Source organism: Haliotis cracherodii, unplaced genomic scaffold (assembly GCF_022045235.1).
Source record: "Haliotis cracherodii isolate W230 unplaced genomic scaffold, xgHalCrac1.p SCAF_21, whole genome shotgun sequence".
Lineage (NCBI taxonomy): Eukaryota > Metazoa > Mollusca > Gastropoda > Lepetellida > Haliotidae > Haliotis > Haliotis cracherodii.
The window spans coordinates 12411463-12483551 of NW_027266277.1; the positions used below are offsets into that span (position 1 = coordinate 12411463).

The 72089-nt window shown below is 41.3% G+C and overlaps 1 protein-coding gene across 2 annotated transcripts; it reads right to left on the minus strand.

The window, feature by feature from the left end:
* Positions 1–21292: 21292 nt before the first annotated feature.
* On the minus strand, positions 21293–47618 carry LOC139470899 (G-protein coupled receptor dmsr-1-like). 2 transcript variants are annotated; one of them, XM_071253229.1, is made up of 2 exons: positions 47318–47618; positions 21293–23550 (listed from the first exon to the last, which is right to left on the minus strand). In XM_071253229.1, the coding sequence occupies exon 2, from the start codon at positions 23494–23496 to the stop codon at positions 22351–22353; it is 1146 nt and encodes a 381-aa protein (XP_071109330.1). In that variant the 5' UTR covers positions 23497–23550; positions 47318–47618; the 3' UTR covers positions 21293–22350. The 2 variants fall into 2 exon arrangements, with proteins under 2 accessions (XP_071109330.1, XP_071109329.1); XM_071253228.1 differs by having other exon boundaries at positions 47160–47618.
* Positions 47619–72089: the final 24471 nt, after the last annotated feature.

A 72089-nucleotide genomic window follows, 5' to 3' on the forward strand; every position in this document is an offset into this window, starting at 1 on the left:
ACATTCTGAGAAATATTCAGACCCCATTCGTTCAGCTTTGCCCTCACACGAAAATTCCAGGTTTTCACACGTCCACCTGCATAACGTTCAGACCACATAAAAACATACTTATTTAATCTAAGGGACATTTTAGTAAAACGACAATACTGTCTAACAATACAAGTATTCCAGTTAAATCACGTCATGTCAGATTAATGTGGGAGGAAGGCCCGAAGTGATGCAGGTCTCAGACGTTTTCCACTGCATTGAAACCCACAAGCACGGGTATGGAGCTGACAAACATAGAAGCATAATCGGCGCGAACCGGGAACCCACAATTATAGGTTTCTGGCGTGCCCAAGGGACGCAACTCTGCACAGCGAATTGCGGCGCCTTAGACGACTGTTCCACCCGTGCCCACTTGATGTGTCAGAAGACATTCAACTACTGGTTGAACAACTACACAGTATTGGAAATGTTTTTGATATTGATGACAGCAGAGTTCATGATAACTTTCCAAAGACCCATTAGCATCCCGTAACATGGACGACATTCAAACTGGGATATCAGGCAGTTTGAAAAAGTTCAGCAGTAAACAGTTCTATACATGAATTCATTCACTCTCCAAACAATAGGTTTTCCTCTGGAATTCTCGTCAACCTCACTGTCACTGGATACACTATCCTCATGAGACATAAGTCAAAAGACAAAACTAAAAAGCTATACATATGTTTATAGAAATTTAAAATATTGATTCTACGCTGCTAATACTCTGCATATAGATGTTGACAAATGGGTTGAGGGGGTCAGCAAAATTCCCCTTGTGAAAAAAAATAAATTGGAAACAAACCAAACCCATGGTCTTTGTTGCGGACGGTACACGGCATTGCCTAGTTGCCATTTACATTTTAAGCGTTTGTTACTTCCGAATAAAAAAGAAATAGGACACATGTGTGACACTGTCGCGTTCAATAATCCCTCTAACATTTAAAACATGGTGTGTTAAGCGACATCGAACGTCTAAGCCCTGACAGTGTCACAATGACACAATTATTCTCAGAGACAGACAAGTGGTCGGTTTTCATTTCCTGATCAAATTAAAGTTATTATACCGTGATTTGGGGAAATAACGTCTGCTAGCAAGTAATCAACCGAACAGACAGTAGTTCTTAGCTCCCTCAAGCGACGACAGCTCTTCAGATGATACAATTGCAGTTGGTTTCAAATTGCCCTGACGTCACACTTCCTGGATCGTGTGAAAAGATGAATCGATGTGAGTGAATCTCTATTCGATGTAGACATTAATCCTGATTTCAGTATCACCCAGCCCCGGTCCTACATTTACATACTTCCGGTTGAAACCAACCCGTCATTGTAACCAATATCCGCCTGGTCGAGTGGGCACTAAGCCAGGACATAATGGAGTAATTGGCTTGTCTCGTAAAATTACGCTTTTTAAATGACCACGCTGTTTAATGCTGGCCAGTGCCAATTAAGATAAACTGTATTGTAATTCGCGGTTCCAATTGGCCACCTAAATGGACGTGACACCAAGGTCACTTGGTTCACGTGGGTAAATCGAGTGAGTGAGTGAGTATGGTTTTACCCCGCTTTTAGCAATATTCCAACAAACGTTAACATCACGGCGGGGGAAACCGGTAATGAGCTTCACACATTGTACCCATGTCGGGATTCGGACCCGGGATTTCGGCGTGACGAGCGAACGCTTTAACCACGAGGCTACCCGACCGCCCCGGGGTAAATCTAACAGAAAAACGTTCAGAACCAGCATTGTGTCAGTGTAACCACGCTTCACTCAAAACACTGGTCCAGCGAAACTCCAGCTCTCTGTTGTCCCTTTCATACAAAAGTGTCATCTTGGTCCTTCCCCCCACCCCCCCACCCCCGTCCCCCCGGTCCCCCCCGTTTCTCTCTCCCCCCCCCCCCCCCAAGAAAAAAGCGATAAACACTAGCACATGGGTAGGATTTGGGTTTATGGAAGAGATGTGATTTGAGTCGGTGGGTGTTAGGTCAAGAGAGAAGAGAGTTTAAACAATTAAACAGTCAACTAAATCAGACCATGATGTGTGATGAGAAAAGAGATTAAAGAGAGCGATGTTTATGAAACGTCGCTGTCTACATTGTCGTTGTCGCAGGTGCCATTCACAACATCGCCCCCAACGTTTCCTGGTGCTGCAGGAGGTTAGATTTTGAGCAGCGATTTCTTATGATTATGGAAACGGTTTTGTGGCTTAATTTACAACCGTCTCCCTTAACATTCCATGTGGTAGATGTATGAAATATATTATTTTCTTTAAAAAACCCATAAGTGTATGTCTTGAATTTCAACCAGAGGCACAATCTACAGCTGCAGCCACTGCTACTTGTTACGTTTGCACAGGTGCCTTGTTCTGAAACAGTAACACACCCGGGCCCACTTTCACAAAGCGATCTGAGAGCTTGGACTATCTTGTCTTGTTAGAGTATGGGAGTTGCGATAACCGCTGCGATATGATCACGTTGTGTAGGTTGGCCGATTTGATATGGCACTTCGCTTGGTTGACACTAATTTCCGTACCGTCCAGCAGTACAGAACCATCAACAAAATCAACACCGACATTGAGATTATGTCCCACATCTTTGGCTCGTTTTAGAAAACTGTGGAATGCCTTGTTTTCATCATGAATCTTGACATGCTTCACAAGAGGATCATCAGACAAATAAATATGTGCAAAAGTACACAAAACAATTCTGTCATGAAGAGCCTCCACATTAATCAAACCACGCCCTCCCCTCATAATTGGTAGATGTAAGCGATTGAGGTAAGAGCGAGGGTGGTGGGATCTATTGTCTGACATGATTCTTCGTGTGAGGGTGTCAATACCCTGTGTTTCTTGTTTCGTCCAATCAACAACACCAACAGAATACGAAAGGACGGGCACAGCATAATTATTTGTGGCTTTACTTTATTGCGAGCGTTGAACTCTGAACTCCCGATTTTCTTTAGTCTACTTTTGTACTCTGCCCGAAGTTTGCCCTTGATATGGGCATTCTGGAGTAATCTGCATCCCTAAGTACGTATAGGCCTGACCTTCCACAAGATGGTCAATAATTCCTCCTCCAAGTAAACTGGGGCGGTCGGGTAGCCTAGTGGTTAAAGCGTTAGCTCGTCACGCCGAAGACCCGGGTTCGATTCCCGACATGGGTACAATGTGTGAAGCCCATTTCTGGTGTCCCCCGCCGTGATATTGCTGGAATATTGCTAAAAGCTGCGTAAAACCTCACTCACTCCACTCCAAGTAAACTGACAGATACTCTCTCTTCTACCTTGCCACGTTTCAAAATGAAGAATGTTGCATTTGTCGAGTCGGACATGCCGATATAACTAGAAAAGGACTCGATAAGGAGAATCTGTTATTATTATTATTGTTTTTCTTAATATGTGATGAAGGGTCAATACAATCAAACCTTATTAAATACAAGTCATTTATTTCATCAGCTTGTTCGTTTGGACAGACAGCGTGAAGTTGAGTTATTGTGTAGCCATACCACACAATGGGAACACACGCCGTGAAGAGATTTGATAATCTTTGTCAAATTACGTGTCGAGACGGAGATAAAGACGGAAACAACCGACTCCCCACCGGGGCTTGCCATAAGGGTTTATCATTCAGAAATACGTTCAGTTCTGGATCACTATGGTGATTCGAGTGCTACATCTCACTGTGGGATGTCCTGAAATTCTGGTCATTGCCAGAGGTTCGGTAATCCAGTTTTGTGACAAATTAGTTCCGCCGACTTTATGAATGAACAATCAGATCGCTCCTCCAACCTCTGCTTTTTTCATGTAAAAATTGGATTGACGTGTTAGAAGTCACGTTGGGTCACGTGTAATATGTGACGTCAGTGGGGGGTAAGGCATAAACTGCAAATGAGGCCATTTCGATGACGTAGAACGCCCAAGGTTGAAACTGGAGTATCTCGGGTTGAAGGAAGGTCCGCGCTTTCCATAACCCCGTCGTCCATTTTCAAATTTAATTTTGAGTTAATTCACTTGTAAGCGGAGAAGGCGAGATGATTTGGTTATTTGTTATGGAAGCGCCGCGGGGCCACCTCGCTAATTGGTTGCCTCATCCCCGACTGGGTCTCAGCTTTGTAACTAAATGGAGTGAGGGTGTGCTTCGGTAGAGGGCGTTGTGACGACAAAATCAGCTATTTGCACACTGATGTGTTTCAGTGGGCGACCGAGGTATTATTCTATTTGCACGTTTGGTTCATGCTTCGGTCGCTTCAGTCGAGTTAACCGACCGTGTTTCCAATATCCGGCAACTCGATTTATGTCTTCTTGTGACTCACCGACACGCTGTTCATATGACCTCTGAGTTGACACAGATTGTGCATACGCTGCCATCTGTGTTACACAAGGTCATACCTTGTTTCCTTGGTATACTAAACGCCGTGACGTAGACTCTGCTACTTCAGTCACAGCTGGTGTTCCTTCTCACTAAATACGACATAAAGGGCTACTGTTGCTGCAACTACTACTACTACTACTGCTACTACTACTACTACTACTACTACTACTACTACTACTACTACTACTACTGCCGCTGCTGCAACTACTGCTACTACTACAACTACTACTACTACTACTACCGCTTCTGCTGCAACTACTGCTACTGCCACAACTACTGAAACTGCTACTACGGCAACTACAACAGTTACTGTTGATGCTACCTTTGCAACTACTACTTCTACTACTACTACTGAAACTGCTCCTTCAACTACTACAACAACCTACTACTACTACTACGGCAACTACTACAGTTACTGTTGATGATACCTTTGCAACTACTACTACTACTACTACTACTACTACTACTACTACTTCTACTACTACGACTACTACTACTGTTGCTGCAACTACTGCTACTACCACAACTACTGAAACTGCTACTACGGCAGCTACTACAGTTACTGTTGATGCTACCTTTGAAACTACTACTACTACTACGACTACAACTACTACTGCTGCTGCTGCTGCTGCTGCTGCAACTACGGCTACTACCGTACTATCTTCTACCCGTGAAGATCCGGGGTAGAATGGGTCTTCAGCAACCCATGTTTGCCGTAAAAGGTGACTAACGGGATCGGGTGGTCAGGCTCACTGACTTGGTTGAAGCATGTCATCGATCCCAATTGCGTGGATCGATGCTCATGATATTAATCACTGGATTGTCTGGTCCAGACTCGATTATTTACAGACCACCGTCATATAGCTGGAATATTGCTGAGTGCGGCGTTAAACAACAAACCTACCTACCTACTACTACTACTACTACTACTACTACTACGGTAACTGCTACTACTACAAATGCTGCTACAACTACTACAAGTGCAACTACTGTTGTTGATACTGCAACTACTACTACTCCTACAACTGCTACTACTACTATACCACTACTCTACCATTTCTGTAGCTAACAAAAAATACAAGTCTGTCGTAGTACCATCAGCTATACGTTTATTGCCAGCTTCCTGAATGACAGTAATACTCCCAGACATGTCCCACACAATCAACACAACACTTCTTAAACCCCCGCGGGATACGAACCTGCAAATTCTTGATCTATAGTCTTTCTCGCTTCCACATGTGATACGGAGACTGTGGTCGTCACAAGTGTCAATTGTTTAGTCACCATTAGCTTGGTCTATTTGTATATCTTTTGTTTACATTGTACTGAGATTGTTGTGAGATCTGGTGGTATATGTGTTATACAACTGCCTGTGAATTGGACTTGCACATGTAACTTCAACATTTTTAAACATAATATATGTTTATATTCTAAACATGTTATAATGTGTTGAAATTTTAAACATGTAATAAAATGTTGAAATTCTAAACATGTTATAATGTGTTAAAATTCTAAACATGTTATAATGTGTTAAAATTCTAAACATGTTATAATGTGTTCAAATTCTAAGCATGTTATAACGTGTTACAATTCCAAAATGTTATAATGTGATTAAATTCTAAACCTGTTTAAATGTGTTTAATTTCTAAACAGGTTATTGTTTACAATCTGAAATGTGTATTCGTTTTGGATTTAAACACATTCCTTAAATGTTTAGATCTAAACATGGCTTGTATGTGTTTACAAGATTTTTACAAATGAGCTACTACCACCACGCTGCTACTACTATCGCCAATACGAGTACAGCTGTTGATTTTATTGCTATTACTATTACTAATAGCAAGAGACAGGTAAATGACAAGTTAATATAATATAATTGTAATTGGAAATATCCCTTAAATGTTTATAGTTCATACTTTATGTTTTTTACAATTCATGAAAAATAAAATTAAATCAGAGCTAAGTTGGTGCCAAACGTCTTGCAGTGTTTTACACATACATATCTTAAATGTCAAAAAGACGACTCAAATCTTGCTATTTATGTCCTAAATTGATTACCCGGCTAAATACGTTTTTAATTCCACTGAAAGGGAAGCACTGACGCTGGAGGCTGTCGTAGGGGAATACTATTAAGGCAATCCTGTGATGTTTGTTATTTTATGTAGCTGTAAGGGTTTAAAGACCCATCAAGTGTGAAACAGACCCAATCTGACCTTATAACACAATGCGAACCCCGGATCCCAGGCATGACTAGGTCTTCAGCATCCCATGCTTGTCGTAAGTGACGACTAGCGGCATCGTGGGGTCAGGCTCGCTGAATTGGTTGATGCATATCATCGTATCTCAATTGCGATCGATGATATCAATCACTGGATTGTCTGGTCCAGACTCGATTATTTACAGCCCTCTGTCATATAACTAGAATCATGTTGATTGCCGAGGATCTTGGATAGTGATTGAGATCAATATCGAATACTAATAGCAGTGAAAATAGCGAATGTTAATAGTGACAAAAATGCGGATACTGATAATGAATGCCAATAGATGACCTCAGTGGTCAATAGCAATTGTGCATGTCAATAGTAAATTTGTGAAAGTCGAACAGAGAACGTCAATAGCGATATCTTTGGTAAACGTCAGTAGTGAATGTGGAACAGTGAACATCAATAGCGATATCTTTGGTGAACGTCAATTGTGAATTTCAACATTGAACATCATTAGCGATATCAATGGTGAACGTCAATTGTGAATGTCGGACAGTGAACGTCAACAGCGATATCAATGGTGAACGTCATTTGAAAATGTCGAACAGGTAACATCAATAGCGATATCATTGGTGAATGTCAATTGTGAATGTCGAACAGTGAACGTCATTAGCGATATCAATGGTGAACGTCAATTGTGAATGTCAACAGTGAACATCAATACCGATATCATTGGTGAACGTCAATTGCAAATGTCAATAGCGATATCAATGGTGAATGTCAATTGTGAATGTCAACATTGAACATCAATAGCTATATATCAATAGTGAACGTCAATTGTGAATGTCAACAGTGAACATCAATAGCGATATCAATGGTGAACGTCAATTGTGAATGTCAATAGGGATATCAATTGTGAACATCGGTTGTGAATGTGGAACAGTGAACATCCATAGGGATATCAATGGTGAATGGCAATTGTGAAAGTCAGTTGTGAATGTCAATCACCATGTTTGCGACAACCAATATGGATACTTGGAGAAGAGAAAAAGGATAAAAACGAACAAAAATCCAAACTTTTGATACAACCACACAAATAATTTGAGTGCTTAGGGGAATCGATTTACTTTGTTCAGTGTGCGTATGACATTGTTTATCTGCCACAAAATCAATTTTAATTTCTATCAAGGCACAAATCTTGGAAGCAAATCTGTCTGAGCTGATCTTACATTATCTAAAATGTCTTCAAGCGAGATTCCCCGAGGCACTGCTACCTAATCCAGGGCTTCCTATCGGATACGGATATAGTGTCCTATACATTTCGTGTTAAACTTCTCTTTAAATCCCCCTTTCCAGGCGCATGTAGCTGAATCTGTTCCAAGTTTCAGTAATACCCACACGTAGTTACTTTTATTCGTGACGGCGGCTATTTTTTTGCGAGCGTGTTATATGTAATTGCAAGAGATCGATTTGATACATATATGTACGTGTACTAAGATTCCCACAATAACGACTCTACAGGACACTGGTTAATGCGTTTCTTCTCGTTCATTATAGGAAAGGCTATGAACTGTAAATAACAAGTTGAATACATTTCTATTACATATACATCGTGATATACATTAGCTTTTGGTATTGTCTGTTGGGATCACATTCTTCAACACCCTTCAAGATCCGGGTTAGAATAGTTCTTCAGCAATGTCGTATAAGGTGATCAGGTGTTCAGGCAGGCTGACTTGGCTGATGCATGTTATCGTATCACAGTTGCATGGATCGATGCTCATGACACCAATCACTGGATTGTTTGCACCAGACTCGACTTTTTACAGACTACGGTGTTAAAGCTGTGATACTGCATCGATCCACGCAACTGGAATACGATGTCATGCGTCATTCCAAGTCAGCGAGCCTGACCACCCGATCCCGTTAGTCGCCTCGTAAGCAAACATGGTTTGCTGAAGACCAATTATGTAATCAGGTCAAATCAGGTTCACATCTGTTAAATGCAGTGTTCGAGTGAATGGTTTCTTTACTTCCTGGTTCACGGTAAACCGTGGCTTAAAACAGGGGTGTTTGTTATCTCCCTTGCTTTTTAACTTGTTCATAAATGATTTATTATATACTCTCAACAGTCTTAATATTGGTGTAACTGTAGACAATTTTAATATTGCAGCATTATCATATGCAGATGATTTAGCATTGCTAGCTGAGAATGAAGCTGATCTCAGTCTACTGTTAGATGTTTTACATACTTGGTGTTGTACAAATAAGATCGAGATCAATAAGGAAAAGTCTAAAATTGTCCATTTTAGAAATCCGTCTGTCATACAGACGAAGCATGTTTTTAATGTCGGAAATACGATTTTAGACATTGCTGCTAAGTATAATTATCTTGGTCTACTGTTCACAGACCACTTAGATTTTACTGCAATGGCACGTGCAGCAGCGAAGTCTGCTAATAGGGCTTTGGGTCTGTTGATATCCAAAGTTAAGACAATAGGCGGTATGCATTTCCAAACATATTCCAAATTGTACGATAGTATGGTGTGGTCTACGGGGCGGCTTTCTGGGGTAATTATGATGTGTCTGCAATAAATGCTGTACACCATAGAGCCATTAGATTTTATTTGGGACTCGGCAAATACGCCCCTAACGTCGCTATAAATGGGGACATGGGATGGATACTGCCTGTTGTCAGACAGTGGAAAAGTGTAGCAAGACAATGGTGTCGCCTTAAGAATATGTCTAGTAGGTTAAACAAACATGTGTTTAACTGGGCTGATAGATACGCTGTAAATGGTTGTAAAAATTGGAATGGTAGGGTAAGAAAGAAGTTTAATAATATGGATTTAGGACATCTATTAAACGCTACAGGTTTTATTGATAAATTTTCTGTTTGTACACAGGTGGAACAATGGTGTAAAAATGAATATGTTACCCGTTGGAGTGATATGTTAAGAAAGGAAGAGGGGCGAAATGGGCTTAATAAATTGAGAATGTATCGATGTTACAAACAAGTATATGGGACAGAATAATATGTTTCAAATAAGATGCCCCAAAACTATAGATCGGCACTAGCCAAGTTTAGATGTGGTGTGGCTCCTATTCGAGTGGAAACCGGTCGATACGAAGGTGTACCTGTCAATAATAGAAGATGTTTTCACTGTAATGACAGCGTAGAAGACGAGGTCCATGTTTTGTTTCACTGCGCATTATATGATGATATCAGGGCAACTCTTTTTAATGAATGTATTGCTAAGTCTTATAATGTTTTAGATATGCCTGATGTCGACAAACTTTGCTTTATTTTCAGTGACTCCAGTGTGTGTTTTATACTTGCCAAAGTCTGCTTTTTAATTCTTAATCGTAGAAAACATCTTTTATATGGATAACTTTTTACTATATCATCTTTATATCATTTATGTATAAATTCTGTGATAATTCGCCTGTCATAATTCTATTGAATGGTTCTGTACATTTTATCTATGTCAAGTTGTATAAAGCTGTTTTATGTATGTACAGGAGTGAGACGTTAATAAACTATTGTCTGTCTGTCTGTCTGTCTGAAGGGTCTTTAAGCCGTTGCAGCTACATAAAATAACAAACATCACTGTACTGTCTCAATTCCCCTCATTCAACACCCATTGGGGCTGCACAAACTACGAACAAGACTATGCTCTGTGTATTTGAAAGAAGTCAAACGGAATCATCATCGACTAGAGAGTAAAACACTCAGAGTCTTCCCAAAAAAAGAAACGCATAGTTAAAAAATAATGATATTTATTTAGCGGATGTAAAAGTATCTACACAGAATCTGCGTGAACACAATCAAATGAAATTAGACACAGTAATCGACAAAAGCATTGTCGTCATTGTCAGCTTTAATTCAGTTCAGTCATTGCACATGTGTAGCCACAAGGGGGCGTCATGATCAGTACCTGGTCACACCACCTCTTGCAGCCGTCACTGCTCGACACCTCCTTGGCACAGATTGCACAAGTCGTCGGATTTTTTCGTGGGGAATTCTTCGCTATTCCACCTGTAAGGCGTTTGCGAATTGTGCTAGTGTGTGGGGACGCTGGTGACGTTGACGGACGCGACGATCAAGTTCGTCCCACAAATGTTCAATCGGGTTAAGATCAGGCGATTTGGACGGCCCTGGAAGGACATTGATGTTCTCATTAACAAGGAAATTAACTGTTGCATGTGCTGTGTGGGGCCGAGCGTTGTCATGTTGGAACAGCTCCCTCTGGCGGTCCAAAGTTGGGAGGAGGTCAGGAAGCAGAATTTGGTCTATGTATCGGTTTGCTGTAAGATTACCCTGGACAACCACCAACTATGATCTACCCGTGTAGGATATGGCTCCCCACACCATGACACTCCCTCCACCAAATCGGTCCACCTGTCGAACGCAGTTCGGCGCAAAACGTTCATGTCGACGTCGGTATATACGTTGTCTTCCATCCCGTCGTTGAAGAAGAAAACGTGACTCATCGCTGAACCAAACACGTCGCCAGTTCGTGAGATCCCATGCCTGTACTCTGTTGTACCACCGGACACGTCGTTGACGGCGTAGACGTCGGAAGACAGGCCCAACTTTCGGTCGTCTCTCTCGAATTCCCACTTCCCTCAGACGATTTCTGATGGTTTGGTCGGAAATTTCATTGCATACCAGGCACTTGTCCTGCAGTGTCCGTTGCTGTGGCAAATCGATTCCGAAGGTGATGCAACCGGATGTACCGATCCTGAGCAGGGGTGGTCACTCTTGGTCTTCCACTTCTGGGATGATCTTGAGTCGAATTAGTGCGGGTATATCGATCCCATAGTCGACATATGGTGCTTTGGTGAACGTTGAAGTGTCTTGCAACGGCAGACTGGGACTCCCCTGCTTCCAAACGTCCAATGGCGATATTTCGGTCAGCTGCAGTTAATCTTGGCATCTTTCGATCTCCGTTCGCGTAAGAAAATTCGTAATGAACTGATGAATTTTGTACGGTCTTTTATAGTCAGTGTTTCTACTCTTGTTTCCAACATTGCATGTGCATTGTGCTGGAAACTTTTTCTGAAAGCAATTTCCGTGGATCCTTTGCATTTTTGCTGATACACGTTTACAAAAAAACATTTTGAGATGTGTTTGCGCGCAATGCACAACAAACATGACATGATTAACGGGAATCAAACATAAGAATTGTCTTTATGACGATTGCTGGGAGAAAAATCTAATTGGAATTCTCAAAACACCTTTGCGTTTCTTTTTTGAAGAGTGTACTATAACTCTTGATATTGCTTTGAAACGTTTGGCCAAACCACAGACTCCACTAAATCAGAAAAAGACCACATGTTCGTGAATTTGAAATCTGTTAACAAGGGAATTCAAGCATTAAACGTAAGTAACATTCTGAGACGAAAATGTCTCACAATATTTCAAATTTCAGCAACCACAAACAGTTTCAGTTTCATGTACGAGCACCAAATCATCATGTTGTTCCATTAAGGGAATCTGTTTTAGAACGTGGACTTGGCAGTTCAGAATGTAAACTTCATCACTTGGGGCTACCACGACTCCTACTGTTACCAACCTGATGGTCCTCTAATCACAGGTAACTTCTCTATTGTTGGCAATAGCAACCTGCGTCAGTTATTCAAATGTGGCCCACATATTGCCAACATCCTTCTCTCATTTGGGTTGGTTGGCTCTTTAACGCCGCACTCACCAATATTCCAGCTATGTGACGGCGGTCTGTAAATAATCTAGTCTGGACCAGACAATCCAGTGATTGACATCATGAGCATCGATCCACGTAATTGGGATCGATGATATGCATCAATCAAGTCAGCGAGCCTGACCACCCGATCCCGTAAGTCGCCTTTTACGACCAACATAGTCACCTTTTACGGCAAGCGTGGGTTGCTGAAGACCTATTCTACCCGGATCTTCACGGGTCACTCTCATTTGGGATAAGAATTTATTACAAAAAACTAATGCTGTCTAAGCGCATACTACATATCGGCTGAAAGAGAAGGTGAACTGTTCAATGTAATTCAAAGTAAATGCGCGATGTTGTCAATGGTACAGTGTTCAAACTATTGAAGAGGAAACAAAATTGGAAATAAACCTATTCTGAAAATATTTGAATACAACATATTAAAAATCTATGAAAGTGAATAATTCATTCATAGTCCTACCCGATAGGATTTCTGAAAAAAAAATTGATCCACAGTAAAAATACCCAATCCTTGTAAGGACTGACAAAAATGTTGAATGAAAGGTCACAATGTCTGCCTTCAAAGTTATACCTTTCAGAGACTAGTAGAAAAGACAGACCCTCATTGTTAAATTTTGTTGAAATTACACTCGGATAATCGACGCATCTCCAATCAGGTTTTTGTTCAAGCAAATACAATCATTTATGAACGAATTTGTATTTCGGTCCTAATTTATACTTCGTGTTTTTTTCTGCTTCGAGCTGATAGTCTTTTAGTCGGAAATATACAAGATTATGTACCACGTTATTACCTTCATTAAGTAGCTCCCTATAGACACGTATGATTATATCACGGCGTTTTATGTATGAACTAAAACAAGCACGGTCTCATGTCATATGCCTCGCCTGACATTCATTAATTTGGCCCTTGTGCATGCTGGCAATGAATAGGGATATTTTTGTTACCTGCGTGTCTAGTAGTTTGCTTTGTATGAATAGACCGAGCTCTCTTTAATCACAAATGACGTTGTCTAAGGACACAGCTCTTTGAAATACTAGCCTATGTTCTTCAAAGGCTACTTTCCAACCACCTTGATTATGCTGTCATTCTAAAAGATATCGGTATATGATTACCAGGATCTGCTTTAGCGTTCTTAGACGGAGTGCCGTTAGCATGTTGTTTGACAGCCCAATCCTTTACTCGACCCTCCAAAAATGCTAAAAATGGAAATATCGATATAAGCTAAAAGTTTCGACCAAACTTTTCTTCTTCTGATTTGACCAATCCGAGCAGAAATTCTGACTCTCACAAAGGAACATATCAGATAAGCACAGGAAGTTATCCAGGGGCATAAGTACAAGACCTCTAAGCGAGCTGGTGTTATGTAACATATATGTGTGGCATCAACATGAAGATTTGGATTAGAACTGGTCTTCAAAGAACCCATGTAAACGGCCGGACAAAAGTAAGTATACACTTCAAAAATAGAATTGACTAAAGAGTTGGAAACGTTATCAGAACAAGGCTGAAAACAGTCACCGAATCACTGCAAACCTAAGGTCCAAACCGCAGCTGTGATACCTGTATCAAATACATCACCATCAAATAACTATTTCTTGTTTCTTTCAGTTTTAGCCACCGTCAAACATAGGTGTGTGCTTTCTTTTTCCCGGGAGTTTATATGACTTGTTTGTTTGTTTGTTTGTTGTTTCACGGCGCACTCAGCAATATTCCAGCTGTATGACGGCGATCTGTAAATACTCAAGTCTGGACAAGAAAATCCAGTGACTGATATCATGAGCATCGATCCACGCAGTAGGGAAACGATGACATGCGTCAACCATGTCAGCGAACCTGACCACCCGATCCCGTCAGTCGCCTCTTACAAGCATAGTCGCCTTTTACGGCAAGCATGGATTGCTAAAGACCTACTCTGCCCCGGATCTTCATGGGTCCAGTTTATATGAACAACTTAACTCTATGTGATATTGTCTCTGTAACCGATGGAGGTTTATCGACGCTATGGTACCCGGGTATCAAGTTAAAGGCGCAGAATTTATTTATGTTCAGCGAAATTTTAGCTGATGCTACCATATTTCCTTCTCAAATCATAACCTAAAATCATGTTTTCTATATATCACACTGCTGACTCCACATCAACCCCGGCACGGGTGGCCCAGTAGTCTTAGACATCACATTTCGCTGTTCGAATCCCCGTTCGCCCTGATAATGATACACGTTTAGTCAGCGCCATACCCGTGCTCGTGGGTTTCACCAAAGTGGTAAACCTCTGAGAACTGCATCACTTCAGGCTTTCCTCATACATTAAGCTGACACGTCGTGATATAACTGGAATAATGTTCGAAGCGGCGTTAAACCCTACTCACTCACTCACTCACTACAAATCGACGCGTTTAAGAGAATGTGCCCTGAAGGATTTATAGCGCACTCCGATTGTCCACAGATCATAATTTAAGCTTTCTTGTACCAGTGTCTTCCTTAATCACTTACATCCAAATACGTAAAGTTTATTTTGTCGAAAGCGAACTCTAAATAAGGATTTTAGATCAAAATACAAGTGATTAATAAATCCCTAAATGTTGAAAAACGAATTTTCCAATTCAAGGGTTCGAATCCTTTGGCAGCAAGTTTTTCCTAACTCTATTTGGTCATCAAAGCCAATGATAGAAAAAGACGTTCCGTCATTGTCAAGTGGGATTTGACTAACAGTTTAGCAAGTTAATGTCCACCTAAAGACAAATTAGCCCCGTTCTGATAATAGGTTTCCGCATTCGGATCTCAGACTTTCGTCACCATCAGATGCCGGATAGGATAAGAGGATAGAACGTTTAGTGCCTTATGTCGGTTTCAGGATCATGGCCTCTTTTACTGGTGTGTTAGATCTATGACGGACGTATGATAACAGGTCGCTCTGTACATGACGTTTTTAATGGAACAAATTGAACAGCCAGCACACTGGACAGATCTAATTGCTGTGTCAATCACAAACACCTCTAATCAAGGCAACATCGTCCGTCTTGATGATATCCGAGTCAAATGCGGCCTTGACCTTTTGAATGTTTCATCATAAAGTTCCAGGGGGCATACGGTAATAGCGGAGGTGTTTTTGACATTTGGGGAGGGTATGGCGTGTCGAAGAATATGTCCTGTTGATTTGAAGTAATTGACGTCTGCTTCTATTACAAATCTCGCTAATTCTCGCGCAACGAGAAGTAGACCTCATTGGCTAAATCTTTGAAAGCGGAAAAGGGAGAGACTCGTTGTGACTACTTTGTTGGACGACGTTAGACAGTCTAGATCAACTAAGATTACAAAAAGAAGCCCGTCGTGATGTTTCATCGTCCACTGGATGCAATAGATAACAGGGATGTTGGTAATGTCAAGGGTAATTTGAACTCTGATTGTCGAGCAATGGATGAGCCAGGGTTGGTTAAGGCGATACGACTTAACGTTATTGAAAATGGGTCTTTTTGCAGAAAAAAAGTATTTTCGCGTGTATTATTGGTAATTCTTCACGGGGGAACGATGTTTCGCGGATAATACTGCTTGTTACGAAAGACAAAATCAATAGGTGCTTTTATTTTGCGATCAATGAATTGATTTTTAAAAGTTTTGAAGCTTGTTTGGTTTTATACAAGTTCAGGTGGAGATCGACGCTGGAATAGTTTCATTTTGGCATTGTTCAGCTAGAGACACCTGCAACCCGTACAATAAACATTAATAACATAAAACATATTGTCATTTGTTAATCATGCTTACACAACACCATGCTCACATAATACACTGCCGGGCAAAAGAAAGTATACACTTGAAAATTGGGTTTGACTGAAAAAACAAAAACGTTATCGAAACGTTACATGGCTGAAAACAGTGACCGAAACACTACAAAACTTTAGGTTAAAAAAACAACAATGAAAATGTATCACATGTATCACCTTTGAATAACCATTTTTTGTTTGTTTCATTTTGGCAACTATCATGGTGTACACGGGGCAGTGTCTGATAGCTTGTTATAGACTTCAGTAGTCGTAGGCTATTCCACGGGGGCAGTCCCATAGTCTGGTGATTGATGTGTTCGCTCATCACATGGAAGGGGCGGGTTCGATTTCGAATTGGGTGCAATAAGTGAAGCTTAAGGTCTCAAGTCGTGATAGTGAGTGAGTGAGTTGGGTTTAACGACGCTTTTAACTGTATTCCTGTTCTATCATGGCGTGTCAGCTGAATGTGGGAGGAAAGCCCGAAGTGATGCAGGTCTCAGACGTTTACCACTTTGGTGAAACCCAAGAGCGCGGGTATGGTGCTGACAAACCTAGACACATAATCGGGGAGAACCATGATTCGAACCCACAATCATAGGTTTCTGGCGTGCCCAAGGAACGCAACTCTGCACAGCTAATTGCGGGGCCTTAGACGACTGGACCACCCGTGCCCCCTCACGTCGTGATAATATTTCTTAATGCAGTGTACAATTCACAACAGACGAGGTCCATGGTCCAAACAGAGAATCGAACATCGTCTTTATAGACGTGTTGGGTTGCGAAAGGAACTCTTACAACCCAATGAATCGGATATCTGCAAATAAACTTGAAAACATATTTACAGATATATGTTGCACAAATTCTGATCTTCCTTTCATTGATTATTTAAAAAGATACAGTTTATCCATTTGATATACACGATAAAATGAAGTTAGATTATATGGAAAATGGCAATTTAAAAAAAAAAAAATATTTACCGAAATTATGCCATTAATAGAACTTACGATACCGCGTGGGATCCGGGTTATAATTGGTCCCCATCAACCTGTGCTTGTGGTAAGATACGACGAAGTGGTTTCGGGCGGTCGTGCTGGATGACTTGGTTGATTGGTCGGAAGGGACATTGTCGCGTTGTCGCATTGCAGCTCTTGCAAAAAAAAATGTGTCAAAATAAACCAAAGCGTGACAACGCGCCATTATTGCCATTTGTCGCATTGCCGCGCCTTGAATATTATTACATATTTTACGAAAGGGAAACAATGTGAAAAAACGACAGTTTTCAAGCTCAAAATAGGTCGCGTTTTCGCATTGTCGCACTCTTGATATGTTTTTGTTAGGGCGATAACGCGACAATGTCTCTTCTAGGATTCTGTAGAAACGGGGTTAAAAGTCGCGTTCAGGTCTGTTGCACTCATATTGCAATGTGTGGGTTTTTTTTGTTTGTTTATGTCTGATTGTATTAGCCCCGACTAATGCTGGTTTTATAGTGCTCGCCCACTGAGATACCATGCCGCAGTTTAACATGAATACCAAACTCAGACACAGTATACTGACTCCGAGGCGACTTTCCTTGTTTTAGTGCACGGCAGGTAACAAGTACCATCTTTTACGTCTTTTGGGCAGACGTATCTCCGGGCAGACGCTGGGCGTGAGGAGTTTCAACTTCTGTATTTTTGTCAATGCGACGTGTCGGTACAGATGCTAGTACCTTTATCAAACAAGTGATGAAGCAAACATTTAGCAGAACATGCTTTTACAGCTAAGATTATATAAAAATGATATGATGAAATAACAGTGAACATGTGATGACGATAAATGTCTGTAAAATGAATTTCGGGCGCGTAGATCAATATCGGGTGTGTCCACGTGCACCATGTTGGGCAATACATGCAGGACGCCCTGATGGTAAACAGTTGATTAACATGCGTTTGGTTGCCCTTGCTATTGCCCGCCATTCCGCGTGGTTTGTTTGTTTGTTTGTTGTTTAACGCCACACTCAGCAATATTCCAGCTATATGACGGCGGTCTGTAAATAACCGAATATGGACAAGACAACCCAATGATTAATTTCATGATCATCGGTCCACGCAATTGGGACCAATGACATGCATCAACTAAGTCAGCGAACCTGACCACCCGATCCTGTTAGTCGCCTTTTATGGCAAGCATGGGTTGCTGAAGACCTGTTCTACCCCGGATCTTCACGGGTCCAATTGCACAAGGACAGGACGCTGTTAGCGTCACACCCTTCACAGGGCGCCTTCCTTTCAGACGGGCTGCATTGGACCGGGTTTTAACTGTAGGTTGTTGAAATTCGCCATCTTGTTAGTGTACGAATTTATCTATTGATAACAGGAGCAGATTTGAATCTATTGCACAACGATCTTCTCTTAGACTAGTTGTCGTTGGTTTGGCCCTGCCACGCCCATGTCGCATTGCAACCCCACCCGTTTGACGGTACTTGTCCCACACTCGAGATGTTACACTTTTTGATTTGTCAAACATTCGGGCCACATGGGATATTGACGTTCCCCTTAATCGTACCCACAATTCGCCATTTTTTCTGTTCATTGAGATACTGTCTCGGAGGCATTTTAAAACGAGTGCCTCGCTCAACGGCAGTAGTGATTGGGAGATCCCCTACAGGCGCACACGCTGCAGGTGTGCACGTGCATTACGTACTGTTCATGCATGGTGTGAAATTTCATTGTGACTAGAAGTTGCGTTCAGATGCAACGCAGATGTAAATGTACACCTCAACTGCTTTCAAATCATAAGATTCCGTATTTTGTGCCGATAGTACATATAAATACATATATTAAGGAAATCAACAACCAAAGGTGAAACATGAAAAGATAAAGCCCGTGGCAAGGTGGTTGGTTGCAGTGTGTGATTCTAGTTAATGAAGAGAAGAGAATAGGTATTCAGCAACCCATGCTTGCCGTAAGATGCGACTGTGCTTGTCGAAAGAGGCGACTAACAGGATCGGGTGGTCAGGCTCGCTGACTTGGTTGATGCATGTCATCGTATCCCAATTGCGTGGATCGATGCTCATGATGTCAATCACTGGATTGACTGGTCCAGACTCGATTATTTACAGACCGCCGTCATATAGCTTGAATTTTGCTCAGTGCAAACAAACAAACAACAAACAAACAAACGAAGTTGATGAAGTGATGGTAGGCTGATTGGAAGCAGTGGCCTTGTTCTGGACTTCCGGTGCATCCAGGCATGCGTAATCCTTTGTAGAACTGCTTCACCTGTCAACTGTTTAATCATAAATTGATAGACTTTTCGTGGTATGTACTTGAATACACTGAAATGGACACACCATGTGTGCAAATGTTTGCGGACTACGTCACTGATCACGGTTTCCCATCTTGTTGAATTTTACGTTGAAAATTGAAAATTTTCTGTGAACAGTTCATGTGATGTTTGTCCTATTATAGTATGTGTTATTCATTCTGAATATAATTTTTGTGAAATAAATTATATAAAGTGAATAATAAGATATACCCTATTTATGTTACAGTTACGTTGTTTGTTTGTTTGTTGTTTAACGCCGCAATATTCCAGCGGGTGGACGGCGGTCTGTTAACCAGACAACCCAGTGATTGACATCATGAACATCGATCTACACAATAGGGATGCGATGATCCCTGTAACTGTGATACGACATCTTCTAAAATGCCACTGACATATATTTAAGGAGCTGTGATGGGATGTCACGTGATGCAGGTAACGCGTGCTGGGTATTTTTCTAGGTATGTCAGCACCATACCCGTACTCGTGGGTTTCACCGCAGTGGTAAACGTCTGAGACCTGCATCACTTCGGGCTTTCCTCCCACACTAAGGCGAAACGCCGTGGTTTAACTGGAATACTGTTAAAAGCGACGTTAAACCAAATTCCCTCATTAACTATGCCGTCTTTGTGACGCAAGAGAAACGGTTTATTGTATCAGTTAATTGTGGGTAGCTTCATATGAATTAACTCCTGTGTTGTACGTAAGCGTGTGTCATTTTTATTCATATTTTACTTTTATAAAAAAGGTGAAGTGAGTTGAAATGAGATTTATCGTCACGTTCAACATTATTTCATTTATGTATATATACATACATACATAAAGTGTGTGTGTGTGTGTGTGTGTGTGTGTGTGTGTGTGTGTTGCTGCTTGTACTAGTCCAGACTGATGCCGATTTTATAGTGCTAACCCTCTGAGATACCATACCGCAGTTTAACATGAATACCCCACTCAGGCACAGTATACTGACTCCGAGCCGACCAATCCTTGTTGTAGATCCTTTATGCCGAGCGCCAGACAGGGTAACAACAAGTACCATCTTTTAACGTCTTTTGGTATGACGCGGCCGGGGATCGAACCCCGGACCCTCCGCTCTCAGGAGCGATGTTCTACCACTAGACAACAGTCCTTTCAGTAACGAAGTTTCAAACCACTTGGGGCTCGTTGATTCTACTTTTAGATCTTGCCATTGTCAATCTCATTAAAATCAGATCTTAGTTCTCACTGCCGCTAAACAAAGATCTGAGGACTCCCATTACGGGTCACGTCAGAACGACCTTTCATCCGACCAATCAAAGCGTCGCTTACCAGATCATGAAAGCGACAGTCGGAATGTGTTTTCTAATCATGCAACCTCGAAAATGCTAACACCATATTCCGAACGACAGTTTCGGCCCGTGTGACTGATTCCGTCAAAATTATCGTATATCTCTCGCTTCCGTGGGATAAACATTTGAACGGAGGAGGCGTTGCACAGTACGTGGGAAGCACTGCCATGCAATCTCAACCATATATTTGACATTCCGGAATGTTCGTTTGTTCAGTTTTCAAATTTTTAATCGAGAACTGTGTCACATATTTTTCAAGCGTAGTCTGAAATAGAAGTCGCCAGGTTGAAATAAGTGCCGTAAAGCTCGAGAAAGCTGCTTTCTAATTGGCCGATGTCGACTTCTTGTTAGTCATTTCAGTGGTCGGTTAAAGTTCGCGAAAGGTCGTTCTGACGTGACCCGTAATGGGATGTCCTCAGATCTTTGTTTAGCGGCAGCGAGAACTTAGATCTGATTTTAATGAGATCGTGCCATTGTATGATCGAAAGCTAAGCAATAAACAAAACAGTTGGAAAAAATAGTTTATTCGATAGCAGTATCTAAGTTTATGATTGAGAACATGCACTGAGAGAGAGGGTGAATATTGCTTTACGCCGCATCAGCAATTCCACTGAGAGATAGACAGACACGTGACTGGTCACGTGACACGATGGACACGTGTGTGGTTTAGCAGAGGAACGAGAGCGGCACATACTGATGTTCATAGCTAAAATATTAGTTATTTGAAGTTATTTGTTTGTCTAACCGCAGTTCCACATGTTCGACACGACACAGAAAGACCGAACGTTTACAAACATCACTTGAGCACTATCAAACTGTACAGCACTAAAGTCGACTCATCGTTTATAACAACACCGTGCAATCACGTACACACCAATCGTCTAGGATTCGGAGGAAGTTTGGCTAATTCCGGTGTACTAAAGTTTTCACTTGCTCACACTGAAGGAAGTTCGGCTCCTTCCGTTGTTTCATATGTCTGTATTTAAGTTCCGAATGAACCATTTCGGAAGTTACTTGACAACTGGAAAATCTCGTCTCAGGTCCGAGGAGACAAGATTCTTCTAGACAGTTCCGATTCAACAAGCATATAAGTCACTTGCCATTCCGGAGAAGATCGAACTTTTCCAACAACGTCTTTCAAAACCTCCACAGAAGTTCTGATTGAACTCATACACACACTATCACCGTAATGTGGTTTTGTCATTACGATTCATCTAATTTGATAATTGTCACATGACAGTCACGTGTCATGTAAGCGAGATGCACATGAACATCCCCTGGTCACGTGTCCCTGTTGACATAACCGGTCAGTCATAGACATCACAGCTGCACATATCACATGTCACATATATACTATATGTTTGAAAACAGTTTCAAGACACAGTACTGTTTAAAGAGAAACACAAAGATGGAGTGAGTGTGAACGAATGAAAATTGCATTCATTATTTTCAAGGGGTCGGGCTATATTTTCACATTCGGATATTCTCGGCTGATTTCGGTTTCCGAAAAAGGCTACGGAAATCTACCTAAATATTCCTAATGTTGTAATATGCAATATTTGTTCACAATCACCCCTTCTACCTGTTCCACCTTAAAGAGTTCTGTTCATAGTTGCACCTCGCTTATTCTATGACGTCATCCATGTGATAACGATTTCTCACTGGTTGCCGTTGTAACGCACAAGTGATCTAAATGGGATTGGTTGGCGCTTGCATTGACGGTGTCATAGTGAACGTTGTTAGCGAATCTCTTCCTTTTTGCACGTTGTGTTCTACAAAGAAGAGCTCCACTTAAGTCATATAGATGGTCCCTAAACTGCTGGCTCATTGTACAATACAACACAAAGTTGATGGCGTTATTTATCAACGCCGCCATGTCTAAAACGTCCGCGAGGAGAAAATACACATTTCTAAAAAAGTACTGATACGAGGCACTCATAAGAATAATAAAACTCTGTGGGAGCTCCGTGAGCATGTACATCACTATAATCACCAACAACATCGTCGTTGTGCACTTATGGCGCTTCTTCTTCTTCTGCGCATGATCGGAAGCGTTGAACAATCGCTTCTGACGCTTGGCACTTTCGTGAAGCTTCTTCAGAAGGAGCCCCATGAAGATTGATATTAACGTACACGGCAGGAGCTTACCGACGATGGCGTATAGCCAAAACGCAACCAATGCTCGGGTCGTTGGGTTATTGTTACCGAGGGCGTAGTCGTTTAGTCTGTAGATGCTGGCGTTTAAGCTGGGGACGGTGACTTCATAGACATCGGTGATGAGATAGTTAGGCATCATTATAAGCGCCACAAACGCTGGGATGACACAGATCAAAGCACACGTGACCTTGATGCTCGGGCAGCGTTTGGTCTGGAGGTACACGTATCGCATCACCGCCATAAACACCGCCAGCCAGATAGATATGCAATGACTTGTCGTCGTGACGTTGCCATGGATGGCGAGGAACGTGGTCCAGCCGTAGGAGTAGCGTTCTGGGGACGGCGCGAGGTCGCAGATAAGGTAGAAGTGGACAGCATATGGAATATACGACGACATCGTCACAATGTCTGAGATAGCTATGGCACATAGTATGCAGTTGATCGCCGTACGCATCGACTTACGGGTGAGGACAGTGACGTTGAGGATGTTGGTGAAGATGCCGAAGATGCAGATGATGAGACTGAGATAGCCGTGGATGTGCCAATACCAATGGGCGAACTTCTCAAGGTTGGCGTTAACCACACCGAACGGCTCCTTCGCCGCGTCCGTAATGTTGGACGACATTGTTGGCGGGATCGCTTCTTAGTTCCTTGGTGTGGCTGGTTCACAACATTTCATCTGAAACACAGAAACATGATTCGTTATTGTGTAACATGCAAATGTTGTCAGTCATATACAAAACCATGCACAAATTTGTTTCTTCAGTCGTAACCCCAATTCTGACCCCGTACGGCTTTTTCTGATCAACTTTTTTTTATTACTGACACATCGTACTCCGACCGGTACCTCCAGTTGTTAGGTAGGGTTCCAGTCATTGGGGCGACTATGCTTGTCGTAAGAGGCGACTAACGGGATCGGGTGGTCAGGCTCGCTGACTTGGTTGATGCACGTCATCGTATCCCAATTGCGTAGATCGATGCAGTATTACAGCTTTAACACCGTAGTCTGTAAAAAGTCGAGTCTGGTGCAAACAATCCAGTGATTGATGTCATGAGCATCGATCCATGCAACTGTGATACGATAACATTCTCATTTTCATGATGTCAATCACTGGATTGTCTGGTCCAGACTCGATTATTTACAGACCGCCGTCATATAGCTGGAATATTGCTGAGTGCGGCGTGAAAAAACAAACAAACCAATCCAGTCCATGGAGGTAATCTAACAATTCGGAGGTGAGAAAGCTCATTTAAGTCGTATGTATTAGTTGTTCATCATATACACATGACGATTGTGGAACAAAATAGTTCACGAAGACACGGCTTAAGGTGAGGTGAGGTGAAATGGGGTTTAACGTGGCGTTCAAGATTATTGCACTTATATAGCGACGTGTATGCATGTATGTGTGTGGCTGCTTGTACGTGTCCGGACTTTATGCCGGTTTTATAGTGGTAGCCCACTAAGATACCATGACCCATGGATACCCCACACACTCCGAGCTAACCAGTCCTGTGTCAAGATGAGTATTGTTGGAGATAAATATTTTTTGGTCACTGCTTTGTCCGAACAATTGTCTTTTTTAGAAGACGTTATTTTCAGGATACATAACAAATCCTGCGAAATATTTTTTTATAGATAAAGGTTGAGGTCAAAGTATTATTATTACTTACTCTTGCCCATATGTACATAACACCATATGACTACTCGTAATCTAACCCTTGCCCATATGAACATAACACCATCTGACTACTCGTAGCCTTGCTCTTGCCCTTATGCACATAACACAATCTCACTAACTCGTACAGCAATAGAGCCGGTAGATTCCGTGCTGGAATGTCCCCAGTTCTCATTGAATGTCGCAAGAGCCGACTGAAATGGCTTATCAATGCCTCAAGAAAAGTTCAACCACTTTTTTGTAGAATGTAACGTGATAAAATGACTCCAAATCTAAACACACAAACGGGAGCCACACGGTTGATGCAGACTGTCCTACAACCGACCATAGACACGTCAATCATGTCAAAACGTTAACTAAAAAACATTCATTGTTGATGGTTTTCCTCCCTGTGAAAGTTGATAGCCCCTATCTACAGATGCCAGCAGTGTGTTAATCCTTGGTCGATAGTTTCAGCAATACCTTCTCTATGTAATACCATGCATGTCCTGGAGCTATTTGACCTTTTGAGGCTACACTGTCTGCGTAAAAGGAACGACGTGGCTGGGCAATCCACAGTGGAGATGAACACATGGGACAGTTGCAAGAAGTCATTATGTCAACTTGAAGGATACTTGCCATCGACTAAATCAGGGACCTTTATATGTACTCTAAAGGTTGAAACAAACCGCACGTCGATCGAGACCGGTTCGCGATGGTGTGCGTTGGTTTGTGTACTACTAGACAAATTCAACGCTCATCGATCGCGAATGTGACGTCGAGTAATCGCTCCCCGGTTGCGATGAGAGTAGTGCAGTAATAAGTAAATTATGAGACCTCTCCGTGATTTATGATTCCAATGTAGGACTACAGTACTCAATTTTAGAGTTGGATATTCCTATTGTTCAATAATAGTGAGTAAAATAAATTACCTCGCATCAGCAATTTGTCAAATATTCGACGACAATTACTCTACAATCGAGCATGTTCCAGTGTTTTTTTCAGGTAAACAATTGACTTGCCTTTGCATGTGTACGTGATGGGGGCCACGTGTGGGTCATGATATGCTCAACTTTTCGCGAACACCTTGTATAATCACTATTTGATAGTGATTCCCAAAACACATGTTCATGGTATAATCGGTATCGTTCAATTGATTCTGTATGAAGAGTTAAAGACGTTTGCAGATGGGATCAGTAATATTATATAATATGTTCATTTTGGCATTAATAATAGTTTATGTACAATGGTTGTACTGGTATAATCCAATCTTGGTGTACCCCACCTGGTTGCTGGAATATTGTAAAACATATCTAAGTCTCTCTTTGCGCAGTAACTTCAGGATATGACTGCCAAAACGCGGATTGAAACTTTTAATTACCCTTTTTGATAATCATAATTACAAAAAGCGACAAAGTCATTTCCAAAATCATAGCAGAGGCCATTTTACAATTCCAACTTTATCATAAGCATGTGATTTTGAATGATACCATGTGCTCGCTAAAAGTGGACCGTAACACCCCCCCCCCCCCCCCCCCCCCCCCCAATGAAGTGCCAGTTACTAATATCTTGAGAGTAATCTGAAATAGATGACTGAGTCAACAATGTTCATACACAGGGCCTTCACAATATAAAACATGTAATGATGTATTCAATAGATTCCCGATGCAAGGGAGATAACTGTCTATAAAAGTCCAGCTTCCACCTTTGCCTAACTCGGCTGGTACCATGGGGTTATATTTTGGCTGGACTAACGAGTCTATACAAAGTCCAATCAAAATCGCCGAACGAAATGAACATTGGGGGTCATAAACACAATGGCGACTGCCGTGCAGATTTCTGTCGATTGCAGGATTTGCAGAGCACGTGTACCGTCAAATGGGCGTCATGTTTTTAATCAAGGTGCGCCGCTATTTTGTTTGAATCAAATGCAAGTGATATGAGAGGTGGAATCCTATTGGTCCATAGGAGGGACATGGAAGGGACATAACCCGCAATAGCCACTGGTGGCGCCACGATCGAACCCAACAAATTGCAGCCTTGTTCGGCAAGGGTGGAGACTGGACTTTTACAGTCAGTTAACTCCCTTGCCATGGGAAGATGGGTGTTTGTGATCCATTCCACTGAAGTACCCACCTGAACTAGACATACAAGAGATTAGTGAAACCGTCTACTCTGTTCATATTTAGATCTATACATAAAGATTCAGAGTGACAAAAAAGTATCCACAAGATCCGTGAGAAGAGGGATGACTTCAACCTTCCAACAGTCAACTTGGCGATTGGAACATTATTGAACGATCTCAGAAGGTAAACATCCTGGATACATTCCCATGCTTTGATTTTGCCAGCCTCAATGGAAATTCCGCTTCATGTGCATAAATAAACAGATCAGCATGGAGGTGAGCACATAAAGTGCCATGGGGATGCCTACTTCTTGCTCCTTATTAGAACTATAGTCTAATCTCAATACTTCACTTCGAGTTAAAGATGTTTCGTTGATTAGCGTACATTTGTAACAAAGTTTTAATTATGAACGAATAAATTAAAATACTAAATAATAACAGTGACAACTCAGATTTCATGGAGGTGAGCACACATAGTGCCATTGGGATGCCTACTTCTTGCTTAAATGTCTTATCCCCAAATTCCATATATATGGCATTTATGAGAAAGTAAAGAATTTCACTTTTGTTTTCTCAAAACAGATGGCATTTGCTTTCTTTTTGGATGAATTGTCCTGAACCTCTGAAGACAGCTATGTAACTCTATCTATAGTCACCACGTTTGGCAAATGTTCCATGGAACAAGGGATTACGTGTTTAAATTTTGTCGTGTGGAATAGTGACGTACAACGCTTAAAAATCAGGTGTTTTGACATAATTGGACTTGGCTACTTTGTGAGGTTGAAAATAATCAAACAAATCTTTTTTGAGAAACCATGGTATCAATTCCACTTTGCTCAAATACTTTCTGTGGATATATATCTGTGTATAGAGACTTGCTGCCTCCCTTGGTACACCAAGCCAGACTCAAATTTCACACCCCGTTGCAACGGCCTGGCACACAAACGCTGCTGTGTCCAGACATTGAGTCTGCTTGATTTGAAATGATTATCATCAGATGCGCAAATGATGTAGAAATGTGTTAAATACGTCGCGTATGATAACAGGGAATTAACCTTCAGTGTTATCTTGTCACCTTGGGGAACAGATCGCTATCCAGTATCATGTGACCGCACGGCAAATGAAACATAAAATATTGAGCGCTTTCTGTCATAGCATACAGTGTATACAATCAATAACGACGAAAGCTTTCGTTTAAATGACTACAACTTGGCCTCAGTGGGTCCTGGATAAAGCCTCGACGGGGGTCCGGCTTTGAGTGTCTATGTTTCACAACTTTTGAGGTACAATCGACCATGCTCTTTCTACCAAGATTTCAAAGAGCGTCTAACGACTCTTGCGCAAAAATTCTTGGATTAAGGTTACAGAATTCAAGGCCTCAGTAAAGTTTTCATTTTTTTCAGGTAGACATGTGGAGGATATTTCCAAATTGCTATTTAATAGTGATTCCCAAACACACGCTCATGATATAGTCGGAATCATACAATGGACTCTGATTTTAGAAGAGATTTCTTATGATTTGGAAATGCTTTTATCGCAAACGAAACAATGCATGAAAGGAAACAATGTAATAATGGAAATACTGACATTGTGATAAAGATAAAAATGCACGAAAGGAAACACTGTATGAAAGGATACAATGTATTAAAGGAAACAATGTATGAAAGGAAACAATGTATTAAGGGAAACACCGATTAAAGGAAACAATGTATTGAAGGAAACAATGTATGAAACAATGTATGAAAGGAAACACTGTATGAAAGGAAATAATGTAATTATGATGGAAACAATGTAATCAAGAAAACAATGCATGAAAGGAAACACTGCATTAAAGGAAACACTGTATGAAAGGAAACACTGTATGAAAGGAAACAGGGCATTAAAGGAAACACTGTATGAAAGGAAACGATGTAATTATGGAAACAATGTAATGAAGAAAACAATGCATGAAAGGAAACAATGTATTAAAAGAAATAATGTATGAAAGGAAACAATGTAATAAAGGAAACAATTTATGAAAGGAAACAATGTATGAAAGGAAACAATGTATGAAAGGAAACACTGTATGAAAGGAAACAGTGCATTAAAGGAAACAATGCATTAAAGGAAACAATGTATTAAAGGAAAAAATGTATTGAAGAATCTGGTTGTGTTGAAGCCCAGCATGAACATGACACATGCGAAATGTTTTTTTAATTATATATCCAGGTACATTGTATGGAAATAATGTTAAAGTTGTGTCTTCTTCAGGAATTACTTGGTTGTCATTGTGACGGCGGGTCAGACATCAAACGTAACCAGAATCGTAACGTGATTGCACGATTCTTTTAGTTTCATGCCAACCAACTGAGACATCACTTTGTATCATATTTCATTTCCATTTCACCATGTGTTTTTTTGTGTTTGGAAAACGTGATAAAAACTGCATTTTTGTACAGTTAAACTGAACTCGATCTCAGTGTAGATGTAACATTGCGGTGCCGAGATCTACATCTATATACACGACACGGTGAGGTGAAATGGGGATTAACGTCGCAATCAAGATTATTCCATTTATATAGCGACCTACATGCACCGAGGTACCATGATGCTGTTTAATATTGATTCCCCACTCTAACACATTATATTTATTCTTCTTTCATCAACTTAATGCCGAGCGCTAGGCAGGGTAACAACAAGTACCATCCTTATCGTCTTTTGGTATGTCAGCCGGGGATCGAACCACGGACCTTTCACTCTCCGGGTAGACGCTCTAGCCAATATAGGGGTGGTCGGGTAGCCTAGTGGTTAAAGCGCTCGCTCGTCACGCCGAAGACCCGGGTTCGAATCCCGACATGGGTACAATGTGTGAAGCCCATTTCTGGTGTCCCCCGCCGTGATATTGCTGGAATATTGCTAAAAGCGGCGTAAAACCAAACTCACTCACTCACTCACGCTAGCCAATATACCACGGATGCGGTTTCCTTATTTGAGTGAGTATGTTTTTCTGCCGCTTTTAGAAATATTCCAGCAAAATCAACGTGGGGACACTAGAAACGTGATACACACATTTACCCATGTTTGGAATCGAACCCGGGTGTACGGCGTGACGAGCGAACGCTTTAACCACTTGGCTATCCCACCGCCCCTCCTTATTAGAACTATAGTCTAATCTCGATACTTCACTTCGAGTTAAAGAGGTTTCGTTGATTAGCGTACATTTGTAACAAAGTTTCAATTATGAACGAATGAATTAAAATACTAAATAATAACAGTGACATCTCAGATTTCATAAGAAAATCCAAGCTACAATATTCTGTCACTGATAACACCTAAATAATGGTTTTAAAAGGCTAGGGTTTCCATCGTGAAAACATGAGAATCACATTGTTAACATCATTTACTGAGAAGTGTGTCAGCTCCTCGCTAAGGAAGAATTACCCATTGATCTGGGTTACAGACGCATGGACTAGATTAGTATGGTGGCCCGTAAGGGTCATTATGTGCATTGGGCGTGTGTAACTTCATCCCATGCTTCATCGGTGTTTAGCTAGCGGTGATATATGCTGTACAGTGCATAGTGGTCATCCATAGTCTTTGTAGCAAGAACCTTGTTAGCTTATTACATACAACACGCTGTGGTACTTTCTTAAAGGGGCAAGGACATCGGTGCAGTTATGTCTGACGCAATTCGAAAGGTAATATGTATGTAATATAATTTGAGATAGTTCCTAGGGTGAATGGTAACTAGACGAGATATTATATATTTAAGGGTTTAAAGACAAAGATTAAATTTCATATGAATTTCAAAATATACGTTTATTGGCAGAATATGGAATGGGACTTATTAAACACATATTTTTAAGCAAGTGAAACTTATTTCAATAATATTGGTTTGCCTTATTTCATATTTCTGTTCTGTTAGCTCACCTGACGAGAATTCGTCGTTAACCTGCGTTTCTTACAGGCTTTCTGACACGACGTGATATAACTGAAATACTGTTCAAAGCGGCGTTTAATCCAACTCACTCACTCATGGTCACGAGTATGAGCTATCAGTGATTGAGTAGGTATGGCTTAACGCTGCTTTTAGCAATATTCCATCAATATCACGGCGGGGGACACCAGAAATGGGCTTCACACATTGTACCCATGTCGGGAATCGAACCCGGGTCTTCGGCGTGAAGAGCGAAAGCTTTAACCACTAGGCTACCGGTCCGCCCCCGTATGGACTTATCAGCTTGTTACAGTCTTATTAACACACAATGGGGCAAAACTGATGACAAAACGTTAAACAACCAAATATTTTATGTGTATGCAAAATCTTTCAAGAAACATGCATGGAAAACGTTCATTAAAGAAACATATTTTACTACAGTGTGGTAAGGTCAGGTGAAATGGGGTTTTCATTTACATTTTCATTTACGTGAATACACGTGTGTGGCTGTTTGTACTTGTCCGGACTTAAGTCTGTTTTAAGTGCCAGCCCACTGTGATACCATGCCGCAGTGTAGCATGAATGCCAATCAAACACATTATGTTTGGTCGACCGGTTTTACCAGTCCCTGTTTTATCCCTTTAATGCCGAACGGCAGGCACGGTAACAACAAGATTCATATATTAACGTCTTTTGGTACCACGCGGTCCGGGGATCAAACCATTGACTTTTCGCCCTCCTGGCAGACGCACTATCCGCACAACCAAGCAAGCGACCTTCCCTTGGTTGGAATGGTATATCACGCACAGATTAATCCATTCTAATCTCAATGAATTAGTAAATGTAAACTCAAATGTTGGCATATTATCAATATTTAAACTAATGTTTATACTGGCATACATTTGATATCCAGTAAAATATTATCAATTCATTTAATATTATGTAACCCACTTAGTATCATGCTTTAAAGCACGAGATGCGTCAAAACATGTCCATATCGTAAAAAATGAAAAATAAAAATACAGCCCATAACATAAACCAATATTATGGTACTTCATCATGTAATGTAAACTACAGTTGAAGACAATTACCCGTGAAAATATGGAAGCCCTACGGGACCACTTATGGAAAACGGTGGCGTTTTATTGACAAACGGTCAGAATGTTATTCTGCAAATGAATATAAGTTTTGAAGGAGACAAATTGGTAGCTTAACTTGTCACGGGCAGCGATAAATGTTTACTTTACATAAACTATATCTTCTTATACAATGAGTATGATAGATGAGGGTAAAGTCAAATACATGTGACCGACAGTAACCTTCACGAAGGCCCGAAACCACAGATGGCACCGATAATGGTAAAATCAAACCGTCAAAGCCAAAGAATATTCAGTGTCGATCTGCCAAAACAGATTCCAAAAGGTAACAGAAACAATAGTGATGAAAATTATATGAATGGATAACTGCAAATCAGTAATGACACAGAAAAAGGTAAGTATAATTATCCTGCTCTTCAAATGGTTACATTATACAGTAAACTACGGTTATAACGAACTCAAATGGACCACTAATTTAAGTTCGTAATAACCGTAGTTTATTGTATAATGTAGCCATATAAGTATATATACATCATATAAACATCAAATGGCCGGGACTAAAAATAAGTTCGTTATATACGTCAGTTCGTTATAAGTGTGTTCGTTATAAACGTAGTTTAATGTAACTGGTTATATAGGTTATAACCAGTGGTCGGGGATCGTTATAACAAGGGTGTAATCTCAGGTTGTCACAGGGTAGTGCAAATATATGATTATTAGTATAAGGGAGTGAAAATATATGATTATTAGTATAAGCTATGTCACGTACTCAATTTCAGAGGCGCGTTGAGTCCAGCAACCGACTGTTGGCTATTCCAACAACGACATTCTGTTAGAGTTGATAACACCACAAGTAGCTTGGAATTGTCTGTTGTCTCGGACGTGTCCGTGATCTCGCGAGATCGGTCACTATGAATGGCCAAAACGTGGGTAACAGGGCATTCGAGAATAATATGAGTGAGTGCATATCTAACGTAGTATATTGGCTGTAGGGTGTAAGGGAATAACACTGGTGAACATGTGAATGTCACACATTATCCCGATGACCTGAACCAGACGCTGCAGAATATATTATAATATATATATATAGCCTGTTGGTACAATAAATCGATAAATATTTTAAAAGAATTCTAGTCAGTGAGTGAACTGGGTTTGACGCCCCGTTTGTAATAGTCCAGCTATATCATGGCGGAGGGACCCAGAAATGAGTTCCACAAACTGTATCCGTGTGGGGAATCAAACCCAGGCCTTCAGCTTGACGAGCAATCGCTTTAACTACTTGGCTACTATATCGTCCCTTGATGATGTGCTATATGAAATAAGGGTTAATATTGGACGATGTGACCATGTCTGTGGAATGGGAGTGATTTAACGCCACTGAAAGTATTTCAGTTTCTAGTATTTAACAGCATGACAGGTTGATGCGGGAGGAAAGCCCGAAGTGATGCAGGTCTCAGACGTTTACCACTTCGGTGAAACCCACGGGATTTCCTCCCAAGTTAAGCTGTCATGCCGTGAAATAATTGAAATACTGACAAAAGTAACGTAAATTCCTTCTCGCTCTCTCACACTTAAAACCTGAGCACCAGTCGAGGATTTAATGTTTTCATCTTACGTTGGGGCTGAGGGATGGTGCGCTAAATGCATAGTTATAACATACATACATACCATAGCTAACCACGACGAAGATCCGCTTTAGTATCATACGTCTTAAACCAATCTTCTCCTCCATGAAATTGAAACCTGAGGGATTTCACGCCAACGATGTCCAGACGGGTTAAATGTTCAGACTAACACAGTCAGTCATAAACCTGGGCGTATTTCTCCTGCCTTGTTATTTGATTACTAACAGCCGAGGGAGACACCACGTACCTTGGGAGTTACCTGCCTTGCCTCCGCCAGACGGCGCTACGGGGCTAGTGGCTATGGGCGGCCATGGTCGGTAAGGCCACTGCAGCTATGACGTTGACTGTCTAGAACGAAGAACAACTGCTGACTTTATTAAGTCCTCGTGGCAGTAGGTGAACCCAGGATTGACGTGGTCTGAGGACCCGGGCACGGGGGACGGTGATGACTTGCTCAATATACACTATGACATCAATACCATATGGCCTTGTGCTGTCTATAATTGTATCAGTCGTTGTTGACCTTGGTGTGGCCATGATGTCATCGGCCCAGAAACACCGTACACATGCCTTCACGGCACCAGTTCCGAGAGGCTTGGACTGTTAATGATGCCATCAAATGCAAACGACGTCGTTTAACCATTTGGTAAAGGGTGATTGGCTTATTGTCACAATACCTATGCAACGATCACTGTTGAAATATCTTGAACCATGACGCAAGCTTAAAAGATCTTGCTGAATGTTTAAGAGTGAACAACATTATCCACATGTGAATAGTCTGTCATACAGATTCTGAGGAGTCCGTACAAACACTTTGCACTGCTTATCATACGCGTAGGTAAGTTAATTCTAACGATGTCTTAAGAATGGCGTGGTCTAAACAGACGTTCTAGGCCATGGATTACGAAGGCTACTCCTCTCAAAATAGATGATAACGACTTTAGTAGCGACTACAAATTATCTCCGATGACATCGAAACGTCTTAAAATGAAGTTAATCAGCCTACCAAAACACGAGACTGTCGGTCTGTGAAGCTTAAACCAGATACAGTCTAAATATACCGACAAGGCCATGGGTTTACAGTTAGTGTTTATTATGAACACAACCAACTCTTGACAGTCGCTATTCACATGAACAGTAACACTGTCCACTCTGCACAAGTAACATTATCCAAATACAACATCGTTATTCCGGACCCTGTAAGTTCAGAAACCCTACTTTTCTCACAATTACTGAAAGAATAGTCTAGCATTACAAAAGAGGTGACCCGTGAAGATTTGGGTTAGAATAGGTCTTCAGCAAACAATGCTTGCCGTAAGAGGCGACTATTCTTGTCGTAAGAGGCGTCTTACAGGATCGGGTGGTCAGTTTCGCTGACTTGGTTGATGCATGTCATCGTATCTCAATTGATCCGAACGATTTCATTAGGAATAGTCCGGATTATCGAGGTTTCACTGTATACAGCTCTTCGTTATATCCGAAGATACTAACAAAGGCAATGAATAGCATTGCATTGCAGTGGAATCGGTCTGAACCGGACTTAGGGGGGACGTAAAGTTTAGTCCAGTTTTAACAGTGTTTCGGATAAGTGAGGCTGTAGTATAGTCACATATGCATTTCAGAACTGCCGAGGAATGACACCAGCGACATATCAGCACACAAACTATATAAATTATTCTACACCCTGGCGTTTCGTATTACGCACACGACAAAGAAGAGTGTATTTTTTTCCTTTTTCGTGTTCTCACAGGTACGCTTTTTTGGATTCAATAAAGGATGCTAGCTCCGGTGACGATGATTGAACTTGTTTTGGAACGAGTCCGAACTGACAACTACCGCTTGATTTAACCGCGAGCGTTGTACCAGCTCAACCACGACATTGAGGATCACGGGGGAAAATAGCTCTTTCCAGAGTGCGACGGTACCAGGGTTTGCTGGTTAAAAGCACCGTAAAGATAAATGCCATTTTGACGTTCGAAAACTACTCAGCTTGACTAAGTTCAGTCAATACATTTGCGAAATGGGGTGTACATTCTGTTGGCATATATACATCTCAACAATGTGGCCCATAGCTATGGAATAATATGCCACAAGAAATCCGAGAAACAGAAAATCTGACATACTTTAAAAAGACACTCAAAACCTGTCTCTTCAAGAGATCCTTTGACTAGATCAATCATGATCTGGGCGCATTTGAGCAGTTGTTAATTGGAAATTGCGCTATAAAAATTCTAAATTTAATCTAATTTAAATCTACACATGTAATGAACCATAAATGGCGCCTCATTCCTCTGGAATGACAATTTTAGAAATAATGGGGACATATTTTGCTGAGGAGGTGAGTGAGGTAGATCTACACCCCCCTGGGTTTGTCGTGAACCTTCGTACGCGTGTGCTTGTCGTTAAAGAGACCCATATCATCCCAGATGTTGCCATAAGACGGTCTCACACCGCATGTGCTTATCGTAAAGCACTTTCACGTCTTCTCATGCTTGTCGCATAACAGATCCATATCTTTTCGTGATTGTAATATAAAGGTTGACAGTATCAAATGTTTACCTCATTGACCTTAATCGTCTTAAATCGCAGCAACGTCCCACGCCCCACGTCGCCGTAAAACATTGACTCAACCCGCACCACATTCTCGTAAAACAAAGATACTCCGCGCCACACATTGTCTCAAAACATTGACTCAACTCTCCCCACATTGTCGTAAAACACAGAAACACGTCGCAGCACATTGTCGTAAAACATTGACTCAACCCGCCCCACATTGTCGTAAAACACAGATACTCCACGCCCCATATTGCCGTAAAACATTGACTCAACCCGCCCCACATTGTCGTAAAAGACAGAACCACGTCGCCACACATTGTCGTAAAACATTGACTCAACCCGCCCCACATTGTCGTAAAACACAGATACTCCTAGCCACACATTGTCTCAAAACATTGACTCAACCCGCCCCACATTGTCGTAAAACACAGATACTCCACGCCCCACATTGCCGTAAAACATTGATTCAACCCGACCCACATTGTCGTAAAACACAGATACTCCACGCCCCACATTGCCGTAAAACATTGACTCAACCCGCCCCACATTGTCGTAAAAGACAGAACCACGTCGCCACACATTGTCGTAACACATTGACTCAACCCGCCCCACATTGTCGTAAAACACAGATACTCCTAGCCACACATTGTCTCAAAACATTGATCCATCACGCCAAATAAGAGTGACCCTGAAGTATGAATGGTACAGTGATAGTCCTTGCAGAACGTGTGTGGTATCGGATCCCCGTGGCTTGGATCGATGCTGTGTTCCTGTTCTGGGAAGCATAATTCGCTCCAGGCCTTCGTGTCACAGACTTGGATGTTGCTGTCTTCAGAGAAATGTCGGTGTCAGGCACAAGTACAGAGGATGGTCTTGAGAGCCGAGGGGTAGGAGCTATGGGCTATGACCTCATGCATATGACGCATACGAAGTGTGGCCCTATTTATAAGCTGAGCTAAAAGTTGTATTCCACATAACAAATCATCGTGGTCGAGAAAAATATATCAAATCAAATCCTACAAGGTGTTTTTAAATGAGGTCGGTAGAATGTGACCCAAAATGAAATTTGTTACACATTCACTATTTTCTATAGTGTTTGGGTGTGGGGGGTGCTGGGGTGGGGGTGGGGTAGGGTGGGGGTAGGGTTAGGGGATTTGTGGTGTCATTGAGCATGTATCAGTATGTCTAAGCTGTACCGGTTCACCCCGACACTGTTTCTAGGTTTCTAGGTTTGTCAGCACCATAACCCTGCTTGTGGGTTTCTCCGAAGCGGAAACCATCTCGGTCCTACATCAATGCGGGCTTTCCTTCCACATCAAGCTGACACGCCGTGATATAACTGGAATACTGTTCACATCTGCGTTACACCCACTCACCTACAAAGCATGACTATTTGTGATTTTTGTTTTATAGGTACGACTAATAGACTTGGCGGGAGTAAGATAGTTTTAATCTGAAACTATATGTAATCATGGCAACATAAAATATTACGATAAAAAATGAAACGCCTAAAGAACATAGGTTTGGGAATGGGGCTCTCTAATTCCATTTACTTTACCTGTGTATAGGAAAAATGGTGAAAGGGGAAAGGTTTATGAACTGTCACATTCGAATACAACAAACAACACGCGATCTGAACACACACGGTCAGGCTCATTGACAAAGTGTAATTAGAAAATTGGTGTTTTAATTATTCAGTAAGCGATGTGGCTCAAGCAATATGAAATCCCCAGGTAATTACGGGAGAGACAGATACGGGCATTGCGTGTTGGGGGACTCCTGGTGTTCTGGACAATCGCTTGTTAATTTCTGCAGCGAGTCATAATGAGATACCAGAAAACTCATAAAACATAGGATCATGACATTTGATAAAACCCCAAACACAGCTTTATCATCTATAACAGTGTAGAGCTCCAGATAGATGGTGGACTTTGTGGCTGAGATTACTGTGCAGTGACCAGTGCACTGCGGTCACGTTGATTTGTCCTTGGGGGATGGAGGGGTTTGAAGGTTGGGGACGACGGGATTTGGGAAGGAGGGAAGGGGGCTATGCTACATCACTTGCTCACTTGAGATTGGGAGTAGTGGGTGTTCTTCCAATCCAATCGTTTATGAATTATGTATAGTAACCGATTGGGTAACTCAATTTTACAGTCATTTATGTCAATGCATATGTCTGACGACGGTCGCTCGTCTTGACATGGTTGAAATTGTTTGAGTAAGTGAGTGAGTTGGGTTTAACGCCGCTTTTAACAGTGTGCCGGTTATATCACGGCGTGTCAGCTTAATGTGTGAGAAAAGCCCGAAGTGATGCAGGTCTCAGACGTTTACCCAAGAGCACGGGTATGGCGCCGGCAAACCGGGAAACATAATCGGGGCGAACCGGGATTCGAACCCATAATCATAGGTTTCTGGCGTGCCCAAGGGACGCAACTCTGCACACTGAATTGCGATGCCTTAGCCGACTGGGCCAACAGTGCCCCTGATATTGATTGAATTCAACGTGCATGGCTTGCTTATAAAAAAATCCCACAATTTCACGTATTATCCCATATACATCATATACATCTCATATATATTTATCATATATTCTCCACACATATAATTATAATATAATTTAGATGACACCTTCGGCAAGTTCCAGGAGAGATACATGTCACCATTTACAAAAAAGTAGACACCACATAAAAATATATATTATTTGCCCAAGCTGATAATGCCCGTCCGTGTAAGTTTTCAAGATCGTTTCTGCGATGTCGTGGAACTTCAAAGACGTGGCGTCAATACACATGTGACGTTGCGTGCACTGTCTGGCATATGAGTTTGATGGTGTTGAGGTCTGGAGCAAGACGAGCATGTGTAATTTCAATAGAGAAATAAGGAAATATATACCAACAATACATACTTGGGCTGCATCAATCGTATGGGCTGGATAAGATAATTATGAACATACATACTAATTCCTTTATCCAGAAACTTTAGCAATAATCAAAAATAGCTTCAACAAGTCGAGAATTTACTCTTTGTATCTTCTGGACCGCCTCCGTGGTCTAATGGTAGAGCGTCCGCCCGGAGAGTGGAAGGTCCGGGGTTCGATCCCCAGCTGCGTCATACCAAAAGACGTTAAAAGATGGTACTTGTTGTTACCCTGTCTGGCGCTCGGCATTAAGGGGCTAAAACAAGGACTGGTCGGCTCGGAGTCAGTATACTGTGCCTAAGTGGGGTATTCATGTTAAACTTCGGCATGGTATCTCAGCGAGCTAGTACACACACACACACACACACACACACACACATGTGCATGCACGTCGTTATATAAGTGCAATAATCTTGGACGCGACGTTAAACCCCATTTCACCTTACCTCACCTTTGTATCTTCTGGTAGATTACGTTAATATACAAACCAGAATTGAGATGGAGCGTTTGTGTCTCTTACCTTTTGAATAACACGTGGTGGATGTCTAATTTGTTTTTCTTTATTTCCTAACCACCTCCAACGGAAATTCAGAATTGTGCCAATACGCCCAACTATGGCTTCGAAACCCTGCAGCGTTCCTGACTCACACTTTTTCAACAGGTGATCGAGGCTGTTAGTTCTGGCGTTGGCGTTTTATATTTACGAACGGCGTTGTATAAAACGTGCCACAAGGGAATGGAAAATATGTTTAAAATGACGGAACTTCAACCGAATTAAACAATTAAAAAACCCAATCACTTTAGGGTTTGGCCGTATTCTAACTGCTGTCGTTGAGTGAGTGAGTGAGGGTGGAAAGTCGGGACGGTACGACTTCACCGTATGTTTTCACAACGTGTCTACTTTATTACCCGAAGGGGCAGTCGGGTAGCCCAGTGGTTAAAGCGTTCGCTCGTCACACCGACGACCCGGGTTCGATTCCCGACATGGGTATAATGTGTGAAGCCAATTTAAGGTGTCCCCCGCTGTGATATCGCTGGAATATTGCTAAAAGCGGCGTTAAACCATACTCACTCACTCACTCACTTATTCCCTGGAACGTTGTACTTGTAAGTACAAGGAAATAGCAATCAATACTTTTAATGTTTTTATACTCAGCATGGAGATTCAACCATTCTTCATCTGATCATGCTTAACAACGACGTGTGAAGATCCGGGGTAGAATAGGTCTTCAGCAACCCATGCTTGCCGTAAAAGGCGACTATGCTTGTAGTAGCAGGCGACTAACGGGATCGGGTGGTCAGGGTCGCTGACTTGGTTGATGCATGCCATCGTATCCCAATTGATCAGTGGATTGTCTGGTCCTGACTGGAATATTTACAGACAGTCGTCATATAGCTGAAATATTGCTGAGTGTGGCGTTACACAAACATACGAAACAAAAGAGGTCATTTGTCAACCCGAACGATTTCATTAGGAATAGTCCCAATTGCGTAGATCGATGGTCATGATGTCAATCACTGGATTGTCAGGTCCAGACTCGATTATTTACAGATCGCCGTCATTAGCTGAAATATTGCTTTAAACAACAAATAATAAATCAAACAAAGAAACCTAACGAAAGTAAACCGCAAGAAACATTTCCATAATTACAAGAAATCTCTAAAAAAGCAGAGTCCATCGTACGATTCCCACTATACAATAAGCGTTTATAAATCACTTTCAAATAGTGATGATTGTTGGTGTTCGAGAAAAGGTCAGCTTATCCTGCCCATCACAAACGCATGCAGGAGCAAGTTAAGGATTTACCTGACAATGCACGGTAGCATGTGGTACAAGTAAAATAGGGAATTGAATCAGACGTGATTTTAGTTAAAACATTCTACATTCCTATGCTTCATTAATCCGGAATTTCGATAATTTCATTGTATTGTGTCCGACAAGATCAAATATAAAAATCGCATCCGTGGTCTAGTGGTAGAGCGTCAGCCTGGAGAATGGAAAAACGTCATGACAAAAAAGTTATGTTTAACGCCTCTTTTAACAGTATTCCAGTTATATCACGGCATGTCAGCTTAATGTTGGAGAAAAGCCCGAAGTGATGCAGGTCTCAGACGTTTACCACTTCGGTGAAACCCACGAGCACGGGTATGGTGCTGACAAATGTAGAAACATAATCGGGGCGAACCGGGATTCGAACCCACAATCATAGGTTTCTGGCGTGAACAAAGGACGCAACTCTGCACAACGAATTGCGGCGCTTTAGACAACTGGGCCACCCGTGCCCCCGACTCTTATAAGAACACATGGTACGTAATGCGGCATCTCTTGCGTCTAATCGATATATATACACGCTGTATCTCCTTGTTGATAAAGCCAACGGCAATAAGTTGTCACAGATTTCTTTCGAGACACTTTCATACAAGTCATTGAAAGTATTCTACGGAATTTCCCCTGCAGTCTATCATTCATAGCTCACATTCAATACAAACACATAAAAACGTTCAAATTGAGCAATGTTCTTGCGATGGCATTATAAAGGGAAATCTCATAAAAATGAAAAATGTCGGCGACAGTCTTTCGAAAATATTCCGAAATCCGTGCATTTGATCAAAAAGGTTCCCATTCACAGATTTTACTTAAGCTTTGCCTTCATATTCAACACGATGTCAATACATTCGACACTCATGTGACATGCTGATAACGTATAGCCAAAGGGAACTAATTTGTGAAAGTGATTATATGCTATTTTTACAATATATAAAGTACGTTTAGCCCCTAAAGGAACACCAGCTTGTTAATCCACGTGACAGGATTCAGATCCGGTAGTTAACATCATGCGAAAAAAATAAATATTTCATAATATTTGCATTTTGTTCCAATTATTGATTTGATGGCATTGCTTTCTTTAATTGTGCACGCGTAATTAATTATATAGGGAATGTTTTCTTATTCTAGACATACATATACAAACTATTATCGTCGGTTTTACCATCGCAGCTATGAGTTCGTGATTTAGTTCAAATATATATCACGGTTTGGCGTTTCTAATTCATCTCTCAAGCTTCTCTGTAAATATAAAACGTCAAGGCCAGAGAATAACCAGTCTCGATTATCGGACGAAGCAGACTCCACTGCGTGTAAAATGATATGAATCCTTGGAAATTAGTGATAACACAACGTGTTGGTCAAAAGCTTTTGGTGTTTGGAAGATCTACAAAGATAAGGCACCTTTTCGCCAGTGACAAATATCAATCCCTCTTAAGTCCATAACTGTTAAATGTAATGTCCACGGTACTGTTATCGACACTTAATTCAGAGAAAGGTCAATCTGTTCTCGATAGGATTAAGCTCGAGATCAGGTGTTAACTGCCAAGAACATGAACGATAATGTCCCATCATCATCATCATCATCATCATCATCATCATCATCATCATCATCGTCGTCGTCATCATCATCATCATCGTCATCGTCATCGTCATCATCATCATCGTCGTCGTCATCATCATCATCATCGTCATCATCATCGTCGTCGTCGTCGTCGTCGTCGTCATCATCATCGTCGTCGTCGTCGTCATCATCATCATCATGTCATTCGCCGGTTATTTTCAGCATACGGACGTATCAGAATCAAATGGCTCATACATTATATTAGTGTCCAGCGATACTCTTATTCTCTTATCAAGGCCTATAGGAGTCTTCTTCTTGGGTTCTCAAAATATTTTCTAAATGAATAGTCTGTTCACAAATGTGCCCCAAATGAATAGTCTGTTGGCAGTGGTAGGTGAATCAAATGAAAAGTTCGTTTTGTGGAAAGTACGTACCCAAACGTCGTATTTTGTGTGTATTAATAGTGAAAAATAACTGAGTGTTTGATGGTGCTCAGGAAATGAATTGGATACAGCAACAACAAAGATAGATTGTTCTTACACCCCCCTCCCCACATATAAATCAAATGAATTCTCCCTTACCACAACTAACGGAGCCTTAATTGATAGCTTCTTTCAAAAGACACAGTGTTGGCATGGTATTGCTCAGTGAGAGTATGACCTCGTTGAAGAGAGACAATCATGAATGTCACCTCACTACCCCAGAAAACTGACGCCATGACGCCACCCCTCATACTTCTACTGGTGAGGGTGGCCCAGTCGTCCAAGGCGCCGCGATTCGCTGTGCAGAGTTGCGCCCCTTGGGCACGCCTTAAACCTATTATTGTCGGTTCGAATCCCGGTTCGCCTCGATTATGTTTCTACGTTTGTCAGCACCATACCCGTGCTCGTGGGTTTCACAGAAGTGGTAAACGTCTGAGACCGGCATCACTTCGGGCTTTCTTCCCTCATTAAGCTGACACGCCGTGATATAACTGGAATACTGTTAAAAGCAGCGTCAAACCCAACTCACTCACTCACTCTACTGGTGAGGGGTGAGTATCCTTTGAAGCTTTGACTCGAAGTGATGGACCCAGATCTCATGTTTGGTAACAATTCGCATGCAACATTTATCAAGATGCTGCTGTTGACTGGTCTAAAGATGCCTGGATAGTTCAGCCAGATTAGTCTCGACCGGGTGTCAACATTTAAACCCCATGGGTCCCCATCTTGCAGACAGTTTTTTCATGTGGAGTGCGCCCGTTAATGTGGAGAGCGCCCGGTGGATAGATCTGGTCCAAAACTGATCCCAATAGTGTCAGGAATCTATTGAGTTGTAACACGTGGGTCAGCCATAACCATGAGGTGGATAGCCTCTACGTGGATTTCAGACGTGGGTCGTCAGGTTGGCTGCTTGGTTGGTTTGTTGTTTAACGCCGCACGGCGGTCTGGACCAGACAATTCTATGATTAATATCATGAGCATCGACCCACGAAATTGGGATCGATGACATGCATCAACCAAGTCAGCGAGCCTGACCACCCGATCCCGTGAGTCGCATCTTCCGACAAGCACAGTCGCCTTTTACGGCACGCATGGGTTGCTGAAGATATATTCTACCCCGGGTCGGGTCGATAGGACGACTGAATCGCCTGTACGGCTTCCGCTTCACTTATATTTAGCAACCCATTTCTTAACAGTTAAATATGACGGACAGTCATCCCCAAGAGTGGTTTCATATCTGCCTGTATTTCTTTTGGTGACATACCCATTGTAGGCAGGAAGTTAATCACAGCTAGTTTCTCAGTTTTCTCAATTTTCATCCCTGTCATATTCTATGATTAACTTCTGAAAAACGAATGCAGTTATCTGTCTGTAACTTGATTGTTTTGTTTGTCAAACACTCTCCCCCCCCCCCCCCCCCCCCCCCCCACACACACACATACACCCACCCACCCACCCACCCCATTTTCATTTCAGGGCTGGGCGAGGCTTAGCGGGGTTTGTTGGGCAGGGCGGAAATGGTGTTAGGTAGCCTAGCGGCTAAAATACCTAAAAACACCAAGGCTGGGTTATCCACGACACGGGTAGAAACATAATCGGGGCGAACCGGGATTCGAACACATGAACATGGGATTCTGGCATGCCCAAGGGACGCAACTCTGCACAGCGAACTCCGGTACCTTATATAACTATGACCCCGTGTGCCCCCTGTTAAATGCTATTGAAATGTGTATTTTGTAACCTCTATTAATATGCCAATGAGTGCTACAACATCAGAAAATGATATCGCCGGACGATACTTTGTGATGAAGTTTTTCTCTTTATGATGGGGTCATTTGATTTGTCTTCTGCTGGAGGAATCTAAAGACTCGTGGGAGACTGGAAGACGTTTGATAATCTCTTTAGCTGGTCAGGCAAGACACCCATAGCGCTGCGCTTATCAATGAGTGTCGATCAACTGGATGTAATACAAACAGATTACATTGCGTTGCTGTCGTGTTTATGAATGAATTATGACTTTTTGACTTATAGATGTATAGCTGTTTGGCACAGCATACGAAGTTTATTGTTGATGAGAATATATATGATTTTACACCACTTTTAGCAATCTTCCAGCAATATCACTGCGGGGGACACCATGAATGGGCTTCAAGCATTGTAGCCACGAGGGGAATCGAATCCTGGCCATGGCGTAACGAGCAAACGCTTTACCCACTAGGCTAACGCATCACCCTTTTCATTGATGTCTCTATAGTTGTGGTTGGTTACGATTGTTTCGAATTCAGAGCGTTTCTCTCGAAACCTTCGTGGGTCAGACGTGTCAACATAGTCATAATTCGAGATAAGAGTAAGAAGTTTCATCAAATCACAACTTCCCATCTTTAAAGGAGGTCATCGAGAGATACCCACAGGTTGCCAGATTACCCGGAGACGAAATTCCTTTTCTGCATATTTCATCAGAGTTGGAACTGCACTGACGCTACAATTAGCACTATAATGTAAGCATAGTTGTGTGTGTTTGTGTGTGTGTTGGCGGGGGGGAAGGGGGGGATGGGGAGGGGGAAGGGGGGGGACATATCCAGTTATCAGTGGTATCCTCTTGAGAGCATAGAAATTCATATTCGACAACGTTGTGACGCGAGCTGTATGGAAGGTTTGGCATGTGTCAATATGGATTTTATCATGTAAGTTATAAATTCCGATGACATAAAGCGAATTACATATATAGTAAGGATTTGATTAGACACATATATACAAATATATCTTAAGAAGGCGATTTGCATGATATCGCGGTCCATTGATTAACACATTTTGTTTAGAATAGTTTGATGATACAGACGTACCTGTGCGTATTGATACAGATAACATGACTGTGTTGGGTATAAAATTGATACAATGGTAAGCAAAAAGACAAACCTATATATCAGGTAAGAGTAGTAGATAGGTACGATGTAGATCAAGGATTTCAACAAAGTGGCTATCTTCTGACAGCGGCATCACTTTGAGTTTTCCATTTTCGAGATCCCAGATTTCGCCATTTGGAGCGGCCAAACAAAATTACTCACCGCCGTGATTCGACTGTTAAAACAGCGTTTTCGCCAACATTCTTCATTTTTATGAGATTTCCTAACGGCATTAATCTAAATTTGATCGTTTTTATATCTTTGTATTGAATGTGAGCTATGAATAATAGATTGTAGAGGGAATTCAGTGAACACACGTTCAATGACTTATGTGAAAGTATCTGCAAAAAATAACTGATTATTATTACCGTTGGTTTTCTGAACAACACAGGTACAGCTTGTATATATAACGAATAGACGTGGCCCTAAATAATATATTCTTATCTGAGTTTTATTCCTTTGCCACATTTTGTCTTGATGTTTGTAATGACGTCCATCAGTAAGGAACACGAGTGTCCTTGTTTTTTCAGGTCAACAATTGACTTGCCATTGAATGTGTTTGTGATGGGTGTCACCTGGTATCATAACTATTTCTAAGTGATTCACATACGCATGCTAATTATGATAAAGTCGGAATCATACAATAGATATATTTTATATTTATGGACATAGTTGTCTTGCTTGTAGTTAAATCTTTACCACTTCTTTAATCCCAATTATTATCACCGCAGAATCGTGAGGTTCATTAAAGTGGTTAAGTTTAAACTCCATCTGCGTCACTTTGGGTTTTCAGGCCACGACGTCGTAATATAACTGTTCAACGCTGCGTTAAAACTAAACTCACTCACCCCAACTTAAAGCGGCGGGTAGCCAAGTGATTAAAGCGTTGGCTCATCACGCCGAAGACCCGGGTTCGATTCCACACATGGGTACAATGTGTGAAGCCGATTTTCCGGAGTTCCCCGCCGTGATATTGCCGGAATATTGCCAAAAGCTGCATAAAAACTATCATTTACTCACTCACCCCAACTAAAATAACATGCAAAACCGAGTAAAATCAACTCACAATATTAGGCCAACTGACTGTTTCTGATAATTCAAAAAACATCATTTGTAAAACGTCATTTTATCCAGCTAACTTCTCTCCACAACAAATGGTGTAATACTGTGGACGTCATATATATATGAAGTTACAAGAAGCCATTGTCTTGTTCCATGCGATTGCGATTTAACCTTTATAAAGACGAACATCAAAGCAGTAACTAATTCAAGATGACAGGTACCTTTTAAATGGCAGTGAAATAAACCCAAACTGTCAAATAATACAAACTAAAGCACAATGGACCTAGAAGGTGAAAGGCCCTTTCCTGTATAGATCTGATTGCAAGCGTTCATGATCTGGTTTCTAAAAGAACATTGTGTCAACATAAATAAAACCAGCACATCTTCTGAACTTAAGATGCGTCATGTGATTGCTCTCGTAAACACCAAAAGCCATGAATAATTAATCTAACTTCACATTTCTTAGCATTCCCTTTTGATTGCTTTACACTGAAACGAAGTTTGTTGGCTGTCGAAACGGGTCCCGAGAGGCTTTGTTATAATGAACTGTCACAGCCTTACCTGAGGATGGTGTTTACTCCATAACCCATGCCGTGTTTATTATATTGTAACAGCCGCCCCTTTAACACTGTCACGTGAACTGGTACAAGGAAGTCCGGGAAGACCAACTCTGTCAAGATTCATCAATGACAATGTTTAACGTCCGTGAAAGATGGTACCTTTCAAACAAGCCAAACTTCTTCACTTTTCACAACTTTCTTGCATCTTCACTAGCGTGTCCATACGACTTTGTGAAGAGTTCAGACTTTATAAGCGATTGTCCTGTAAGTAGTATATAATTGTATGCCCGGCTTCGTCATACAAGGTCCCCTCTTCCGTTTGTCCCAGTCTTAGTGTCACGAGCGAGGAATAGTGTCTCCTTCTCATGCCAAGTGCGTGTTACAAATACAAGTCCAGTGCCATGGTCCCCACACCACGACTGATCAATACTGCTTCTCCCTGAACCGCGCGGATCCGTCCCTTTCGCCGGCTCTGGTTGTCTGAAAGCTCCACTGCTGGGTCCAGAGAGAACGTCGTGATTCCTGCTGGTGGCGATGTTAACTGCTCTGTTCTCATTCGTTGTTCTCCGGGAGGAAGATCTGCGGCCGCTGTCTACCCATACGCCCGTCTAGCTTCATCAGCAGATAGAACAGTTAGTGTCTCGGATTGGTATCAGCCAATCAGCACAACCTGGTGAACGAATCCAGCGTTTGCATGACATACTCCATTCATTTAAAAAGAAACATGTACACTTTCCTTTGGTACCGTTTCGTATTCGTTAAGGGGAATGATCCACGCCAACGGGGTACATTGACACGCAATCATCCAAGTCACCTAACCTGTCCTCTCAGTCCATTTATACAATAAAGCACTGTACATTATGTGGCATTGTCCATAAATAAGGACTGTACGTAATTGTATTATTATATACTACTCAAAAGAAGTTAAGGATCACCCAATTCTTTCATATTGGTAATGTTAATCTGTCATGGCATGAGAGATTAACTATTGTAATATGGAAGAATCAGGTGATCCTTAACTTATTTTGAGTAGTATATTATGAACCTGTACAGCACACTTTCCAATCTATGACTGCTATAGTGCGCATAGACCATGGTAGATCTTATAATTACCCGGTTACTAGATTTTCATTCTTAGCTCCTCGACGAGTGTACAATCCTGTGAGACGCTAGAGGGTTAACAGTCACAGTTAACAGTTAACAGTTAACAGTTCCTCTCTTCCTTCCGGGTACCCATTTACTGCTTTGTGAACAGAGGCATTCTTTGAACAAAGTCATTGGGGTGTGGGGCAGGACCGACACGATCAGGAGCCAAACTCCCGAACGCGGTCACCCATCCACCTACTCTCCGCAACCGACGTTGTTTATCTTTAACTGTGTCGGTGTTCAGGAATATGAACACGTACTGTACGCCATGATATTATAGGAGGCGTCATATACTTGCGGAGAATCATTACGAAAATCGATCTCTGATAAATATCGATCTAACTTAATTTTTGCATACCGTTGTGTCTATTTCGCAGCATCGAAGGTGATATTTTTCAAATTTGGGATTGTGGAAATAAAAAGATATTGAACTCGCCAAAAATCATTTATACGCTCTGAAAACTCGAGTCAACAAGAGGTCCGTGTTTCCAGTGCCATTTACCAACGTTTTTGTCTGGCATTGACTTGTCGTACGTTTCAACCAATACGATTGCGGCGCATGCATCCATTTGTTGTAGAATTGGACATTAACCCCCGGGCTACGTGACATTATGGATTACCTGCCCCGATCGGATAACTAAGCCCTTACATGTACAACAATAAGTTATTGTGCACAGGGGACACATAATCCGTCATTCTGCGATCTGAGTAGAACATTACAAGGACCATGTGCTTCCGTATTTCATAGTGAATGTCTGTCCTCCGTGAAATGTAATAACAATAACATCAATAACAAAAACAACAACAACAACTATAACAACAACATCAGTGGATGCCCAACTTTGGCACAAACACAGTATCTCAGGCGACATGATGGCTCGGCTCAAACCTTTTATTGCCGTCTTCGCCATGACTGTGGTTTTGACAAAGAGGTCCATCCATGGTACGAACCAGAATATATAGAGGGCGTCGTGGAAAACTGTAAATATAATATTTTTTTGGAATAGGCCCATATACAGCCTCGGGGGTATCGAAGCCAACAAATAAACCTGACCTCGTCCTTTTTGGTAAATCTTATGAAATCATTTATATCATACAATTTTCTGTCCCTTTTGACACTTATGTTATTAACACGATTCAGGAGAAAGATGGCAAATATGTGGACCTCGGTTATGAAACCGTTTGCATGCCAAGTACCAAGTTGTCCGACTCCCCATTGTTCTCGGTGCCTTAGGTTTGTTGGCTGACATTGGGAGAGTACCCGGATTTGCTACCAGCCCTTTTGACAATCTGGGAAACGCAGAAGGCTGGGTTTGACTAGGCAGCGCTTCCTGTGAGGAGACCATTTAGCTGTCTGGGCTGCGTGTAGAGGGGGCAAGGGCCCTGAGCTGATGATGAGCCTAACCAGCCTGACTGTGCCAGGATCACCCAAACCCTCTTTGCTGCATTTTTAATTTAAATTGGCAGTGGTCACAAAGGCAAAGTCAACTGTCTACTCGAACATCACACTGGAACATATGGTACAAGTCAAAACAGGGAACTGAATCCGGGACTTCATCACTGTGACTTGTTATAGTGATTCATAAACACATACTCATAATACAATGGGAATCATACAATCTGGATTCTGCTTTCAGCAAAGTTGTTTTTTTATTATGGAAAAGGTTTTGTTGTTCATATTAAATCCTAACCACTTTTCTAAACCCATTAGTTTAATTTTTATCATCGCAGAACTCATAACGAGCGACCCAGTCGTCCTAGACTGATCATTTGTTCGAATCTCGTATTCGCCCCGATTATGTTTTTTTTTTTTTTGTGATCATGGAAATATTTTTTATGTATCCATAAATCCAAAAAATGCGTATGTCAAATGAACCACGTCTAAGCCTCACTCGTATAAATATATCTGATAACTCTCTTCACAGATCTAGTTTTGTTTATTTTCTATATTAGAAGACGGCGTGTGCCAAAAGGGCCCTTGTCGTACATTGTCTCGTATTTACTGTTATCGAGCCTATTAAATGAAACTGTGCATGAAAATAAATCGCATTTTATTCTCAACAATGCATTAATAAAGTCACATTGGTGGCTTAAATGCATATGTGCATTTAACGGAACCTCATTTCAAGAGTAATCTGATTTTGCACCGCTTTTTGCGATATTTCAGGAATATCACGGCAGGGCATTATTTCAGCAATATCCGAACAGCACACACTGTAACTAAGGTTAATCGAACGCGGGCATTCCGTGTGACGAGCGAAGGATTCCACTAATAGGCTACGTCACAGTTCTTTAACTATTTTTTTTAAAACCTAAGATGTTTTACTATTCCTTTCAACGTTTGTGTAGTCGGTAGCATACCCTTATAGAATCAACAAAAACATTAAATGTGTAGTGTTTCGGCAACTGTTTTCTGCCTTGTAACGTTTTAAAAACCTTTGTCATTTTTCAGTCTAACCCAATTTTGAAGAGTAAACTTTTGCCCTGTAGTTTAGTCAAATTACATCACTCCCTGCTGTGCGTCTCGTAATCTTTTATTAAAAAGAACAAATAAGTCAGCTGTCTGTGTTTTTTCCAGATGTGGCGTCAATATTTGCTGCATTTAAACAATTTCCTTTCTCTGTGGCATATGGGATAGGTTCTCGTTAGTTTTTAAAAATAGATTATGAATACAACATTATATAAAATTTTATAAATTAAATTATTTTGTCCACCGGTTTGATTATTGGCAGGATCAAAATGGGTTGACACAAATGTTTAGTCGTATCCCTGGATGATTACACCTACACAGATCAGATTAAAGCATGAACTGTTCAAGCCAGTCAAGGCTAGAACTGGTAGAATTTCTTTGAAAATATTTGAAATCAGACATTTTGATTTTTCTGTTAAAGAACAATTATTCTCTTTGGATGTCAGCTGAAAATATGTTTATGGTGAATCATGCAAGCTACAACGCAAAAGGTCTTCTTGTAATGAAACAAAGACAGTTCACATGTGACAGAAGACGTCTGTACCTGACCCCAATGTGGTGACCGTGGATGGGGAACAGGTGATCATGCTATCAACCACTATTTGGCTTGGCCCAGACATAATTTTGAGCAGGTCCTCGCGACATGAATGTTGCTTACTGTGGCGTCAAACAAAATATACTAGAATATGTCACATACTGCCGTCGCATACGAGGAGTCCTGCTGTGCTGTGTCGGGCAAAAAAACACTTACCGTATTCGACGTAATAAGCGCCCAGGGCGCTCTCAAAATTAGAAATAGGGGGCTCTTATTAGAATATTATTTTGGTGAAATAAAACAGAGTTGAAAGATAAATTTCGTGGTTTATGCTTACAGCCTGAAATGTTTATGTACGACAGATAAATTTTTTGAGAATTTAATTGCCCATGATTAAGGATACATATAACACACGAGTGCGTTTTATACGCGAAAAAATACGTCTTGTGTACATTCATCAGTGCCAAGATACCAAGGGGTGCCAATTGGGATTTTTCACTAGCCAATATATTAGCAAATATCGCCTTTGGCGCTTATTAGAGCGGGGCGCTTATTACGTCGAATACGGTAATACATGTATGTTTTTCCATGCAAATGTGTACGTGGCGGGTGCTACCGGTACGACGGTGCCTGCTTACCCATTTCTCTAACACCTGGTGTCATCACTGATTTTCAGGGAGCCTTACTGTCACATGACTGTCACCGTTATTTTACCTTTTTGGCCCAATGGAATCTGTTTCGTCGGATAATCGAGACTGGTTATCTCTGGTGTTGACGTTTGATTTTATATACAATTTTATACATGTATACCCATCAGACAAATTGACAGTTAGCCAGTATCACTCACACAAGACTATATTGAAACTAAAATGACAGGTTCACTTGTTCCATCACACTGAATAACTAGTTATATGGAATTAGTAAATATCCATGTCAACTTAAATTTGCCCCTGTGAAATGCCAAAGTAGTTTATGGAATCGTGGTTTCGAAGGAGTAAAGCTTAACTAATAATTCGCAAATTTAGAAAAAAATGACGACTGTCCACTGCATAAAACTCTACACAGAGAGAGAAAGAGAGAGAGAGAGAGAGAGAGGGTGTGTGTGTGTGTGTGTGTGTGTATATGTATCGAATGCAATGCTGCAATATGGTAAAGCATAATAAGTACATATTTCCCAAAGTATCTGTGATTTTTTGTATCTATTATAAGGGCTGATCAATTATTACATTTTGTAGAATTTCATTTCAATGGAATAAAGGCTTTCTGTGGTAAAAAGACAAACCAGGATAGGAACAATGCTGAGAACGTATTTTGTCGTAATTAGAAAGCCATTTAGCAATGCTTCTTTCGAAGAGCTGCCAACATTTACGACATTGCTCACAGATGCAATTCCATTTTCGGACACCACCATTTCAAACTAACGTCACATTGGCCATTGTGGATAACCTCCGACCTGTAGTCGACATCTCACGATTAAAGCAATTCACATTCCTCTCGGGGACATTATAAAAAGCAAATATTTACCAATTAAATGCCAGGATTTGAGCTTCAAGAAATAAATGAGTTGATTAAAATGATGTCATTGGTTGATTGGAAATTCCACGTGGAAGAAGGGTGTCGGTAGGTCACAGGAACGGGTTCTCCTTTAAGTCGGAAACCATACATCTTTCCGATGTTCGTGACAGAATATTGAGCTCTTCACATAAGCATAAATGCACATTTGATTGAGCAATCTTCTTGTGAGCACTGATCTGGTGCCGGGTTATTTGCCGCACCGGTAGAGTTCACCATAAGGTCACGAGAACGACTTTATTGTGTATCTGGTTTTGACGAACACGCCACTTTGATGTTGTAAAGAAACCTAATAACGTGTAGCAATGGGAAGGTTGCAGTATCGACATTGTTCTTCGCGTGTATGTGTCGCTGTGCTTTATAATCTGGAGTGAGTGAGTGAGTGAGTATTGTTTTACGCCGCTTTTAGCAATATTCCAGCAATATCACGGCGGGGGACACCAGAAACGGGCTTCACACAATGTGCCCATGTCGGGAATCGAAGCCGGGACTTCGGCGTTACGAGCGAACGCTTTAACCACTCGGCTACCCGACCGCCCCTTTATAATCTGGAGGTGCCATGCGGCATCGCAATTTAGTTTGCAGAGCACCTCACCTCACCTCTATATACGACCCATCAGAAGAATAGAGACCTAATGAGATGCTTTGATAAAAGTGTGCCGTGACGTCATAAAGAAAAAAAACATTTGACGTCAACTTACTTACGTAATACTTGCCATGTGAGTGGACAGCACAAAATGTTTTATGTTTCTCACGTCATTTCGTACTGTAATAAAACCATTATTTCAAAATATTTCAGCATAGATATATACTTTCAATTAATCAGGCGTTATATCTAAAAACTGCAATTATTTCATAAACAGTTATAAGTAGGAATAGAAAGCTGAAATGCTGTTCATATGGGCGTTCAACCCAAAGTTCTCACTTACTTTTTAAAATAGACTTTTATGATTGAGTATCTTATACGATGACATGCATCAACCAAGTCAGCCAGCCTGACCACCCGATCCCGTTAGTCGCCTCTTACGACAAGCATAGTCGCCTTTTACGGCAAGCATGGGTTGCTGAAGACCTATTCTACCCTGGATCTTCACGGGTCCAGATGCGTGTTAAATACTTGTAACGACTTCTATTAAGCGACGTCAATTTTGAATTAGTTTAATTAAATCATTATATTGTTTTTAGTTATTTTGTAAATGATCAGTTGAGATTTTTACTCAAACGAACTGAAGTATGTTAGTCAAACCAAAGATCTACATGTCTCATCTATCGACCACACCCAGTCCCAGGCTCGCCACTGACCCATGGCCAATCTCCCCGCTGACCTGTGCCACACCCAGAGCAGTGGGTTAATTACAGGTATCTGCCTGTCTCACCTTGAAAAATCGATTCCTTGTTGAATTACAGTGACACGTGACAGTCACGTATGAAGCCGTGTCTCTTCGGTGGCAGTTTGTATTTACAGTGACATCCGTTACTCCGTTAGTCTGGAAAACCGCCCTGCTATTTGAAACGTCTAACGCTGATTCTTGGGAATGGATTACACGTAACATTGAAATATGTATTTCTCAAATGACATCATCGAGCGATACCTGAAGTAACATGGCCTCCTCCGTTGTCAAATGGATGGAGAACAAAAGGTCGGTGGATCGACCCACGGCCGCATAATGCCAAAAGACGTTAACAGATGGTACCCTGCCTAGTACTCGACATTAAGGGGATCAACCAAGGATTGATTGGCTCGGAGTCAGTATATTGTGTCTGAGTAGGGTATTCATGTCAAACTGCGGCACGGTATCTCAGTGAGTTAGCACTATAAAACCGGCATTAGCCCGGACAAGTACAAGCAGCCACACACACGCACACACACACACACACACACACACACACACACACACACACACACACACACACACACACACACACACACATGCATGCACGTCGCTATATAAGTGCAATAATCTTGGACGCGACGTTTAACCCCATTTCACCTCACCTCACCTCATCTCTGAGGCTCTCTCTTCCGTTCTTGAATTACAAGTACAAGCACAAGTTCAAGTACAAGCAGCCACACACGCACGCACGCACGCACGCACGCACGCACGCGCACATGAGCTTGCGCTTCGCTATATAAGTGCATAATCTTCGACGCGACGTTGAACTCAATTTCACCTCATCCCCCTCCCCAAGAGCAGGGTATGGTACTGAAAAACCAGGAAACATAATCAGGCCAAATCTTGGATTCAAACCAATATGTTTCTGACAACCCTCTGCACAACTTATTAAGACGGGCGAGGTAGAGGCAGGGTTAACGTCGTTTCAATTTCGCAAACGGGTTTGACAGTCATATCAATGATACTACGGTATAACCATCTTGTAGGAAGAAGGATCTGCTGTCAATTTTCGACAAATGTCGGAGTCCTCAAATGACAGTCAAAACAGTCGAGTTACTCATTTAGATGTCGGTCCACATTAATGATTGCTTCAAGATCGACTTCCGTTATGGTTCATGTATATAATACTGTATTTGGTATAACATTTGCTTTCATGATATATTATATTAATTGAAATGAAATACACAATAACACCCAATATATTTATCTTCTTAATAATTTGTTATGTTGTGTATAACAGATCCCAGGCCAATCGATAGGGGAAAGATCATGCGATGTCTTAGAGATGAAAGACTGCTTATCGTAATGGGAAATAATTGATCGGACCGCCGGAGTCTCGCGATACCATCACACAAACCATACTTAATAACATGCGCAAAAACACTAGCGACATATAACGTCCACAGGAGCTGTATAGACTATCGAAGAACGCAGGTAGCAAATATTACCACCGTCGGCGAAGACGTTGCAGCAGTTTCTATAATCTCAGCTGTCAACGAGGAGGTAGAAATATGTCCAGTAATTATCAACATGGGTGCTATTGACCAATTGTAACACGTTCTTGCTGTGGAAAATCAAACATAATTTGTTTTCGTGATGCGTTGTTCGTATGTCTAGACCTTCCGAGGACGTGAATACTTGGTTGGTATTTGGGCGATATGATCCGACCACAGCGGGCAGTACATCATAACGTGATTATGACCAGATGACCTATTGCGTGGTGGACCGAGTTGGTCCCTAGCAAAATTAACTCTATTACCACGGCTTTGGTGCAGCGTGCGAGTAATGGCATATAAAGGTCTGAACCTAACAAATCAACCGTAAACATGTGTTAAGTACAATATTTCCCATGTTGACAGGATCGCCTCCGTGGTGTAGTGGCAGAGCGTCCGCCCGGAGAGCGGAAGGTCCTGGGTTCGATCCCCTGCCAGAAGATGGTACTTGTTGTTCCCCTGTTAGGCGCGCGGCATTAACAAGGACTGGTTAGCTCGGAGTATACTGTGTCTGAGTGGGGTATATATGTTAACTGCAGCATGTTATTTCAGTGGGCTATAAAATCTACATTAGTCCGGACTAGTACAAGCAGCGACTCACACAAACACACACACACACACACACACACACACACACACACACACACACGCTCATGCACGTCGCTATATAAGTGCAATAATCTTGGACGGGACGAAAAGCCAATTTCACAACCATCACCAACATGCTGACAAAATACACAACCAGGCAGACCCGTGAAGATCCGGGGTAGAATAGGTCTTCAGCAACCCATGCCTGCCGTAAAAGGCGACTGTGCTTGTCGTAAGAGGCGACTAACGGGATCGGGTGGTCAGGCTCGCTGACTTGGTTTGATGCATGTCATCGATCCCAATTGCGTGGATCGATGCTCATGATGTCAAACAGTGAATTGTCTGGTCCAGACTCGATTATTTTCACCCCGCCGTCATATAGCTGGAATATTGCTGAGTGCGGCGTTAAACAACAAACAGACAGACACAACCAGGCAGAATTTTTCTGCTGCATATTTTCCTGATGAAAGCGAGTAAGTATTCTCTGCTGATGAAAATAATCAAATCTGGTTGCCGTGCTGTCATCAAGTAACTCTCAAAAGGCAAACTTCAAGGACCTTCCACATGCATGCGGACTTGGTGTCAACTTCAGGGGACATTAATGTTCCTTTTCTTTACCGGGGGCGGTCGGGCAGCCTAGTGGTTAAAGCGTTCGCTCGTCACGCCGAAGACCCGGGTCCGATTTCGACATGGGTACAATGTGTGAAGCCCATTTAAGGTGTCCCCCGCCGTGATATCGCTGGAATATTGCTAAAAGTGGCGTTAAACCATACTCACTCACTTTATCGCTTTTAAGAAAGAGTTCAAGCGAATTCAAGAACGGGAGAGAGAGCCTCTGAGATGGGGTGAGGTGTGGTGAAATGGGGTTTAACGTCGCGTCCAAGATTATTTCACTTATATAGCGACGTGCATGCACGTGTGTGTGTGTGTGGCTGCTTGTACTAGTCCGGACTAATGCCGATTTATAGCGCTAGCTCACTGAGATACCATGCCGCAGTTTAACATGAATACCCGACTCAGGCACTCCGAGCCGACCACTCCTTGATTTAGCTCATTAATGCCGAGCGCCAGACAGGGTAACAACAAGTACCATCTTCAAACGTCTTTTGGTATGACGCGGCCGGGGATCGAACCCCAGACCTTCCGCTCTCTTGGCGGACGCTCTACCACTAGACCACGGAGGCGGTCCAAGAACGGAAGAGAGAGCCTCACTAATGAACCAGCATCAGGCAGGTTGAATATATATAAGCTATGATTATGGATGATCGACAACCACACTAAACAGCCAAAAGAGTAAGTTTCAGCACGTTGGGTTCCTGAGCTTCTTGCTTGCATCAGAAACGTTCCAGGTTTATCATCTCTCGTCAGAATTGATTAATATGAAGTTAAGGCGATATACGTCTTTTCCATTGGACAAGAGGTCGGTCACATGACAGCGAAATTGACGGTCATAAGTGTATAATTAAATTTTCGTTGTGTTCATTGAAATTCCTGCATTCTGATTAGCTGAATTGGTCACGTGTTATTGCATTCATTTCCCTAATAAATGTAAAACATTAAGCCACGCCCACCGAGGCGAACTACTTTTGTTACTACCGAATGTCGGGGAATTCCAATATTACAGTCGAGGGAATTCCCTTTCTGCTCACGTGTATCGTCATGCACAGGACATTTAGCGACTTTCATGCATATCCATTGTACAAACTACCCTTTCAGACCGAAGGCCGAGAAGGAATGAAACAGCAAACGTGCAGGCTCGCTCTCCTGTTTTTTTCATGTCTTCGGGTTTCATTTCTAACTAGCATTTTTCCAGCTGTGTTTTACCGTAATCAGGGAAGTAATGTTTGAATCTGGCGGTAACTGACCATGTCATTTGAAATAGCCCCTTCTCCCGGACATATTCCTTCGGGTTCGTTACAGTCTGACTGTTGCACTTCTTCTCGCCTCTTGCCTTGATTGACAGGTCCTATGAACATTGTTTTGATCCTACTCTCGGTTGATTGGCTACTGACCTTGTAGGCCTGGTAAGTTATGTGCATAAATTAAACAATCACCTGATTCATGTCACGCCACAGCATGTATTCCTACACCTGGAATGTTTATCAATGTCCTCATTATTTGTCTGCTTTGATATATACAACTGTTTTTCGTTAAACTATTGAAGATTAAACACGTTTTCGTCAACCTGTCGAATTTGATTAATTATAAGCATTGACTGTGTATTTTTTTCGGTTCATTGAGGTATGAATCGAAAAACCGATGTGCAAACTTTTGTAAGAATCCGCTAAAGGAAACCGCTTGGTATCCCCTTGCACGAATACATACATAAGCGTTCTTTCTGATCATTTAGACCCTTTAATCTTAAACTCAGCCTTTCAGTATACATCGAGCAACGTCAGCGAGTCTGACTGCATGACCGTTTACGAATATCCTCTCTACGACCGAACCTATTGTGAACAAAACGAAGAAATGCACATCCAAACTATCGAAGTATCGACTCGATCCGTGTCTAGGCTGACAGTGACAGTCTACAGCAATATATGAATTTACCTTAGTGTCTAATTAACACATGTTTAATCAACTTTCAATGATCGACCAGTTGATCAATGATGACTAAAACATGTTACCGCCACGGGTTCATTAACAACTTCCGAAATCTCTCCCGTCACGTTTATCGTGTCGGTCATTTTGACGTCTTGTATTTGATGTAAATTAATTATGACGCGCAGTCATTGTGGCTGACTTACTGAGGTAGTTCATTACAGACCTTTCGCATCTAATGAGGATATTATTTGAGTACATTTGTTGTAAAGAAACTACCAACTCCGACGTTCATACAGTTTGGCCTTCACTCTATTAAGGTTCATGCTCCACTGGACTTACACAAAGTGAAAGTCAATTCTTAATTGAGGAGAGGTGAAATGGGGTTTAACGTCGCGTCCGACTTATATAGCGGCGTGCATGTACGTGTGTGTGTTTGTGTGGCTGCTTGTACTAGTCCGGACTGATGCCGATTTATAGTGCCAGCTCGAGATACCATGCCGCAGTTTAACATGAATACCCCACTCAGACACAGTATACTGACTCCGAACCGACCAGTCCTTGTTTTAGCCCCCTTAATGCCGAGCGCCAGACAGGGTAACAACAAGTACCATCTTTAAACGTCTTATGGTATGACCCGCCCGGGATCGAACCCCGTACCTTCCGCTCTCCGGGCGGACGCTCTACCATTAGACCACGGAGGCGGTCAATTCTCAATTGAAGCAGACGCAGTTGATGTTGTTGAGCAGTTTGTAACCATGGATGGTTCATCACTATCAGCTTTAGAATAAACAACAATCAAAGCATCTAACGCCTTCTCTCCCGAAGACGTACCAAAGTCTGTTCCATCAGCTGGCAATGTGATGGTTTCAATTCTATGAGTTCCAAAGACGAATAGTATTGGTGGACTACCTCCCAAAAGACCCCCGAAGATCCGGGGTAGAATAAGTCTTCAGCAACCCATGCTTGCCGTAAAAGACGACCATGCTTGTCGTAAGAGGCGACAAACGGGATCGGGTGGTCAGGCTCGCTGACTTGGTTGATGCATGCCATCGAGCCTAATTGCGTGGATCGATGTCAATCACTGGATTGTCTGGTCCAGACTCGATTATTTACAGACCGCCGTGATAAAGCTGAAATATTGCTGAGTGCGGCGTTAAACACCAAGCCAACCAACCTCCCAAAAGATCAGACCATGAATGGACAGTCTTATGCAATCATTAGGGAGCTACGTGAGAATATTAAGGCAAAACGTCGTGGAATACACACCAACGGTGTGCTGTTCAATTAGAACAAATACCCGTGGACAAGCCTGTTGTCGCCATGACTACAATTCATGACTGTTGCTTTAAACTCATTGAACATCCTCCATATGAACCAGCTTTGGACCGTCTTCCCAAACCCAACGTCTGACAAGCATTATGCAAATTGTGATGACGTCATTTCTACAGGGAGGGTCGTTTACAACGAGGAGGTCCTCAACACCAGTGGGATCCAGGCATTTTAGCAACGTTGGCAGAAGTGTGCGGACCTCGGAGAGCAATATGTTGAAAAGGAATGAACCTATCCATCAACGCAGACTATCACAGTTAAACTCAGAACGTTCCATCACTCCCTCGTCATATGAGTGAATGAGTGAGTGGATATATCTTTACTCCGCTTTTAGCAATGTTCCAGCAATATCACGGCGGGGGACACTTAGACCTCTAGGTTACCCGACCACAACCCCCCCTCGTAGCATGACAGCAACAGTCACAAAACATATTCCGTATAGATGAAAACACAATATGTCGCGAGTTATGTAATTGTTTCTCTGTCACGCGATGAACACTCCAATGCGTGTCAAAAGTAGGGGAACAACCTCCATCTGGCGTTATTTGGAAATTAGAGGTTATCTGAAACATGTTTATGAAATCTTATAATAGTCGTTTAAGCCGTTAATGTAATTAATTGGGAAAGGTGATAGTTTTTAAGCTGAAACTGTTATATAAGTAAATTCAAGTGTAAGGTAAAAACGTATTATTTGTGTGAGAAAGGACATTTAACGTCAAGGGTGTCACAACTTAATGATATTTCTACACAGATAAATGCTTATAGTTGTATGTAAATAACCGAGGTCTAGAGAAGTGACCCCCCACCCCCCTCAAACACGCGCACACACACACACACACACACACACACACACACGCACGCACGCACGCACGCACGCACGCACGCACGCACGCACACACACACACACACACACACACACTAACTTGGGTTGATACTTAAAGGGGGCACCACGGTTTGCCGGCACCTATTGTTCTGGGTTAAAAATTACCCAACCATTACTGACAAGTGTACAATAGACGCATTAAGAGGATTAAAAAGGGATTTAAAAGAGGGCAACATGACTTTCGTTATTTTATTTCACATGTACATCCATGTACATGTATATACGTAGCCATCATCCCACGCGCTCCTTAATCCCAATCATTAGGTCACGTGTTACTTTAGATGAAGTGAAATGGGGTTTAACGTTGTGTTAAAATGTATGGTAGTTATATAAAGAGTGATTGAGAAGAGAGAGCTTTTAGGAATATTCCAGCAATATCACGGTGGGGGACACCAGAAATGGGCTTCACCCATGTGGGGATTCGAACCCAGGTTTTCGGCGTGACGATCGAACGCTTGAACCACGAGGCTACCCGCCCCCTTATATATATATATATATTGTGTGTGTGTGTGTGTGTGTGTGTGTGTGTGTGTGTGTGTGTGTGTGTGTGTGTGTGTGTGTGTGTTATGTTTCCATGATATTTTAGTACCATACCCTGCTCGTAGGGGTGAGGTGAGGTGAGGTGAAATTTGGTTTAACGTCGCGTCCAAGATTATTGCACTTATATAGCGACGTCTAAGCTCGTGTGCGAGTGTGTGTGGCTGCTTGTACTTGTCCGGGCTAATGCCGATTTTATAGTGCTAGCCAACTGAAATACCGTGACGCAGTTTGAGATGAATACCAGACTCAGTATACTGACTCCGAGCCAATCAATCCTTGTTTTAGCCCCTTATTTTCGAGTACTAGGCAGGGTACCATCTGTTAACGTCTTTTGGCATTATGCGGCCGTGGGTCGATCCACCGACCTTTTGTTCTCCATCCATTTGACAACGGAGGAGGCCATGTTACTTCAGGTATCGCTCGATGACGTCATTTGATAAATACATATTTCAATGTTACGTGTAATCCTTTCCTAAGAATCAGCGTTAATGTTTACAAATATAGTAAACGCCAGAAAGGTGGTTTTCCAGACTAACGGATTTCATTGCAAAAAGAAACTGCCCATTGCCGTAAAAGGCGACTACGCTCGTCGTAAGAGTCGACTAACGGGATCGGGTGGTCAGGCTCGCTGACTTGGTTTGATGCATGTCATCGTATCCCAAATGCAAGGATCGATGCTCATGAGGTCAATTACTGGATTGTCTGGTCCAGACTCGATTATTTACAGACCGCTGTCATGATAGCTGGAATATTACTGAATGCGGCGTTCAACAAACAAACAAACAACAACATGTATGCGAAACAACGGTGTAGGGCACTGAGATTCACTGGGATGCTTCCGTTGTAACTGTGTGCATGAGCGAGTGACCAACGCAAAGTATTCTCCTTTTGCTAAACCAATGGACACGGACATGACCAACTAAAAATCAATCCTCGAGACAATGCTACTGTGCTTATAATGCTAACTGAAATAACCCATATATCATTAGTTTCTTTACGTCAGTTTGCAAACATATGACGACGTTTCTCAGAAATAACAAATCAAATTAGCATTGTTAACGTAAAAAAGATGTGTTCGCATTTAGTTTATTGATGTGTGCAGACGTTTTTCGAGTCTGAGCTACATGTAAGATTATTAAAAATGACAAATTTCAAGCTCAATCTAACATTTCATAGTTAAGACTGTTTCTATTCAGGGGAATGTTAGAAATATGTGATATACACATGTTTTATACATTGTACTGTTCGGTGACCCTTCCTGTCGTTTTCTGTCTCGGCATATATATCTCGGAGATATATGTAGTGGGCTGGGCTACAACGAGAGAGAAATACATTAGTTGGAGGATGAGTGGGTGGGGTTTGAAAGTACAGAAAACTACGGTTATAACGAACACGCTTATAACGAACTGACGGATATAACGAACGTACTTTTTTGGTCCCGACTATTTGCTGTAGTTATGCTGTATATATGCTTATAACAAACTATGGTTATAACGAACTAAAATTAGTAGTCCCTTTGAGTTCGTTATAACCGTACTTTACTGTATAACGGTTATATCACGGTATGCTTCCACAAGGACAGTAGTCACAGCAGTGTTATTTTGTCCGTATTCAACTATCCCATCATGCATATGTCAATCTTGGCATACCTTTGTGGTATACATGTACTCCACATTGAAACAATAGCGATACTTGTCCGTGTTCAAGTAGCTAATCATCCATATGTCAATCTTATAATACCTTTGCGATAGCCACGTATTTCATATTGAAACAATAGCGATATTTGTCTGTGTTTAACCATCCCATCATGCGTATGTCAATCTTATAATACCTTGGTGATAGACACGCATTTCACATTGAAAAACATTGCGATATTTGTCTGTGTTTTACCATCCCATCATGCATATGTCAATCTTATAATACCTTGGTGATAGACACGCATTTCATATTGAAAAACATTGCGATATTTGTCTGTGTTTAACCATCCCATCATGCGTATGTCAATCTTATAATACCTTGGTGATAGACACGCATTTCACATTGAAAAACATTGCGATATTTGTCTGTGTTTAACCATCCCATCATGCGTATGTCAATCTTATAATACCTCGGTGATAGACACGCATTCCACATTGAAAAACATATCGATATTTGCCCGTGTGTAAGCATCCCATCATGCATATGTCAATCTTATAATACCATGGTGAGAGACACGCATTCCACATTAAAAAACATATCGATATTTGTCTGTGTTTAACCATCCCATCATGCGTATGTCAATCTTATAATACCATGGTGAGAGACACGCATTCCACATTGAAAAACATATCGATATTTGCCCGTGTTTAAGCATCCCATCATGCATATGTCAATCTTATAATACCTCGGTGAGAGACAAGCATTCCACATTGAAACATATCGATATTTGGCTGTGTTTAAGCATCCTACATGTACATAATGATATAGGTTCATTTTATTCTTCAAAGCAACAACTTCACCGGGAAGCGATAAGTTGGATTTACAGGCACTTAACTCCGCAGCCATCATGAAATATTTAATGAAGCTCTCAGAACAACAATTAAATGCATTGAAATCAATGTGGATTTCACTAATCAATCCACGTTACAGCTTTGATAGAGGCCACTTGATAGTGAACTGCAGATTAATGTCTGGTTCTCAGAAAGTACAACTGGTTTAAGTTGCATACATAAAAGGTAAATCGCTCATTAATTCAATTTGGAGATAAACGTGCTGTGTTTTCAATGTAGAGCTAGGTTACCTGTAGACTTAACCGCGCTAAATTGAATTTGGAACCGAGCGTACAGCCTGATGTTTCAATGTTAAATGTAGCGCGGTTAAATCTACAGGTAACCTAGCTCTACATTGAAAACACGGTATGTTTCTTTCCAATCTACCATGACTAAAAAAAACGCGAACTCTTTGGTATTTGCAGATATACTGAGTGAAGCGGCATGGGTTGAGTCCAGTGTTTTGAGTAGGTTGTCGATCTGAATATACGGAATCACTGACAACAGCCTTTAAACAATATATGGCGCTGTATATGCTCCAGCAGTTTGTTTACACTGTAATACTTCACTCAAACACATGACAAACATTGAAAGCATATAAGCACGGCAACTTCGTAAACTAACAGGGGCACCCCTAAAGAAAACTAGGGAAGCCTTGCAAAGCTTTTGTTCTACACCTTACGTCACATTATGACGTCATCTCTCTCATTGGGACGCAAACGAAATGACGTCACAATCGTATAGGGAAAAGCGCCATATACCAAGCTCTCTGTTGTCCCCAAAACTTGAAATACACTCTCTTTGGAGATTTCTATCGTGTTTTTGCACGAAATGTATTGCCACACATCCTTTGAATATTGTAGAAACGCATCTATGCAGTTTGTAACCTGTAATTGTAGATATAATTATTTAAATATGCCTACCGACATAAACTTAAATAAGTATTTTTCAATTATAAAGTTCGGGGGTGATGCTGGCGTCAAATCGGCTGTTTCAATCAGAGTCGGTTATTGTGATTTGACAACCTCTGAGTACGAGTTGCTTGAGTTCAGCGTGCTTTGTACAATACTTCATTTGTAGCGCTATAAGTATTCCCATATTTACGAAGGTGGTCCATGGTCACCACTTAGGTGTTACCCTTGAGGACGTGTATGGTGCTGATAGGCTAAGGATCATTATAAGTGCAAGTCTGAGATTCGAACTCAACACCGCGGATCCTGGCACGGCTGGGGGTGGCAATTCTCACAACGATAGGAAAAGCCTTTTGTTTATCTGGATAGGCTGCTTGAACCCATAAAACATTATCACATATGACAAGTACATGTCTGTATGTACAAACAAAAGCGACGAATTCTTTCATAATCACAAGAAATTCACAAAAGCAGAATTCATTGTACGACCCCGACTACATGTGTATCACAAGCATGTGTTTGTTTTTTATCACTATTAAATATTAATAATACCAGGTGTTCGTAGAAAGGTGAGCGTATTCTACCCTACAGGTAGCACCTGTCACAAACACATGCAAAACCAAGTCAATTATTCATCTGAACAAACACGAGAACATATGGTATCAGCCAAAATAGGGTATTGCATGAGGCATCGATATCAATATGGTCACTGATGCGACAAATATAAAAGTGTCCTCATTTTGAAAGATATACTAAGGCCTTGAACGCTGTAACCCTAATCAAACAATTTTTTAGCACGAGTCATATTAATTCTTCGTAGAAAGAATATGGCATTGTGATTATCTCTTGACTGGACCATTCTTGCGTTATACAGTTATAAAAGCACAAATACTACAAGTTCACGTCTATCATAATCTGTGGGCGTGGAAGAATAAGCAGTCATCAGGAAGTTACTATATTTAAATGCTAGTGTGGTGTGTAATCTTCCGGTTGTAGTGGAAAATCATGTCACTGTGTGTAACATTCCAGTGGCTGAGTAGGTTATATCTCTCATACATTTTATCACACACGCATTTTCATCGCGACCGGCTTTCATGTGAGGATCGCTCATCGTCCACTGTCGGCTCTTGGTGAATATATTATCATTATCAGTGACTTTTGCTATCACCACTGTATTTTTTATACGGACCACTGCCACCATATTATTTATCATCGTTGGTTGAATACTCCTGACTTGCCCTTTGAGTATAGATCTGATGGAGTGACGTACGAAGAACAGTTTCACAATACTCACCACTAAACAACAACAATATCGCCTCGATATTCTCACAAACTACAACTGCTGGGAATGGTAAAAAGGTGCAGGAAGGGACTAGAATGTGCTCCATTCTTGTGACAATAATGTATCTTTTAAATCTAATTACTAGGACATGTCTGGGCTCAATAAAACCATACAGCTTAAGTTAGATGTCGGATGTAGCGGTCGGAAGTACATCGGGAGACCACGCCTTCTAGATAACAGTTATAAACGTTCCAAATATCAGTTATAACCGTTCAAGATATCAGTTATACACGTCACAGATATCACTTGCAGAAGCTCTAGATATAAGTTACACAGGTCCCAGATACAAGTCCCATATATCAGTTTTCACGTCCCAGATATCAGTTACACACGTCCAAGATATCAGTTACAAACGTCCCAGATATCAGATACACACGTCCCAGATATCAGTTACACACGCTCTAGATATCAGTTACACACGTTCTAGATATCAGTTATACACGTCCCATATATCAGTTTTCTCGTCCCAGATATCAGTTATACACGTTAAAGATATTAGTTATACACGTTCCAGATATCAGTTATACACGTTCCAGTTATCAATTATACATGTCATAGATATCGGCTATACACGTTCCAGATATCAGTTATACACGTCCCAGTTATCAACTATAAATGTCATAGATATCAGCTATACACGTTCCAGATATCAGTTATATACGTTATAGATATCAGCATTACATTTACCAGATATGAAATACACACGTACGTACCACGCAAATTACCGCGAATGAGATTCGAACCAGTAAAACGACATCGTTGTGTTTGATCATATCTAACGACATTGTTGTGTTTGATCATATCTAACGACGTTGTGTTTGATCATATCTAACGACATTGTTGTGTTTGATCATATCTAACGACATTGTTGTGCTTGATCATATCTAACGACATTGTTGTGCTTGGTCATGCCTAACGACATTGTTGTGTTTGATCATATCTAACGACATTGTTGTGTTTGATCATATCTAACGACATTATTGTGTTTGATCATATCTAACGACATCGTTGTGCTTGATCATATCTAACGACATTGTTGTGTTTGATTATATCTAACGACATTGTTGTGTTTGATCATATCTAACGACACTGTTGTGTATGATCATCATGTTTAAATACCGAGAACAACATAATTTTATTTTTGTCGCTGTTGTGCAAAATATTTTACAAAATCGACTATGTGTTTTCAAAGTGTGGCAGTTGCGCTATCATAATACCTTCAATGTACGACATTCAAACAGGCATTGCTCCACTCGGAGCTGTATGTAGCATGTGTACACTGATATCTTTTTCAAGATAACTGGAATGTTACTCTTCACATATAAACGCACATACGTACTCATTTGACATTCATCTGTCACAAAACACACAAACAGTTTTTGTTGATATTTGTGTCTGTATCAGGTTGTGCGTTATTTGATCGTGGTAGACAATGTTTGACATACATTGTTGTGTGTTTGGCATGATAGGGAGTATACACGAAAGGCATATCTCAAACCCAGGCTAATAAATCAACTCGCTTGCATGCAGCTCCTACCATCACGGGAACGAGCTGTCGAGCTGATGAAGTAAACACCCAGTCTTCGTCAGATAAACTAACGGGTAATGGGGAATTGATGACCATGGGGAATACATGCTCGTAAATATTTCGGGTGAAATATAGGGCTATATTGGAAAAGAGATACCAAATGTTCCTCGCCCCCCCCCCCCCCCCCCCCCCCCCGCGCCTTCTCCTTCTCTCTTTCTATCTCTCTCTATTCTCTCCCTCCTTTCTCCTCTCGATCTCTTCCTTTCTCTCTTATTCTCTTCTGCTCACTTTCTCTCTCATTTTCAGCTTCGTATCTACCCTTATCCCCTCTCTTTCTCTCTCTCTCTCTCCACTCTTTCTCTCCCTCCTTTCTTCTCTCGATCTCTTCCTTTCTCCTTCATTCGCTCCTGCTCACTCTTTATTTCTCATTTTCACCCTTCTTATCTACTCTTCACCCACCTCTCTCTCTCTCTCTCTCCCCCTCTCTCTCTCTCTCTCTCTTATTCGGTCACACTCTTCCGCTACTCTCTTTCTCATTATCCAAATCAAATCTCCCAATCTCCATAATGCCATCGTCCTATAAAGACGATTCACGGATGGGATAGTGAGCCCTGGAATGACTTTTGTTTGCGCCCTCAGCAATATGACAGCTATCATGAAAGCGGTCTGTAAATGATCGAGTCTGGACCAGACAATCCTGGTATTGACATCATGAGCATCGATCTACACAATTGGGATACGATGACATGCATCAACTAAGTCAGCTATCCTGACCACCCTATCCCGTTAGTTGCCTCTTACAACAAGCATAGTCACCTTTTACAGTAAGCATGGGTTGCTGAAGACCTATTCTACCCCGGGTCTTACCGGGACCCACGCTCTTAGTCGTAGACTACAATGTTTCTAGGTCTATCCCGGTGCATGTATCTTTCACCAAAGTCATATTTCCGGTAATACGTAATTTCGAAATTTTGCTAATTCAGATAGTATCACAGGTAACAGTACCGGGGGAATAAGCTCTCGATGTACATATTATTCACATCCTCTTCCAAATGATTTGTTAAAGTTTGTAGCATAAATAGAGTTGCTACAATTATTTTATTACGTAGCAAACTACTCGTGTTGTAGTTCTGTGGACGACGTACATCAACCCCTCGTCATTATGGAAAAAACATGATTCAAACTTCATAAATATAATGAAATATGTATGGAGTCACTCAACAAATATATTGCTTGTTCTTCGCATAAGGTTCCACCTGTTTGATCAGTACATAATATTTAGCATCTGAATAAAACCCCAATGATAAAAAAATGATAACAAAAAGAGACCCCGTCGTGAGTGATGCTTACAATTACAGAGTGTACTGAACCTAAATTCTAAATCAGTATATCTTCATGTGATTTTATAATTCGCGATATAATATAGTTCAGTTTATGTCTCGCTTACGGTTTAATATACCTCTACGTGGTTTTACTCCGGAGACGAGAGGATAAAACAACATGCGTCTTATTACCGGTGGGGCTGCATACGCTCCTATTTTCGCGAACACCTGGTGTTATCACTATTTGATAATGATTTATAAACACATACCAATGATACAGTCAGAATCGTACAATGGACTCTGCTTTTAGCAGAGATTTCTTTTGGTTATGTCACTTTTAGTATTAATCTATAACCTCTAAATCCATTAACCCTATGTTACACAACGTTCACCACTTACTTTATCCATAAAAGGAAGGACTCCGTATACTTCATGCTATATTACAGTCTATCATAGGAAGGCAACTTTCCAACTTTACAAATAAAGAGGGGTATCATGCAATATGGGCAGTTGAAAACGAGGCTAATAGAAAATTACACGTTGCTTTATTGAACAGAGGGCATCAGTATTACTCTCGTATTTATAATGCACCAGACATAATGTGTCACTGTAAAGATACTAGGTTATTAAATCACAAGCAACTTCAACAGCGTCTCCAAACGTCATGGTTTTGGCAGAGTAAGTGAGTGAGTGAGTGAGTGAGTGAGCGAGTGAGTGAGTGAGTGAGTTATACACCATGAACATTGGTTCCGTTTTATGACCATGTGACGACTTAATGTAATTTGATTTTAGAAAGTGATGCAAGTCTTTGAGGTTTATTGCTTTGGGTTAATGGACAATTTCCAACAAATTTGGCACAATGATTTACTTAATTAGTTCAAAAATGTCATAGTATGCAAATTTAAAGTTTCTATAAATTTTGAAAACTATTTTAACTTCATAACAAAAAGAAATTCCAAAAGCGTGTGCGTCACTTCAGTATACCTAGAAATTTAAGAAAAGGTAAACTTTGTAATGTAAACTGCGCTGAAAATGAATTCCATTTTCTTTTAGTGTCTCCAGCATACGTACAGGTAAGAAAACTATACATTAACACTAAGTTTTATCTTCGTCCAAACATCCATAAATTTAAAATTTTGATGTCATCGCAAAACTCAAACATCATTACAAATCCAGCAAAATATTTGTACTATGCACATGTGGATAGATATGTACGGTTAACGGCAAATCCGCCTGAGCCATAACGTTTGTACATAAAGGCATGAGGACTAAAAGTACTGAAATAAATTGATTGATTGATTGATTGATTGACCACTTTATGAAACCTCGGGTGCGGGTGAGGTGCTGAAAAAGGATTACAATGAGATAAAACGTGGGTTTTGGAACCACGATCAGCCTTTTCAGCTCCCCTGTCCCACTTGTTTACACAGCGATGTTTATGTTTCTGAAAAAGGTTTACCCTCCCTCCAAATTTGCTTCACTGGAATTAAAGTAAAACAATGTACAGCTAATTATTATAAAGATATTTTTTTCTTACCAGTATATTAACCACTGTCATCAGCAGTTCCACAAAATATATGCCGAGATGCTGGAGAATTTCATGCATATATCAGCACTTCATCTACATGGATGATTCATTCTGAGAAATCTAATAGAACCCAGGAGATACATTCAGACTCACTGCTGTTATTTGAACTGATCACTGTGACTCCATTTTAGTTCAATTATTCATAATTATTTCAAAACCAATTCAAATGGCAAACATTATTCATGACACAGAACTACACATGCTCTGTTATCGCATCTGTTTACAATAACATGTGTCCCTTCACGTGTTCTGATCTGAGTGGCTATTAATGATGTGGAAAAATATGGAAATGAAATTCAAATTCATGAACAGAACGCTGATCAAATAATGTAATTTGAAAAGGCGGTCGTTTATCTGGGACTGAAGTCTGGCAGTATAAAGGCGAAATTGTATCAATAGTTAACACGTACAAATATCTACATGTAGCCACAGACTTCTCGTCTACCTAATATTATAGTAATTGTACTGCACAAGATTGACACAGACAAGCACCATGTCTTCTCGAACACCTAGTGTCATCAGTTATTTTCACTCTACAGTAAACTACGGTTATAACGAACTCAAAGGTACCACTGATTTTAGTTCCATATAAACGTAGTTCGTTATAAGCATATATACATGTATAAACATCATATGGTCGGGACTAACAAATATGTTCGTTATATCCGTCAGTTCGTTTTAAGCGTGACCGTTATAAACGTAGTTTACTGCTCTTTTGCCTGTTACGCACAATGGAATCGGGGACAAAGACGCAATAGTTTATGGTGAATGTGGATGCTATCCACCATATAAATTATATGTGCCGAGCGTTACAACATTGATTAAAACAGTTATTGAAATGTACGAAGGTCGTATTCCCTAAATGGTATACAATATACTTATGTGCAATGGCTTAAAAATTATGCTAATACGTCATATGGTTCGAAGACGGCTTTGGACTTTTTGTGTGTGAATATCCCAAACTGTAGGAGAACAGAACCTACCTGTTGTATAGCATTTAAGAATGTAGATATCAATATGTTCTTCCAGATTTGAAAAGGTAAAGTAGATATCAAATATTCTAGAAGACTGAAGACTATTGGACCCTGAAATGTTGTCTGTTGAATGTTTAAAGAGCAGCAAGGGTGTGTGTGTGTGTGTGTGTGTGTGTGTGTGTGTGTGTGTGTGTGTGTTTTAACATTGATTGTACCTTACCAATCAGCAATCGTGGAGTAGAAG

Excerpts from the sequence above, each read along its gene's own strand:
- LOC139470899 (XM_071253229.1), bottom strand. The coding sequence starts at position 23,496 with ATGTCGTCCAACATTACGGACGCGGCGAAGGAGCCGTTCGGTGTGGTT.